Here is a 72,089-nt window from a genome sequence, read left to right as displayed (position 1 = left end):
ACGGTAAATTAAAGGGGAAAAGGTAACTGCTGCTTAGAAAAGCCAAGCGAATGCGTGTCCCGGGCAGTCTATCTTCTACTTCAAAAAATCTATAGCAACTCCAAGCGACTGTGACCAGACCCTAAAAAAGTAGTGTCTACGCTGTGACTGACAGAGGAAAGGCCCTGTACAGTCCTACACTACTATTTATAAAAGCAGAAGGTTCCAAGTTAGTTTGTCGTCGAACGAAACGTACTCCTTATTTGTATGTTCTTTTTTCCGCACCAGAACTTACTCCTCATTTGCACCTCAGTTTTTTTCCCGCATGCTGTTTTGTCGCACATGAACGAACTAGGTTTTTTCTGCACTTCATATACTCCCGATCAGCATACTGTTTTGACGCACCAGAACGAACCAGTTTGTCGCATTGCATATATCATTTTTTCGCACCATAACAATCTGACAAGCATACAGTTTTGTCGCACCAAACATGCTCATTGCATATGGTATTTTCCGCATCTATGTTTTTGCAACAGACTGTGTGCAACCAGAGTAAAGTTTGTGGCAGCTTCAAGTTGTAGTTTTTTGTGGTTTTTTTTGTTTTTTTTGTTTTTTTTTTGTTTGTTTTGTTTTGTTTTTTTCGCAACGTCTGTACGTTGTAAGTTTTGTCGCATCGCAACGCGAGTACATAAAGTTTCCTTACCAGCTTTACATCAATTGCCAGCGTTCACATTTGGCTAATGAGCGAGTAGAGATTTTGCGGTCCAAGAGATGATAAGATTTCGCGATGGCAGTTCCGTGTTGAAAAGTTATCATAGGGTTTCTGCGTCAGTATGTTGATTATGAGCAGCTAGAGATTTCGCGCTCTGAGGTCTGAGCCAATTCTGATTAACTATTAGGTGGCCTCGTCCCGAGACCGTCCAACTCACAGCCTCGAACCCGACCCATTTAAACTACAATAGAACAAGTATTATTGTTCACTTAAATGATGCCTCTACTGACAACATACAGACATACACAAGTTTTGGGGTCAAGGTCAACAACTTTATTCCGATGTTGACTGGTTATGAGCCGATTTCCGCCAAAAGCCCCAACACTAGTAGTAGGCGCTAGCCCTCCGGCGCCCTGGAAGTAGCTTTTTTTCCGCACTCGCAGTCAAGCATTCGGCGCCAATGTTATCATTCGACATCTCACTAATTGCCTCATAGATTGTTACCGTTGTAGCCAGTTTTATTCCAAGGTCAAGTTTCATAGTGTCAGCAATGTTGACGCTGACTGATATTTTGTGGATATTTTGTGGTTGCAACATAATGTGGTTTGAGTTGTTGTTGTCGCGTTTGAAGTTGACGGCGCAGCTAATAGACATACTGTAGCCGGATGGCATCTTTTCGTATGTTTCGAATAAACGCTTTTTTCTATCTATGCATTTTCCATGGGGTAAGGGTTTTTGCCGAGAGGTCCCCACCTGCTTTCCATACAAACTCTCTAGTTATGAATATTCTTCACGGAGATAGTTCAAGCGAAGGAGAACGTAATCTATATTGAAGAAAGAAATGTAAAAATAGTGATTATGAAAAGTGATAGTAAAATTGTCCAAATCGTGCAAATGATTTAAGAGACTGATAAAGCCTAGGAAGAGAAAGCAACAGCAACAAAACCTATTGCCATTTAGAAGTACATAAAGCATTACTCGATGATGCAAACTTAATTATTTGTGTCGATAAACCTCTGACGTTCATCAATATTCTATAGCAATAATTTGATATCATTTTCTTGATATGAAATTCACTGCATTGTAAACTCGACAACTCTCTGATTTAAAGATAACTCAAAGGAAAACATGAGAAATGGTTTACAAACAAATTATTTTTTTATGATACAGAGCAAGTAAACCTTTTCAGATTCCTGTTTTGTTATAAAATTTAAGTGCAGCACCTTGGCAATCCAAATATATTTAGAGCCATGCCTACGAGTTTGGCCCCAGACCTTAATATGTAAATTAAAATTACTATCGAAGACCTATAAGAATGAGACCAATAGTGCTGAAAAGATATGTAATGAGAGCAAAAATGGCTTTAATTCCTATACGACAACAAAAAGTCCTTGCAGATTCTTCCGCCTTCGGCTGCGTGACTTTCTGTTGAAAGTGTTACCTCTTAAGAAATAGAAAGTAAAGGTCAAGTGATTGAGAAGCAAATTCAGCATATTATACATTAGGAGTTTACCAGTAGTTTGTAGCTTTTCAATAACTTCAAGGCTGCAAAATAAATTTTGGTTAAGTCTATTATAAATGTATGGCTTCTTCGACCGCAGTCATTAATTTTTGCACTGCCATCATTATACAACTAAATCAATGATTCCGTTTTTGATTGCCCTTTTTTGAAATATGCATGTAAAGAATTTACTGCTGAAACTATTTTAGTTAACAGTTACCAATAGAGTGCGGGTTAACTTCAAAGTTTCCTTCCATTACACTAACAACCTTCATTTTAAGTAATGAGGCGTATATTTATGACATGTGTATAGTGATAACGGTTCATTCACAACACTCGACTAAGACTTATTTGTGCCTCGTTAATAAAGAGGTCGAGAGATTTGTGTTTTTCGATACGAGAAAGTACTTCAATAGTGTATACTTTGACTGGAAAGTTAAAGACTTATAGATGCAATCTCATTGTTGAGATACTGGAAATGAAAATAGAATCGCAATCATACCAATCCATAATCCAATAACACTAGGTCAAAATTCGCAAGACAATAGTTGTAAACATAGACACAAAACAGCACAGAACAGACAGAAATTAGAGCATGGTAAGTTATCTACAGAAACATCGATCGATATTTTTGTCTTCTGAATTAGATATGAAAATTATCAAGAATAAACAATTCTCTGAGATTAAACATGCTGCCATAAGCGAGTGTTTGTTCGCGTACATGATACGAAATAACAACGCAGTCTTTGACAGACCGTATTCAACCTTACAATGATTAAGAGAAATAGCTGTAATTGTCCCGAGGTTGCCCACTTTCATCATCCTACTGAAAGGAGGCCGTAGGTCCTAAGTCAACGTTGCACTTCAACGTACTCGTTTGACTAATTTTATCTTCGACTTATTTTGAAAGGTGAAATTTGCGGTCAGGTTGTGTAATTTTTACCAAACTATTATATATCACCTGAAAGCTATTTCCATGATTTTTTGTTTGATCAAGAGAAATAATGGGCTATGAATGTTTTTGAAGATTTTAGCGACGGTGTGGAGAAATCAAGTAAAGGGCGCTACTGTCTAGGTGTGAACGAGTAACTCAGAACACTTCAGAATACTGGCTACAGAAACGTATATCAACCGAAATATACATATCGAGTAGCCGTATATACAAGTAACACAGGAATGCGAAGCATGTTAAAATGGTACATAGGAAAAACAAGTTACCTGTTTCTACCTTCGGCGAGCGAGTTGGTCTTCTTGCCTGCAAAGCTGTTATTTGTTCAATAATAAGAGGGTATTATAAAGCAGCTTCTTGTAGCATGAACACCAAACCATGCAGCGTCGTAGTTCACTTGTCAGAGGCTGTAGAGCAAATCACAAAAAGCAGGGTGTGAATTCGGTTTTAGGCATGGTATTTGGTTAGTTGTTATACATTGATGAATAGTTATTTATTTTAGATACTGCGAAGCGTCAGCACCACCCAAGAGTCGGTGAGAAATGTTTTGACAGCCATCCCACCATTTATAAGTGGTGCGTTTTTCTATTGTGTACAGATAACGGACGGTTTTACTGCATGATTTACTGCACGTGAAACCTGTGAATTATGTTCGAGGCAAGGTAATTGCACCGGTCCTAATTTGCTTCGTTGGATACCAAACTTATAAAAGTCAGGCTTTTAGTTTGGATAATGTTCATTTCATTAGGAGTAAATAGTATGCTAGCGTGTTTTGCGATGATTGATCAGTCTCCGAAGTTTGAATTTCGATTGAGCAGAGGCAGAATTCTGCTCTAGCCAAGGATATTTCTTCAAGCAGAATATTGCTGCCTGTGTAAAATAGAAACTCATTCGGTAGAATCAGAGAGCCATTTTCTGCCTTTATCGCTCGCGAGTATATTACCGTTTAATGAGGATAGTCAAAGATTTTAAATGAGAGTTCGAAATTAGCCATTTTCTGCCTTTCAAAGGAACGTTAATGTTGATAAGCCTCTGTTGAATTAAATTCAATCACTGTCAAATACTGTTAAATTAAGGGAAAAACTAAAACGGAGGGGGAAGGGGAAGGGGGAAGGGGGAAATACGAAGGGCTATGATATTCACATTGTAAGTACATAAAACTTTGACAACACCATGCAAAAATGAAATATTGTCCTGGCTTTGATTAAAATATGCAAAAGTGAAATATTACCCACACGCTTAAGGGACTTATGTTAGTAGACCAAGGAGGAGGGGGCTTTATGCGCAATGAAATATATACACGCACTGGCACTAATCTGATGGGGTCTATAACTACCACTGTTACCTTAAAGGGGACATGATATTCACCGTCTTAGTAGAGACTAATTTCACAACAATATGCAAAAAAGAAAAATTATCCTTACACTTAAAGTACGTTTCTATTGGCCGAAGGGAAGGGCTTTGGTACAGTGCAATATACAAGTACCAGCATCATACTGATCGGGGCCCATAACTATCACTGATGGCCTGAAGGTGACAAGATATTCATAGTAATAGAAGAAACACTTTGAGAAAAGCATGTAAAAATGAAATATTGTTCTCACGCTTCAGGGACTTAAATGCATGAACAAAAGGGGAGGGCTTTGTGCGTTATGTTTAATATAGAGGCATTAGTGCCATACTGAAGACGGGGTCTATAACTTTAAATTTTGCAGCGAAGGGAGACATGATATTGTCAGTGTCAGTAGAAAACACATTCATAACAATATACAAAAATGAAAAAGTGTCCTCAGGCATAAGGGACCTATGTTATTGGACGAAGGGGGGGGCATAGTTTATAACGTATAATATGAAGGCATTAGCGCAAAACTGAAGACAGGGCCTATAACTTTAAATTTTGCCACCAAGGGGACATGATATTCACAGTGTCAGTAGCGAAGAGTTTGATAGAAACATGCAAAAGTTAAATTATTGTCCTCAGGCATAAGGGACTTATGTTATTGGACAAAGGGGAGCATAGTGTATAACGTTTACTATTATAGGATTAGCGCCATACTGAAGACGGGGCCTATAACTATACATTTTGGCACTAAGGGGACATGATATTCACATTGTCCGTAGCAAAGAGTTTGATAGAAACATGCAAAGTTAAATTATTGTCCTCAGGCATAAGGGACTTATGTTATTGGACGAAGGGGGGGCATAGTGTATATCGTTAACTATAGAAGGATTAGCGCCATACTGAAGACGGGGCCTATAACTTTAAATTTTGGCTCGAAGGGGACATGATATTCACAGTGTCAGTAGCAAAGAGTTTGATAGAAACATGCAAAGTTAAATTATTATCCTCAGGTATAAGGGACTTATGTTATTGGACGATGGCGAGGCATAGTGTATAAAGTTTAATATAAAGGGATTAGCGCCATACTGAAGACGGGGCCTATAACTTTAAATTTTGGCTCGAAGGGGACATGATATTCACAGTGTCAGTAGCAAAGAGTGTGATAGAAATATGCAAAGTAAAATTATTGTCCTCAGGCATAAGGGACTTATTTTATTGGACGAAGGGGGGGGGCATAGTGTATAACATTTACTATAAAAGGATTAGCGCCATACTGAAGACAGGGCCTATAACTTTAAATTTTGGCACGAAGGGGACATGATATTTTCAGTGTCAGTAGCAAAGAGTTGATAGAAACATGGACAGTTAAATTATTGTCGTCGGGCATAAGGGACTTATGTTATTGGACGAAGGGGGGCATAGTGTATAACGTTTACTATAAAAGGATTAGCGCCATACTGAAGACGGGGCCTATAACTTTAAATTTTGGCTCGAAGGGGACATGATATTCACAGTGTCAGTAGCAAAGAGTTTGATAGAAACATGCAAAGTTAAATTATTATCCTCAGGTATAAGGGACTTATGTTATTGGACGATGGCGAGGCATAGTGTATAAAGTTTAATATAAAGGGATTAGCGCCATACTGAAGACTGGGCCTATAACTTTAAATTTTGGCTCGAAGGGAACATGTTATTCACAGTGTCAGTAGCAAAGAGTGTGATAGAAATATGCAAAGTAAAATTATTGTCTTCAGGCATAAGGGACTTATGTTATTGGACGAAGGGGGGGGGCATAGTGTATAACATTTACTATAAAAGGATTAGCGCCATACTGAAGACGGGGCCTATAACTTTAAATTTTGGCACGAAGGGGACATGATTTTCACGGTGTCAGTAAACAATTTACCAGTGTATTACAAGTGTATGCAATGTACCTGTAAATATATTTAATGCAGCAAATGTAAATATCAAAAGGTATGAAGCCACAAAGCATTATGGGGGACTATAGCATATATAGCGTAATCTTATTACATTAATTACAGAACTGTAATCAGTCGGATGTCCGAATAATCCAATGCATAACTGTGCATAACATGAGTGCACTATGTGTTCATCTGTATTTTCCACAGAACGAGAGGCGACAACATTGTTAACAGTGTGATTATTGGAAGTAATACTTTGAAATAAAAGGCATACATGAAAGTAGGCAATTTGTTGTGACTGTTATATAAGTAAACATTCTGATAAATGTAAATTTTTGTGTGCACAAACACATAATTCTTAAGTCCCTCCCGCTAGGTCACTGTACGCGATCGTATACACGAACACATAAAATTGATGACAACTTTTTGCCAAAAACAAATATCCCAGAACCCGCAAAAACCCATTATATAAATCCCTTAACCCTAAGCGAATATTCCGTTTTGCATCTTGTTATCAATGTGTTCTCTATTGACACTGAGGATATCATGTCCCCCTTAGTGGCACAATTTAAAGTTATAGGCCCGTCTTCAGTATGGCTCTGCTGACTGTATATTATACATTATACACTAAGCCCGCCCTTTGTCCAATAAAAAGAGTCCCTTGAACGTGAGGACAATATTTTATTTTTGCATCTTGCAATCAATGTGTTCTCTACTGACACTGAGAATACCATGTCTCCCTTCATGGCATAATTTAAAGTAATTGGCCCCGTCTTCTGTATGACCTAGAGTGACTGTATATTATACATTATACATTAAGCCCCCCCTGTTCAATAACAAGAGTACCTTGAGTGCGAGGGCAATATTTTATTTTTGCATCTTGCAATCAATGTGTTCTCTACTGACACTGAGAATATCATGTCCCCCTTCATAGCATAATTTAAACTTATTGGCCCCGTCTTCAGTATGGCACTTGTGACTGTATATTATACATTATTCACAAAGCCCCACCCCCTTCGTCCCATTATATAAATCCCTTAAGCCCTAAGACAATATTTAATTTTTGCATCTTGTTATCAATGTGTTCTCTACTGAAACTGAGAATATCATGTCCCCCTTCGTGGCAAAAGTAAAAGTTATAGGCCCTGTCTTCAGTATGGTGCTAATCCCTTTATATTAAACGTTATACACTATGCCCTCCCCCTTCGTTCAATAACATAAGTCCCTTATGCCTGAGGACTATTTTTCATTTCTGTATATTGTTAACAATGTGTTCTCTACTGACACTGAGAATACCATGTCTACCTTCGCGGCAAACTTTTAAGCTATAGGCCTTATCTTTAGTATTGCGATAGTGCCTATGTATTATACATTATACACAAAGCCTCCCCCCTCGTCCAATAGCATAAGTCCCTTATGCCCGATGACATTAACGTAACTTTCAATGTTTCTATCACACTCTTCACTACTAACACTGTGAATATTATGTCCGCCTTCATGGCATCAGTGATAGTTATAGGCCATGACTTCAGTATGGTGCTAGTGCCTATTTATATTACATTATACAAAAAGCTCTCCCCCCTTCGTCCAATAACATAAGTCCCTTGAGCGTGAGGACAATATTTCATTTTTGCATCTTGCAATCAATGTATTCTCTACTGACACTGAGAATATAATGTCCCCTTCGTAGCATAATTTAAAGTTATCGGCCCTATCTATAGTATGGTGCTAGTGCTAATATATATTATACATTAGACATTTACACAAAGCTCCCCCCCGTCCTATATCATAAGTCCCTTATGCCCGATGACGATAATTTAACTTGGCATGTTTCTATCAAACTTTTCGCTTCTCACGCTGAAAATATAATGTCCCCCTTCGTGGCATAATTTAAAGTTATAGGCCATGTCTTCAGTATGGTGCCCATGCCTGTGTATTGTATATTATCTACTATGCCCCCCCCCCCTTCGTCCAATAACATGAGTCTGTTATGGAGGAGGACAACAATTTAACTTTGCATGTTTCTATCAAAGTGTTCACTACTGGCACTGTGAATATCATGTCCCCTCCGTGGCATAATTTAAAGTTATGGGCCCCGTCTTCAGTATGACCTAGTGACTGTATATTATACATTGTACACTAAGCTCCCCCCCCCTTGTCTAATAACATGAGTCCCTTGAGCGCAAGGACAATATAAATAAATCCCTTTGCATCTTGTTATCAATGTGTTCTCTACTGAAACTGAGAATATCATCTCCCCCTTCGTGGCAAAAGTTAAAGTTATAGGCCCCGTCTTCAGTATGGCATCAGTGTTTGTATATTGTACATTATATACTAAGTCCCCCCTCGTCCTATAGCATAAATGCCTTATGCCTTAGGACAATATTTCATTTTTTAATCTTGTTGTAAATGTGTTCAATATTAATTCTGAAAATATCATGCTCCCAGGCTTCGTGGCATCAGTTATAGTTATAGGGCCCCGATGTGTATGATGGTAGTACTTTAAGATTGAATTGTACTTAGCCCCCCCCCCCGTGCAAAAAGATACGTCCCTTAAGCGTGAGAATAATATTTCATTTTGCTTTTATTTATCAAACTTTTTTCTACTTACACTGTGAATATCATGTCCCTGCTCATGGCTGCAGTGATAGTTATAGGCGTGAGTGCCTGTATATAGTGTATTGTACATAAGCCCGCTCCCCCTGGGGTCACCCAATAACATAACTCCCTTAATTGTACGGACAATATTTCATTTTTGCATATCGCTATCAAAGTGTTTTCTTCTGTTACTGTGAATATCATATCCCACTTCACTGCTTCAGTGATAGTTATTGATCACGTATATGGTTCTTGTAATTGTACATAAAGCCACCCCGTCTTGTCCACTAACATAAATCCCTTAAGTGTGACTATACTATTTCTCTTTTTCATATTTTTATCATAGTCAGGACAATATTTTATTTTTGCATAGTGTTATCCAAGGGTTATCTACTTAGAATGTGAATATCATAGTCCCATCCTAACCCTCCCCCTTCGTTTTAGGGTCATAAGCCCTTCGTATCCCCTTCCCCCTTCGTTTTAGGGTCATAAGCCCTTCGTATCCCCCTTCCCCCTTCGTTTTAGGGTCATAAGCCCTTCGTATCCCCCTTCCCCCTTCCCCTTCGTTTTAGGGTCATAAGCCCTTCGTATCCCCCTTCCCCCTTCCCCCTTCGTTTTAGGGTCATAAGCCCTTCGTATCCCCCTTCCCCCTTCCCCCTTCGTTTTAGGGTCATAAGCCCTTCGTATCCCCCTTCCCCCTTCCCCCTTCCCCCTTCGTTTTAGGGTCATAAGCCCTTCGTATCCCCTTCCCCCTTCGTTTTAGGGTCATAAGCCCTTCGTATCCCCCTTCCCCCTTCGTTTTAGGGCCACCCTAAATTAAGAATCTGTGCTAAACGCTTTGTTGATGCAATTAATGACGATAAACTTGAGTGTCAAAAATGCCGTCCTATAATGTTTGTATCCATGCGTTAAGGATCACATCGGTAATTTTAAAAATGCTAAAGATTTATCATTAATTTCGCAGTATCACTATAATTTATTGGTTCTGGATGTTTTTAACAACAAGCACTCAAGAGGTTAAGCCGGTGAGCATTTGTAAACAAACGCTTCCGTCTGTCTATCTTATCATAATCGTACTTGTCACAGGATGGCCCAGGGTATATTTTTAGCTGATCCGGTGCTCGAGGCAGGCCTGCATCAATAAAAGGAAGGGTACAGCCATGTCTGAACAGACCGATCTTCAAGTCTAGCCAAGGAAGAGGCCTGGCCGAAGTATCAAAATTGATATCAACCACACCACAACTTATAAAAGCTATTGGTTGTAGTGACAAACACACAGTACATAGTCAATTGGTAAATTCAACAGCGATGAGACTTTTATCATAACAGAACATTACAATGAAATTACCTGAAAATGGGTAAACCTTTATAGTTGCCTTTTAAGTGCCTGCGATTACCCTCGCTTTCCAACAAACGTCGAATAGGCCACCCTTTGGATGAAATATTTCGATCACTTTCAAAAAGTAGTCAGTGATCCCTACCAGAAAGATTCAAAGCCATGTAAGGGAACTCATATGTATGCGTTAAGGATTATAACGGAATTTCAAGAAGGCCAAAGATTGTAGTAATTAATTTTGCAGTATCAGTCTAATTGATTTTATGAGTTTATGTACTATAAATCAGCTTCCTGTAGCGTGAAAACCAAACCATGCAGCGTCGTAGTTCACTTGTCAGAGGCTGTAGAGCAAATTACAAAAAGCAGGGTGTGAATTCGGTTTTAGGCATGGTATTTGGTTGGTTGATATACATTGATGAATAGTTATTTATTTTAGATACTGCGAAGCGTCAGCACCACCAAAGAGTCGGTGAGAAATGTTTTGACAGCCATCCCACCATTTATAGGCTAAGTGGTGCGTTTTTCTATTGTGTACAGATAACGGACGGTTTTACTGCATGATTTACTGCACGTGAAACCTGTGAATTATGTTCGAGGCAAGGTAATTGCACCGGTCCTAATTTGCTTCGTTGGATACCAAACTTATAAAAGTCAGGCTTTTAGTTTGGATAATGTTCATTTCATTAGGAGTAAATAGTATGCTAGCGTGTTTTACGATGATTGATCAGTCTCCGAAGTTTGTATTTCGATTGAGCAGAGGCAGAATTAAAGCTGATCTTGTGTAATCTACTCTGCTCTAGCCAAGGTTATTTCTTCAAGCAGAATATTGCTGCCTGTGTAAAATAGAAACTCATTCGGTAGAATCAGAGAGCCATTTTCTGCCTTTATCGCTCGCGAGTATTTTACCGTTTAATGAGGATAGTCAAAGATTTTAAATGAGAGTTCGAAATTAGCCATTTTCTGCCTTTCAAAGGAACGTTAACGTTGATAAGCCTCTGTTGAATTAAATTCTTCAATTACTGTCAAATACTGTTAAATTAAGGGTCTGTGCTTAACGCTTTGTTGAAGCAATTGATGACGACAAACTCGAGTGTCAAAAATGCCATCCTATAATGTTTGTATCCATGCGTTAAGGATCACATCGGTAATTTTAAAAATGCTAAAGATTTATCATTAATTTCGCAGTATCACTATAATTTATTGGTTCTGGATGTTTTTACAACAAGGACTCAAGAGGTTAAGCCGGTGAGCATTTGTAAACAAACGCTTCCGTCTGTCTATCTTATCATAATCGTACTTGTCACAGGATGGCCAAGGGTATATTTTTAGCTGATCCGGTGCTCGAGGCAGGCCTGCATCAATAAAAGGAAGGATACAGCCATGTCTGAACAGACCGATCTTCAAGTCTAGCCAAGGAAGAGGCCTGGCCGAAGTATCAAAATTGATATCAACCACACCACAACTTATAAAAGTTATTGGTTTTAGTGACAAACACACAGTACATAGTCAATTGGTAAATTCAACAGTGATGAGACTTTTATCGTAACAGAACATTGCAATGAAATTACCTGAAAATGGGTAAACTTTAAAATTTGCCTTTTGAGTGCCTGCGATTACCTTCGCTTTCCAACAAACGTCGAATAGGCCATCATTTTGATGAAATATTTCGATCACTTTCAAAAAGTAGTCAGTGATCCCTACCAGAAAGATTCAAAGCCATGTAAGGGAACTTATTTGTATGCGTTTAGGATTATATCGGAATTTCAAGAAGGCCCAAGATTGTAGTCATTAATTTTGAAGTATCAGTCTTATTGATTTTATAACCGGACATTTTTGCACAGCAAAGATTCAAAGATAAGGCGTGTGAGCATCTGTAAACATATGTTTCTGTCAGCTCATCTTATTAAAATTGTTTTGTTACAAGTTGACACAGGGGTGACCTTGAGCTGATCCGTCTCTCAAGCGGCGGGAGGGGTGTACCGATAAAATGAACAGTATAGCCCTGCTTCAAGATATGGGTCATCCAGTGTGGCCTAGTTTAGACCTGGTCGCAGTGTCGAAATAGGTATAAAGTCAAACGAAAGACTGATGAAGGTTAGTGTACGTATTTGCTTGTGGTGAGAATCACAGAGAGGTAATTAGTATATTGAAACATGGTTGGAACCTTAATTCCCTAGAACCACAAAACTTTAAATTTTACTCTACGGCTTTTTTCCCATTTTTAATCACCGCATTTTCAGATCCCTGATGACCACCGACAGTCTGTGAGCAAAACAACAAGTGAGAAACACGACGACCTATAGTCACTCGGTCATTTGAAATGTTCATGCCTCTTTTTTCCCGATATATTTCAAAGTGCTTTTTCAGATGCAGATTGTCTCACGGGTAATTTCAAAGTGATTTACATATGTGTACAGATTGGTGTGTTTTCACGCTGCCTTACTACGGTCTTTATTTTTCTTTAGTCCTCCCTAAATACATCGTAACCTGAGCCATAGGAAATCTTGGCTTTTTTCAAAATAAAGTACTTGACCAATCAGTGAGCTAACGAGTCTAAAGTGACAAATATGCGAGGCAATTTCTGACAAATTGTATGTCGGACACTATAATTTCCAATGTTTAGAGGGAAAATACATACTGTGCGTCAAGTTCATAACGAATCTAACGTGTCTTTATTTATTTATTTATTTATTTATTTATTTATTTATTTATTTATTTATTTATTTATTTATTTATTTATTTATTTATTTTGCATAAGAGAATGCACAAAAATAACGACAAAACAACAATATCATGCATTGATTACAAAGAAGTTCAAAGACGTATTTCAACTGTGGTTCAAATTTACAAAAGACCGACAGACCAAGAAAAAACGATTACAATATAGACAATGTAAAAACAACCATTAAATAGATAAAACCAGATGTGGACTGAATGTGCTCACGTGTTTTACAACAAGTTCATTACAGCCGTCGCATCAGCGGTTCGCGCAGTAATGTTGTTAATTACTCAGCCAAATCGCTGGGTGTTCTGCAACATGCCTAGACAATCTGCTAAATGAACCCTAGTGTCAACAAAGCCTCAGCTTCACCTCACTGATAAAGATAAGAGGAATGACGTAACAACAAAACCGGTATACGCAACGACCTTTAGTCCTTTCATCCAAACCAGCCTAATCACACAATGTTGAAATTAACTGAAATAATGGAGGCCGATCAAACACTGCATATAAAATGAATATAAACATATAAGACATCCTCGTTCAAGCAAACTGCATATTAAATGAACTTTAAAATTAGGTATATAACTCTGAAATTACGTCACCCAAACCGCTGAATATATTGATCTCATAAATATCTAATTGTACTGAAAACGTTGGGCAGTGTCAAGTATAAATGCGCCAAATTAGATGAAATCTGCTACAGATATTGATCTGATCAACATCTAATTGTGTTATGAAACATTGAGCAATGGCAAGTTAATTAAGGGTTCATTTGCATATTTAATGAACTTTATAATTAGTGATATTACTCCAGAATGAAAGGCATTAAATTTGATGAAACATGCTACAGATGTTTATCGGATAGATATCTAGTTGTCCCATGAAGCATAGGGCAGTGTCAAGTTGATAAATAGCTCATTTTCATATTTCATATTTTATGAAATTTCGTAATTTTGTAATTAGTCATATAACTCTCAAAAAATGCACCAAATTGATGAAATCTGCTGGAGGTAACAATCTGATAGATATCTAAGTGTGGTGTACAGCATTTAGTAGTCTGAGGCGGTTTCGTTAAAAGCCTGCCACCGGCCATAAAGCCGGCTGTAAGGCGATCACGGCCGCACCTATTACCTGAAAATCATGTAATTGTTGTGCCGCTTACAGGAATGAATAGCTGATAACAAATACAGGATATCGGCAAAAGTTTAAGAAAATTAAGAAAAAAAATACATTAAGGCATATACTAGGGAACTCGGGTAGTATTGATTGCGCCTAAGGGGTACCAATGAGGGTCTCTAAACTAACCAAAATATTCAGGACAAAAGCCTTTGAAACCTTAATCAAATTATTATTTCAAATCAACCCATACACGTTTTTCATTTTTTTAAATCCTCGAAAGGTTTTCGCATTTGTCTTGAAACCCCTTCATTCAGTATATATTTTATGAAGCTGTGTGATTCCTCAATAATTGAAATCAATTTAACAAGCCAAGGGTCGAGTATGATGTCATAAATTATTGTTTTGTGGGAAGAAATAAATATTAATCGTATAGCAAATAACTGATGTATAGTTGGCTTACCGTGCCGAAGAAACCACAAAACTATGGCAAACAAGACTACGAAGAAAACGCGGTAATAGCAAGATGACATCACTTTTGTGAGGACCAACGAAACACACGGTAGTCACAGACAAATCGTTCGATATGTTCCGTTGATGGTGTCAGCTGTGCTCCACTCTCTATATTCGTGAATGTGTGTAAGCTTAAGCTTATTACAGATAGCCCCTCCCCTTCATATAAGCTTTCAATTTAATGCCGCGCAGGAAGAACCCCGGACACGCGTCTTTCTCCCTGCGCATCTATTTTTTTTAGTTACCCACTTACCAAACCTTTCCTGTGCGTTACTGCATTCACCATTCCGCAGAGAAATTGTCCATAACTATGCCCAAGACTTTTGTTTACGATGGGTTGAAAAATGAATAAATTGCACCATTAAATCAAAATATCAATTGATTCGTTAACTGTTCACTTGAAATGCAAACAATTATGCTGTCAACCATATTTACATTAATAGGCCAGTAATGCTAACTTTTGATCATTTTTTTCACAGTTTTTGTTTTCAACGTCAACCATAATTTCTTGTTCTACTCCCCAAAACATGTTGATGTGCACGGTGGTCAGCTTGTCAATTCAGTCCGTACATATGTAAACTACGTTTTCATTGTTGACAAGTCACAGAATTTAGGTCAATACTAGGATTCAAATCTTAACAATAACATTGCGTTTTTAGACATATAGACGCTATGATGACAAGCTAGATAAGCCAAGTAGGTAATAAAAGCAATGAAATAATCATCAAAATAATCCCCAGGTATCTTCACATTTCTAACTGTGGGAAAGTAACGCAAAACTGAAAACCATGGAAGTTTTCCATTCAGTCTTTCATCACTAAGTAGACAGTCCTCGTTCTGGGATTTTGTAAACATGTTATAAAATAACACCAACTAATGTAAAAAAAACTTTCTGTCTTTCGTTACGGCGTACAAACCAATGCATATTTTTATATGCAAATAAAAATGGCATGTATGTGATAGAGAGTAGTGTTATTGTTACGGAGATTGTTTATCTGAGGCAAAGGTTAATGAACCTGGCGGTAATCGATACCAGTAAAATAATTAAAACAAAAACATCTCAAGTATAGGAAGAGTAAACGAAACAAATATTTCCCTGCACTAAGGAATACTAACACGGATGAAGAATCCTACGGGTGCAGAGCAAACTGCACGAAGGCGGAGAACTAGTTGCCAACACCGATGACGCCACTCTGCCCAATATAATGACGAAAAATATGCAATTAAGTTGTAGGAAAATGTTGTTGAACATAAAAATCAAAGATACCGTATTAATGGGAAGACAATTGTGATGATGCCGAAACACGCGAAATGAAACGAAGCAATAGCTCACTTATTTTCTTTTAAGATTGCGAGGATTGCCACGTACATGCCATTTAAAACTGGTTCTAAACAAGGAATTACCTTTTCGTATATAATTTTTTGTTTTACAAGACTTTACAAATTGTTAACAATGTATGATATTTTACTTTCCTTACACTTTAAAAATGTCAATGGGTTATGAATAACATAAGGGACGCATCACTTGAGAGACTGAGAGAGTTCGCTTTGATAAGGTCAAGCTGTAACAATCTCTTTATCGATTCTCTTGGAGTAATTTGGCATTGCGCTACCATAAAAAAGAATAGCAGTTTACGGTGCTGAACAATCAATTAAATCATCGTTGTCTTTTTGCTGCGCGTCAGAATTATCAATGCATTTAAACATTCTTTTTCTGTTGTTTTCTGTCAGTAGTTTAATTATGTGGGCTCAGACAAAAAATTTGTGATGAGCTAAATTGCCGCATAGGATGTCGTTTTAGACATTTGAACATTTATGTTGATGTGTGAATAATAAGCTTACTCATGGTAAGTTAACATCCCATTTTAATATGTGTTTCTAAATACAGATTCTAGTATGGATGTAGTAGATAATTTGATTCCAATATAAGTGCTTGATGTTTGCCAGTGACTTTGAATATAACAGCTTCCGCCCGTAGGGTTTCCGAAGTTTGTCCAGCTACTCGCATCGTAACCTCTAATCTATATCGCAGTCGAATAGGAAGACGTTATTACCAGCTTTACTCGTATATTAAAACTTGGAGCGTGGTGACCTATAACATCACGCGGGCATCTTCCTGAAAAATAGGGTTGAAAAATGAAACGACAGAAGTTTGGTTGACACAAATAATTCGATTTTAACGGAAAAGGTTTTTCTCTCAAGTACCTGGCTAATGACTCTAACCCTCGACATAAATTACATCCCAGGTTACTGAATTGAATGCGAAGTGAGGCCCATTTCCATGAGTCGTCACTTCTGCCAAACAAATACTGTAACATTGTAAGCAACTGTAAGCATTTTATTCCAGGCAATGTCAATTAATTTTGCCAAGCGTCTCAAGATCATTTACTTTTGACATGAGCAGATATGAAATATATTACTGAATTTCAGTGAAACGTGAGACCTTATATTGTAAATCCCCGTGACTGAACACGCTGCGAAATCAACCGCCATGCTTTTTACCAAGGAAACTATGTAATCAGGGGCAACCAACAATAGTTGAAAGATAGTGATTAGCAATGTTTTACATATAAATATATGCATTATATATTATTGCCTGAATACATGGGTTTATGTGCCCGAGAGCAGCTGACAATTTGCCCGACGCCAGGAGGGCAAATTGCCTCCTGCTGCGAGGGCATATAAACCTATGTATTCAGGCAATAATATTTTTATTACATGCCTCTTCATAGTTAACGCTATATGACATTTAGTTTTATGCAGGGCATTTCCAAACAATTTTACCATTATCGACAAACATTAAACAGATTTAACGAAAGTCAAAATAGCAGTGCACGCATGAATATTTTACATGTAGCGTTAAGCGTCTACTGTGACGTCGAAAACGTCGAAGGGCTGCACTGGACCGGGTAACCATGGAAACCGGTCAGTACATCGTTCACCGGCCCGCTAACTTCCCCCTGATGTTACTATTCAAATCAATGCTCTCATTTGCACTCACATCAAGGCATGTGATAACCTACTTTGTGGCGTTAAAGCGAAAGAAATTGACACTGCAAAGAAATCTTAAAGCTGTTGGCAACTACTCTCCCTCTATGATTTGAGAAACTTCAACTCCCCTCACTAGTTCCTCCTCTTCTCATTGAAGAGGGCGCTGTCAAGGAAGTTCGTGCCATGCCTCGAAAATGAAAGATTAAACTTTTGCTCATACTTCCCCAAAGCAAACTTTCACACTTCCAAATCTGGTGAAAAGTTTATTTACTCTTAAAGTATCAACATGAGCCCCCACAAGTGGTACGCCGCATAATACTGTAAAGGTTTGAGCGTCCAAATATCCATCCCCGGGTTGCGTTATTATAAAGTTCACCCACTTATCTCTTACTCGGCCATTTCTGATAAAATGAAACCTCCACATGACGCTCAATAAATCGTTCACATATTGAGTTTACAGTGCTTGTAATTTTATTCCATTACCTCACTCTATACACGAGTAAATCTCCCTCAACAAAACAATGACAAGAAATGTTACCTTCATTATCTTGGAAAGATTACATAAAATGTACTATTTTATGTAATAAAACCATAAGATAATTTACACAAGGGAATTATTGCAGCGCAGAATTATCTGAAAATCTTTTGCTCTTACAGAGTGTTCAAACAAGTAAATGAAAGAAATGAAGAAGTCAAAGAAATATGTTATTTATATTGAAGTTCACGTTTACAGAAAATAGGTTCGTTTTCGACAAGAAAAGTTGGTCAGATGGATGTGTCATTCGTTAAAAACTTTGTATTGATATAAGCGAGTTCTAAACAATCACTGTGATTGCCAGCATACGGTCCATAGTCAACAAGCTTACGGTATTCATTTTCATGTTCAAACCAAAGCAGGAACCCGTGCTCGTGTTCGAGGGTTCGGACAAGTTTTAGGACGTCTAGGGCGTTAAATCCATACCGTTCAATTGTAAAGACATGAAGCTCAAAATCGAGCAGTTTTACACGATTCAGAATTCCGCTTGACAGTATCTCCGGAAGACATCGTAATTCGTCACCTTCTATGTCAAATTTAACAACGTCGATGTCTTTCTGGAAAAAAAAACCGAAGAGAGAATCATGGTATGTCAAACAACGCCACACCGCACTTCAATCTCCGGGTGGAGATTGGCTAGCATCATAAAGGTCACGTACCGCGTGACATATTCTGGCAATCGTCCAAATGGTCCCGTGAAACCGTTCAAAAGTAAACGCACAGACGCAGCCGCAGAATGCACTGCATATGTCTGATTGCAATGATGCATGTAGGTGGTATAAGTTTTGCGGAACGGGCGGTCTGTACGTTTCCTTAGTGCACGCAAAGTTATATTGTTCTCGATGGTAGATTTATATATATAGATATATATAATACTGAATGTCATTGAATATGATATTTCATGCTGAATATTATTTAACATTGTATATGTAATACTTTAATCCTGAATAAGTATTTAAAAACTTACACTGCATTGATAACTAAGCGTAGCAAAGAATTTTTTGTATTAAACAGAGTATAATTATTGCCAGGCTTTGAGATTCTCTGGCATACGAATGCAAGGTGAGTTGAGCGCTGGAAAGGCGATATACAGGTTTACAATTCATTTAAATTTACTCTTTCCACTTCTGGTAGATGCTAATATCACATCTTACCTGTTCATGATTCAACATTTTCCTGATGGACTCTAGAGTTCGACATTTTATGGTCTCCTTTCGATGTTTAAAAGTGTCGTTGTTGTTGTCACACAGTCCGATGTTGTAAAAATAGATGCGTTCAGAACGTCGATGTTCGGACATTCCATTGCTGCGGTGAATGGAAAACAACATAAACATTTTAATTTGTGAGTCGTCATTGGATTGGTATTATATAGCACAGTCAAGTTAACATTCAAAAACTTGAAGAGGAATATGTTGATAATCCAACAAATCCATTCATACAGACACCAGAGGTGTATTTCTTAGCGGAGCTATAAGTCGATGACATTTTGAATTCATCAAAAGTCCTGACTGTCCACATGTGATTCAATATGAATAACAATCGAAAACCAATTATCTAGAACTTCGTCGTGCAATATGCAAAAAATACAAAAATGTGTTCAGTCTAACTTTGGAAATTTGAAATTTACACAAACTTCGTTAACCGGTCTCGTTGAGCGTCCGTTGCAGACGCAATGCTCACGCCATATAAATAAAGGTCATTTTATTCCTCTTTAATGTATCTCCAAACATGATAAGCTTATGACGTAACGCTAAATAGATGTCTGGTGGAAATTTTGTTTGCAGCAGAGACAATAAAAACCGATATGTTGTACTTACTAAGGGTCAAAGCTATAAACTTGACATCCATAGTCTGCAAAGTCATCATCAAACGACCAATTATTGGCAATGCTTGCATTTTATATCAGGAAAAGAGCAAAAGCAAAGCAGAATCAATTGTTAAAAATGTCTTCCCTTGTTCCATTATTCATTCATTCATTCATTCATTCATTTATTCCATTATTCATTTGTTACACACAGACACACACACACACACACCCGCGCGCGTAAGTGGAATACACAATGCATTCATTTTGAAAAATTGCAACTATTGTTACACTTTTGCATTAGGATTTTTGTATATTAGAATAATGAAATATTTTTTTTAAAAAAGATGGGGTCACCAGGCTTGATTTTCTACAACCTTACGATAAAAAAGTTACAGTTTTTCCCGGAAATCACTAAAAATCAATATATATAAAGCCATTCATTTCAAGTTCATGAAGACAATAAAATGTTCATATTCTCATCGTATAATATTAAACACAAAAATAAATTTCGAACAGTGAAGATTCCAAATAAAAATTTCAAAATGTATCAATATATGGATTTTTTATTTTCCGACATATTTGCCATTATTACGCCCACAATTTTAGAGATTTAAAGTTGTATTTGTTGGAATATTTTGTCCTTCCGGTATCGTCAATTTTGTAAATCTTTTATAAGGAGCATCTACGTCATGTTAGTCCTATACTTTGTATATATTTTTCGGTAGGTCACCGTTTTATGGTTTTTTACTATTAGGTCAAGCATAGGAAGTAATCCACAAATTGCATACTCGATCATGATCGTCATTTTGGGTGCTCTTCAGCGGGTTCTATTTACCGGGGAAGATGAAGAATAACTCGAGTAGGCTTACACTCATAAATCTCAAAAAGTCAACTACTGCATTTACAAATGTATCAATTTAAAAATTTACTTTAGAAATATTCTATAACCACTGCAGAATATTTATGTGTGAGTAAAAAAAGGAGTGCCGAACATCTGCGAGCAAGACTGCGCAATACATCCTAAAAAATATGTGGTTATATGATAGTTTTGGGAGGGACTTGAATTTCTACCATATGAGAGGGATCTCAAAAATAAGATAACAATCGCCATTCCTTCAGCCCCTCCCCTCCCAACCGTAATTTGTGAACGCATCACAAGGAAAAACTGTGTTCCGGTAAGACATACGACTTCGTTTCGTGTCTGACGCAGCATAAATGACACTCAAGTTAACACGATGCAGGAAAAAGCTATGTTGGAAGTTTGGTGTGTAGTACATACCCAATGGAATACACAATGCATTCCTTTGGATTTATTCCCACATCCATACAGACATTCCATCCGCCATCTCTTGGTATTGGATGACCCATGCGACGGTTGTCACTACAATTGTACTTCGCAGTCGTCACAGCTTTCATTAAAAGTCCGATACTTTGCTCATCCGTCAGAACGGCTTCAACTTCACGGTCAATGCCATGATACTCTCCTTGCTCAACTTTATAGAGATTTGCCTTTGAAGGAAATGAGACCGATCGAATACCATTTCTATCGTTCCTTGGTCTGTGTTTGAGTTTAGTTGAATAAGGGTTGGTACATATACTTTCGTGAGTAATTTTTTGGCTATTTTTGGCAGCAGTAGCCAGTTGCGCATCGAATTTTCCGATCCACTGATTAACAGTGGTTTCCTTCTCAAAGTCCAAAATCGAACACAAGATGCGTGCGTACTGTTCCCTCCTGCTGATTCAAGAATGTGCCGTCTACACTGTGAAATGCATTTTTAAAGATTGCAGGTCGTTTGCACGTGCTGATCTGAGATGTCCACCGCAGCCATGTACAAAATGTAGCGTTTTATGACTGCGTTGGTATTTTTACCGAAAGTTGAGCTATATGTAGTCGCTGACCCAACTCCCTGTGAGGTATCGAAGGTACTTTTCGAAATATTTTACTAATATCAACATTTCCTAATCGAGATGTTGATATATCAACTCCCTGTATGCGAATATCTGTATACAACTAAAACCCCGCACACGCAGGAGTAACGACCTACTCCCTTTACATAATTATATATATTTACATGAAAATGACCGTTTGAGTTAAATGAACGGACGCGTCATGTTCCTCAGTAGGCCGAATACACTCCAACCATGACTAGTGGCACTAAGTGTACATAATCAGCACTTCCTTCGTAATAGTATTCGATGAAGAACATTTTCCTATTGGCCCCTACGACATTACTAAAACATTCAAACGTATCTCGATGTTACCGTTTGCGCATCATGCATCTGAGTAGTAGTAAGTGTAGCTATCTGTCTGGCAGTCTGTTTAAATAAATTGTACGCTTTCGACTATAAGGCTACATTCACCAAAATCACTAGAAGAGGAGGAGAATCCCAAAAAGTTCTCTAATTGTTTCAAATGTCCCCTAACAACAAACTCAACAGGCATTCAATTACCCCTCTTTCTGACGTGCTAAAATTTGAACCCACCCCCTCATTAAAATAAAACTGACCTGATCTTGAAAGTTACTGAATTTTTCGGTGTGTGCAGGTGAGTTTTTCTTTCAGGGAAGAAGGTTGCTGTTTTGACATATTTTCTCTTACAGGGGAACTTCATTTTGTAAAACAGAGAAACTGCGATTACATAAAAAGCTTCGGAAGCAGGCTGTACCTTTTGACCAATTTTCATTACCTTTTGTTCTTTGTATCAACTGCAGCTGTTTGTTCTACTCCCCACAGAAGGCCAAAATAATAACGGACATTCTGTTTGGCAAAATATTCTGTATATGTATATATATTAAGACCGTAATCATTGTTCTTCATTACAAATGAATTCTAGTCCAGACTTGACCTCAATTTTAAACAATAATAATTCAGACTGTGCACATATGGCTGTGTTGGTTAGCTAAAAACTGGATTTTCATCACACTTCAGGATGTTGAGCAAGAAAGTGTAGTAGATACACAAAACATAAATTTGAGTTGTTTACTAAAAGGCCAGTAAGAGTATACTGTTTATTTGTGTCCTATTAAAAGTGACGCAGTGTGATTTCTACTATTCCAATGCCAAAGTCCTGAAAGGGGGTCTTACAAGCTGTTTTCAGTACGGTTACCAATAGCTGCCAAACAGCTTTACAACTTCAGGATCAAACGTTAGGTTTCCAGTCTCTGCTTGAGAATGTTGCAAAAGTTGTTGATGGGCTGTTTCATAAATCCTAAATATTGTCAATTGGAACAAGCGGTTGACTGTTATATTTGTCCTGCTCTATAATAACAAATTTAATGTTTCTGTTGACACACATAACAAAGAGGATGGAGCAGTTCAATGTGATCTGGGCTGACATCTATAGGTGTGAGAAAGTATCTGTATGTTAGTGCGTGTGTTCTTTAACAATAAATGCACAAAGAGAAATTTTTTCATACAACTAATTTTTGCGACTTTTTATTTAAAGGTATACAGTCACCTGTGATCTAAATATGCCCATATATGGTCAAAAGGGCCTTCCTCGGTCTTCAAAATGCTCACGTGGGGGCGCTGTTCTTAAAAAGCGGCCACCCGCTTAAAATCTGTGATTGCTTATATTTTCTCTTTCCATGGTAACTCTGGCAAAATAGGAACATGTGACTGTATACCTTTAAGAGACAACTCAACCCATATTTCATATCAATCAGAGACAGTTTCGTTTGGAGCCCCCCTATACGCGATCAAGTCTTTTCAAATCCCCCGACATACCCTTGATATTTTTAAATTCCCCTCCCTCCTCCAGAGGTGTTTGTGAATGCAGCCTAATAGAGTTGGAATATTTCAATCCCTGTCTTTCTATGCATTTTCCTAATCGGTTGAGCAGATTATACAGTATGAGGGTAGCAGTAAATATCGTCCATAGTAAACAAACAAGTGTTATGTCAGGAAAATCATGTCATTATTGTCAAGCTGACAACATTCACTACAAGATATTCATACCTGTATCACTTTATGCTCTGCCTGATATCGGAAACCAATCTCTTTGGTTTTATCTGCAAAAATGAAATTTACATTTTAGTATTTTAGCATTCATCATGCAACGTTGGATTCTTTGGGCTTGGGTAATCTGGTATTATCTAATATAGTGAAATCAGCAGATCACAGGTGGTGATATAATATTTGCTACCATGTGTGGTATGATCAGTTGTCATGGCACTGAGCTACGTAGCCGTGATTAGTCTATATGTTTTACAGGGAAATTTTAAATTACCTGAACTAGACTGTTGCATTTACGTTTCATTCAATATTCCATGTTAACGTTCGAAACACATGATTTTACACAAGCGCCTGTTGTAGATGCGACATATAACAGATATCAGAGTATTATATAAGGCTGTCAGTAAAAAAGTAGACCATTGAATATGGGTGACTACACACACAATCGAAGCGTCATGCTATCTGGCCAGAGAATGGAGCTAATTCACATACCGACTAGCCTGCATAGGGCAGTAAAAAGGATGTTAGCCGTTTACACGTGTACAAATTCTCTAAGCTCAGACGTAATTAACTGTTGTTGGAGCTCCCAGTGACGCAGCCAAATCATATGCACGTCAAAGAGTTGGCAGGTACTTCGGAGTTTTTGAGGGGAGGGATTTTTCTTAGCATATGTTATGTGAGCTATCTATCGTCATGTCTTTGTTAGTTAGAGTTCCTATCCAAACAATATTTTGTATTCAGATTCAGAAAACATTATTTTCTCCTATAGAGAAATTTACCTGTGGTTCGTAATACCAAACACAGAATACAACACAAAAATTATAAAACATAATATAATTCACAAAACAAAGAAGGCTAAAATCAGTGAGAATGACTGGGCATTACCCTAATTTGACTTGTTTAAAATTGAAATGGAATTCGGAATACAACTCAGCTTCGTTCTCACAGCTCTACACTTTGAAACCCGTAAACGACGGCCTGATGGCAGGTTCTCATAACATCTACTCAAGACGTGATTTTGATCAATTGAAATGGCTTTTGCCTTCTTTTTCATACGTCGGATGTATAGATCACTAAGGTTTGACTGTCTCTTATCAACCACATTGCTACATGTATTAACAATTCTAACTAGAATGCTTTTGCCGCCCAAACTAGACCCTTAAAAACTAAAATATTAAAACGTAACGTATTCACTAAAATTCAAAATGAGTAGCTTCTCTTTGACTTTTATAACGGAATAATCTGCAAAAAAATTCATCCCACTTTTCTTTCAAAATGCTTGTGATTGGTAAAAGTAGCTTTGTTTGATCGAAGATATCAGTTCATTAATGACTATAAAATCGTCAGAGCTGGTACTTTCTATATCTATCAGAATATGAAAAAATGATACCAAAATTGTCATTGTATTTTTTTAATTGCGAAAACATATTTTGCGACTATGCAAAACATATTTGCCTCTTCGAAATCGTGAAACCATTTATAAAGATTTAATCGACGAAGGTTGTTTTTGTCTTTGACTTATAAGGTCACTTGTGCCAGTACCATCGCACTAAGAAACAATTTCAGGGAGTCAAAGATGTGAATAGAGACAATGCTGCTGTATGAGTGTCTGCTTCTTGGCTCGTCAAAAATATGAGTCGACATGTCGACATAATAAGGATATCATCGGGGAAGAGAATAAAACTATGTCTAGCTTACCGTAACGCAGAAGAAAAAACAAAACTACAGCAAGTACGACCAGGAATACAATGCGATAATAGCAATACGACGCCGACATCGTTCTTCAGAAGTACGATTGAAATGAAAGCACAATGTACGTACAATATTCAGCAAAACGAATTCTCTATTGAGTGGATGGTGGCAAATGTCACCAGTTCAATATCCACCACGTCACAGGGTATCCCTCTTTACATTTACATAATATATGTATGCATGTTTGTATTGCTATGAAAGTCATTTAATGTATTTTTATGAGTCGCAACGCCAACGACATATTCAAAAGCAGGGCGTTATAAATATAACATAAATTACTTCAAAATTATCGACGAAAGAAACTGTTTCAACAGTTGTTTCTCCTTTCTGTTTTTCAGCAAAGAAGGGGAAACAAGAGCATTCTTTTCGCCTTTATGACGTCTCTACTCCAACAATATTTCAACCGGTTGATGTAGAGTATGAAAATATACGCATGATGTGCCCTAGTATAAAACAAATACTTGTACGGTGGCTCGTCTTGTAGCCATCTGTCTGGTTGTCTGCATAGATTTGCACTGATCGTATGCACATCTGAGATAATGCTGTACTTAAATTGCATTTCAATTAGTTTTGTGTCTAACTGCTGTATCGACTACGCACATATGGGATTATACTGCTTAGGATCAACATTCATCACAAACCAGTACTGAGAATATATAATCGGTATTGTCAAGCTGGCGACAAATTGAATATATGTCATACCGAAGTATTTCTTTGTTCAGGTTGACATCGGCCACCAAGTCCCATGGTTCCAGCTGGAAAAAATAAATTAAAGGCTTAGAATCGAGTATTTATTATGCAGCATTTGATTTATTTTGGTGTGGTTGAGGGAGCGAGCACAATTAACAGCGGGGGACCCAGGAAAAATATTTTGTAAGTTCTTTTGGTATCCCTGAACATAAATAGATGAACAAAAAATTATAATATATCATATTTATAAATTTTGTGTTCATTATTGGCACTACCGAAGACAAGAGGTATTAGCAATAATTATATTTACCTGTCTGTCCGTAACGTTTTAATTGGTCGAGCTTAACCACGTGACTGAGCACAAATACACAGTCATGGTTTAATATCTCAGAGTATCCTAAACATCGTAACTTTAAAGCTAAAACGTAAGTTGTAATTTAAGCAAAGATCATAATCACAAAATAAAACGGCGCACTTGTAGGCCAAGTCTAAACGCTTTTTTCAAACAAAATTAAGGATTTGCAAAGTTTTTACAGCGCGCAAGAGAGTGAGTCGCTTATTGCACAAGGTCTGGGGCCCCATTGTCTTTCGCATCGGCGATTTTCGTAAATTTGGACCGTTTTCTTGGGTTGATTGATTATATAATGGAAATAACAGATTCCTCCCTGACCATTAACATTTATTTATGAGCGCCGGCGAAAGGAAAGTCAAAATTAACGGACTCGGCAAGCCTCGCCCGTTAATGCTCGGCTCTCCTCTCGCCCTTGCCTATAAATAAACTTTAATGGTCAGGGCGTCGTCCATTATTTCTATATTACATTATAGCTTTGTCAATACCAGTGAATTTTGTGACGTCACACCCTCAGATTATTAATGATAATGTACGCGATTAACCAACATTGTGGCCCAAGATGTTCTTGACATCTACAAAGTCACTGGCATCGCCAATGATAGCAATAATGTACTCTCCTCACGGTCCATAATGCACTCATGCAATCTTTGCACGACATAGTGTACTCGGCTACGCTCGTACACTATGTTGTGCAAAGATTGCTTTCGTCCATTATTGGCCATTAGGGGCACATTATTTCTTAAATTATTATAGTCGGTCATTGAAACACAGTATTTTTATGGATAGCCTTCGAAAAGAGTTTTCTGTCCCACTAGAGTGTGATATCTAAACTATTTCTTGGACAGAAAAATACTGCAGAAGCTCTCACTAGTCTGTGGAATTTGCAAGGTCCCCTGAGCACCCCTTCATGTAATTAATCTGCCCCTCAGGCTTGTACATATATGCTCGTTCCCTAACAAGGTTTTACCGAATACTATGGGGGGTCACATCAAAGAGTCGCACAAATTTGGTACTAAATTTTTAACTTACATTTTTCTTACAGTAATCGGAGCGATGAACGATGTGGACTTTTCTGGTCTCTCTTTGTGTTAAAGTTTCCATTTGTTGGAAACTGATGTTTTGCGATAAATCCATCAAGAAATCTCTTTCCTGTAGCCGATTACAGCCTTATTCCAAGTTGTCAGAGATAACACGAAGACGTACAGTTTTGCTGATTTATTTCTGATGCAATCAGTCAAAATTAAGATAAAAAAGGAAACGACAGACTTACCAAATTTCATGGAGGCGTATAGTAGGGAACTCGCCTATGGAGTACCATGAAGGGTCTCTTAACTAACCAAAATATTCAGAACAAAAGCCTTTGAACTTTTACATCCAAATTATTTCAAATGAACCCAAACTTTTTCATTTTTTTGAAAATTCTCGAAAAGTTTTGGCATTTATCTTCAAGAAATCAACCCGTTCATTCAGTATATATTTTATGATGTCGTGTGATTCCTCAATAATTGAAATAAATTTAACAAGCGAAGGGTAGAGTATGATGTCATAAATTATTGTTTTGTGGGAAGAAATAAATATTAATAGTATAGCAAATAACTGATGTATAGTTGGCTTACAGTGCCAAAGAAACCACAAAACTATGGCAAACAAGACTACGAAGAAAACGTGGTAATAGCAAGATGACATCAACTTTTGTGAGGACCAACGAAACCCACGGTAGTCGCAGACAAATCGTTCGATATGTTCCGTTGATGGTGTCAGCTGTGCTCCACTCTCTATATTCGTGAATGTGTGTAAGCTTAAGCTTATTACAGATAGCCCCTCCCCTTCATATAAGCTTTCAGTTTAATGCCGCACAGGCAGAACCCCGGGCACGCGTGTTTCTCCCTGCTCATCTATTTCTTTTTGAGTTACCCACTTACCAAACCTTTCCTGTGTGCTAGTGCATTCACCTGTCCGCAGAGAAATTGCCTATGACTTTTGGGTTGTCGTTGGAGCTTCGAGGTAAGACAAAATCTTAAGGTCCTAGGACACGCCTAGAAAAGGACAACGCCCTACTCCTATAACATAAATATTTATCAGTTTTATATGAACTATTATTTTCAAAGATATTGTTTGCGATGAGTTGAAAAATGAATAAATTGCACCATTAAATCAAAATATCAATTGATTCGTTAATTGTCCACTTGAAATGCAAACAATGATGTTGTCAACCACATATACATTAAAGGGCCAGTAATGCTAATTTTTCATGATTTTTTTCACAATTTTTGTTTTCAACGTCAACCATAATTTCTTGTTCTACTCCCCAAAACATGTTGATGTGCACGGTGGTCAGCTTGTCAATTCAGTCCGTACATGTGTAAACTACGTTGTCATTGTTGACAAGTCACAGAATTTAGGTCAATACTAGAATTCAAATCTTAACAATAACAGTGCGTTTTTAGACATATAGACGCTATGATGACAAGCTAGATAAGCTTAGTAGGTAATAAAAGCGATGAAATAATCATCAATCATCTAACTGTGCGAAAGTAACGCAAAAATAAAAACCATGGAAGTGTTTCATTCAGTCTGCCAACACTGAGTAGACAGTCCTCGTTCTTGGATTTTGTAAACATGTTATAAAATAACACTAACTAATGTAAAAACAAACTTTCTGCCATTTAAAACTCGTTTTAAAGAAGGAATTACCTTTTTGTATATAATTTTTTGTTTTACAAGACTTTACAAATTGTTAACAATGTATGATTTTTTACTTTCCCTACACTTTAAAAATGTCAATGGGTTATGAATAACAATGCGGGACACATCACTTGAAAGACTGAGAGTGTTCGCTTTGATAAGGTCAAGCTGTAACAATCTCTTTCTCGTTCTTTTGGAGTAATTTGACATTGCGCTACAAACAAAAAAGAATAGCAGTTTACGGTGCTGAACAATCAATTAAATCATCGTTGTCTTTTTGCTGCGCGTCAGAATTATCAATGTATTTAAATTCTTTTTCTGTTGTTTTATGTCAGTAGTTTAATTTTGTGGGCTCAGACGAAAATCTTGTGATGAGCTAAATTGCCGCACAGGATGCCGTTTTAGACATTTGAACATTGATGTTGATGTGTGATGTCATAAGCTTAGTCATGGTAAGTTAACATCCCATTTTAATATGTGTTTCTAAATACAGATTCTAGTATGGATGTCTTAGATAACTTGATTCCAATGTAAGTGCTTGATTTTTGCCAGTGACTTTGAATAGCAGCCTTCGCCCGTAGGGTTTCCGAGGTTTGTCAAGCTACTCGCATAGTAACCTCTAATCTATATCGCAGTCGAATAGGAAGACGTTCATACCAGCTTTACTCGTATATTAAACCTTGGAGCCTGGTGACCTATAACATCACGCGGGCATCTTCCTGAAAAATAGGGTTGATAAATGAAACGACAGAAGAGTGGTTGACACAAATAATTCGATTTTAACGGAAAGGGATTTTCTTTCAAGTATCTGGCCAATGACTCTAACCCTCGACATAAATAACACCCCAGGTTACTGAATTTAATGCGAAGTGAGTCCCATTTCCATGAGTCGTCACTTCTGCCAAACAAATACTGTTACATTGTAAGCAACTGTAAGCATTTTATTCCAGGCAATGTCAATTGATTTTGCAAAGCGTCTCAAGATCATTTACTTTTGACATGAGCAGATATGAAATCTATTACTAAGTTTCAGTGAAACGTGAGACCTTATATTGTGAACCCCAGTGACTGAACACGCTGCGAAATCAACCGCAATGTTTTTTTACCAAAGAAACTATGTAATCAGGGTCAACCAACAATAGTTGAGAGATAGTGATTAGGAGTGTTTTACATATAAATATATGCATTATATATTATTGCCTGATTAGATGGGTTTATGTGCCCCAGAGCAGGTGACAATTTGCCCGACGCCAGGAGGGCAAATTGCCTCCTGCTGCGAGGGCATATAAACCCATGTATCCAGGCAATAATATTTTTATTACATGCCTCTTCACAGTTAATGCTATATGACATTTAGTTTTATGCAGGGCATTTCCAAACAATTTTACCATTATCGACCAACATTAAACAGATTTAACGAAAGTCCAAATAGCAGTGCGCGCATGAATATTTTATATCTAGCGTTAAGCGTCTACTGTGACGTCGAAAACGTCGAAGGGCTGCACTGGACCGGGTAACCATGGAAACCGGTCAGTACATCGTTCACCGGCCCGCTAATCCCCCCTGGTGTTACTATTCAAATCAATGCACTCATTTGCACTCACATCAAGGCATGTGATAACCTACTTTGTGGCGTTTAAGGAAAGAAATTGACACTGCAAAGACGTGTTAAAGCTGTTGGCAGCTACTCTCCCTCTATGATTTGAGAAATTTCAACTCCCCTCACTTTTTCATCATCTTCTCATTTAAGAAAGCGCTCTCGTGCCATGCCTCGAAAATGAAAGATTAAACTTTTGCTCATACTTCCCTAAAGCAAACTTTCACACTTCCAAATCAAGAATAAAAATAGGGGCCATCGTTTCCCAGTTTCACAAAACTAAGCTGGTGAAAAGTTTATTTACTCTTAAAGTATCAACATGAGCCCCCACGAGTGGTAGGCCGGCATAAATATCCATCCCCGAGTTGCGTTATTATAAAGTTCACCCACTTATCTCTTACTCAGCCATTTTTGATACACTAAAACCTCCATATGACGCCCAATAAATCGTTCACATATTGAGTTTACAGTGCTTGTAATTTTATTCCATTACCTCACCCTATACACGAGTATATCTCCCTTAACAAAACAATGACAAGAAATGTTACCTTCATTATCTTGGAAAGATTACATAAAATGTACTATTTTATGTAATAAAACCATAAGATAATTTACACAATTATTATAGCGCAGAATCATCTCGAAATCTTGTGCTCTTACAGAGTGTTCAAACAAGTAAATGAAAGAAATGAAGAGGTCAAGGAAATATGTTATTGATATTGAAGTTCACGTATACAGAAAATAGGTTGGTTTTCGAAAAGAAAAGTAGGTCAGATGGATGTGTCATTCGTTAAAAACTTTGTATTGATATAAGCAAGTTCTAAACAATCGCTGTGATTGCCAGCATACGGTCCATAGTCAACAAGCTTACGGTATTTATTCTCATGTTCAAACCAAAGCCGGAACCCGTGCTCGTGTTCGAGGGTTCGGACAAATTTTAGGACGTCTAGGGCGCTAAATCCATACCGTTCAATTGTAAAGACATGAAGCTCAAAATCAAGCAGTTTTACACGATTCAGAATTCCGCTTGACAGTATCTCCGGAAGACATCGTAATTCGTCACATTCTATGTCAAATTTAACAACGTCGATGTCATTCTGGAAAAAACCGAATAGAGAATCATGGTATATCAAACAACGCCACACCGCACTTCAATCTCTGGGTGGAGATTGGCTAGCATCATAAAGGTGACGTACCGCGTGACATATTATGGCAATTGTCCAAATGGTCCCGTGAAACCGTTCAAAAGTAAACGCAAAGACGCAGCCGCAGAATGCACTGCACATGTCTGATTGCAATGATGCATGTAGGTGGTATAAGTTTTGCAGAACGGGCGGTCTGTACGTTTCCTTAGTGCACGCAAAGTTATATTGTTCTCGATGGTAGATGTATAATAATATATAATACTGAATGTCACTGTACATGATATTTCATGCTGAATATTATTTGACATTGTATATTTAATACTTTAATCCTGAATAAGTATTTAAAAACTTACACTGCATTGATAACTAAGCATAGCAAAGAATTTTTTGTGTTAAACAGAGTATAATTATTGCCAGGCTATGAGATTCTCTGGCGTACGAATGCAAGTTGAGTTGAACGCTGGAAAGGCGATATACAGGATTACAGATCATTTAAATTTACTCTTTCCAGTTCTGGTAGATGCTAATATCACATATTACCTGTTCATGATTCAACATTTTTCTGATGGACTCTAGAGTTCGACATTTTATGGTCCCCTTTCGATGTTTAACAGTGTCGTTGTTGTTGTCACACAGTCCGATGTTGTAAAAATAGATGCGTTCAGAACGTCGATATTCGGACATTCCATTGCTGCGGTGAATGGAAAACAACATAAACATTTTAATTTGTGAGTCGTCATTGGATTGGTATTATATAGCACAGTCAAGTTAACCTTCAAAAACTTGAAGAGGAATATGTTGATAATCCGACAAATCCATTCATACAGACACCAGAGGTTTATTTCTTTGCGGAGCTATAATTCGATAACATTTTGAATTCATCAAAAGTCCTGACTGTCCACATCTGATTCAATATGAATGGCAATCGAAAACCAATTTTCTAAGAACTTCGTCGTGCAATATGCAAAAAAATACAAAAATGTGTTCACTCTAACTTTGAAATTTGAAATTTATACAAACTTCGTTAACCGGTCTCGTTGAGCGTCCTATGCAGACGCAATGCTCACGCCATATATTTGTAAAGGTTATTTTATTCCTGTTTAATGTATCTCCAAACCTGATAAGCTTATGACATAACGCAAAATAGATGTCTAAGGGAAATTTTGTTTGCAGCAGAGACAATAAAAACCGATATGCTGTACTTACAAAGGGTCAAAGATATTTTATATCAGGAAAAGAGCAAAAGCATAGCAGAATCAATTGTTAAAAATGTCTTCCCTTGTTCCATTATTCATTCATTCATTCATTCATTTATTCCATTATTCATTTGTTACACACAGACACACACACACACACACACCCGCGCGCGTCAGTGGAATACACAATGCATTCATTTTAAAAAATTGCAACTATTGTTACACTTTTGCATTTGAATTCTGGTATATTAGAATAATGAAATATTTTTTTAAAAAAGTGGGGTCACCAGGCTTGATTTTCTGCAACCTTACGATAAAAAAGTTACAGTTTTTCCCAGAAATCACTAAAAATCAATATATATAAAGCCATTCATTTCAAGTTCATGAAGACAATAAAATGTTCATATTCTCATCGTATAATATTACACACAAAAATAAATTTCGAACAGTGAAGATTCCAAATAAAAATTTCAAAATGTATCAATATATGGATTTTTTATTTTCCGACATATTTGCCATTATTACGCCCACAATTTTAGAGATTTAAAGTTGTATTTGTTGGAATATTTTGTCCTTCCGGTATTGTCAATTTTGTAAATCTTTTGTAAGGAGCATCTACGTCATGTTAGTCCTATACTTTGTATATATTTTTTCGGGAGGTCACCGTTTTATGGTTTTTTACTATTAGGTCAAGTGTAGCAAGTAATTCAAAAATTGCATACTCGATCATGATCGTCATTTTGGGTGCTCTTCAGCGGGTTCTATTTACCGGGGAAGATGAAGAATAACTCGAGTAGGCTTACACTCATAAATCTCAAAAAGTCAACTACTGCATTTACAAATGAATCAATTTAAACATTTACTTTAGAAATATTCTATAACCACTGCAGAATATTTATGTGTGAGTAAAAAAGGAGTGCCGAACATCTGCGAGCAGAACTGCGCAATACATCCTAAAAAATATGTGGTTATATGATAGTTTTGGGAGGGACTTGAATTTCTACCATATGAGAGGGATCTGAAAAATAAGATAACAATCGCCATTCCTTCAGCCCCTCCCCTCCCAACCGTAATTGGTGAACGCATCATAAGGAAAAACTGTGTACCGGTAAGACACGCGACTTCGTTTCGTGTCTGACGCAGCATAAATGACACTCAAGTTAACACGATGCAGGAAAAGGCTATGTTGGAAGTTTGGTGTGTAGTACATACCCAATGGAATACACAATGCATTCCTTTGGATTTATTCCCACATCCATACAGACATTCCATCCGCCATCTCTTGGTATTGGATGACCCATGCGACGGTTGTCACTACAATTGTACTTCGCAGTCGTCACAGCTTTCATTAAAAGTCCGATACTTTGCTCATCCGTGAGAATGGCTTCAACTTCACGGTCAATGCCATGATACTCTCCTTGCTCAACTTTATAGAGATTTGCCTTTGAAGGAAAAGAGACCGATCGAATACCATTTCTATCGTTCCTTGGTCTGTGTTTGAGTTTAGTTGAATAAGGGTTGGTACATATACTTTCGTGAGTAATTTTTTGGCTATTTTTTGGCAGCAGTAGCAAGTTGCGCATCGAATTTTCCGATCCACTGATTAACAGTGGTTTCCTTCTCAAAGTCCAAAATCGAACACAAGATGCGTGCGTACTGTTCCCTCCCGCTGATTCAAGAATGTGCCGTCTATACTGTGACATGCATTTTTAAAGATTGCAGGTCGTTTGCACGTGCTGATCTTAGATGTCCACCGCAGCCATGTACAAAATGGAGCGTTTTATGACTGCGTTGGTATTTTTACCGAACGTTGAGCTATATGTAGTCGCTGACCCAACCCCCTGTGAGGTATCGAAGGTACTTTTCGAAATATCTTACAAATATCAACATTTCCTAATCGAGATGTTGATATATAAACTCCCTGTATGCGAATATCTGTATACAACTAAAACCCCGCACACGCAGGAGTAACGACCTACTCCCTTTACATAATTATATATATTTACATGAAAATGACCGTTTGAGTTAAATGAACGGACGCGTCATGTTCCTCAGTAGGCCGAATTCACTCCAACCATGACTAGTGGCACTAAGTGTACATAATCTGCACTGTCGTCGTGATAGTCTTCGAGGAAGAACATTTTCCTATTGGCCCCTACGACATTTCTAAAACATTCAAACGTATCTCGATGTTACCGTTTGCGCATCATGCATCTGAGTAGTAAGACTATAAGACTGCATTCACCAAAAAACACTAGAGCAGGGGGAGAATCCAAAAAGTTCTCTGATTTATTCAAATGTCCCCTAATAACAAACTCAAAAGGCATTCAATTACCCCTCTTTCTGACGTGCTAAAATTTGAACCCACCCCCTCATTAAAATAAAACTGACCTGATCTTGAAAGTTACAGAATTTTTCGGTGTGTGCTGGTGAGTTTTTCTTTCAGGGAAGAAGGTTGCTGTTTTGACATGTTTTCTCTTACAGGGGAACTTCATTTTGTAAAACAGAGAAACTGCGATTACATTAAAAGCTTCGGAAGCAGGCTGTACCTTTTGACCAATTTTCATTACATTTTGTTCTTTGTATCAACTGCAGCTTTTTGTTCTACTCCCCACAGAAGGCTAAAATAATAACGGACATTCTGTTTGGCAAAATATTCTGTATATGTATATGTAAAGACCGTAATCATTGTTATTCATTACAAATGAATTCTAGTCCAGATTTGACCTCAATTTTAAACAATAATAATTCAGACTGTGCACATATGGCTGTGTTGGTTAGCTAAAAACTGGATTTTCATCACACTTCAGGATGTTGAGCAAGAAAGTGTAGTAGATACACAAAACATAAATTTGAGTTGTTTACTAAAAGGCCAGTAAGAGTATACTGTTTATTTGTGTCCTATTAAAAGTGACGCAGTGTGATTTCTACTATTCCAATGCCAAAGTCCTGAAAGGGGGTCTTACAAGCTGTTTTCAGTACGGTTACCAATAGCTGCCAAACAGCTTTACAACTTCAGGATCAAACGTTAGGTTTCCAGTCTCTGCTAGAGAATGCTGCAAAGTTGTGGATGGGCTGTTTCATAAATCCTAAATATTGTGCATTGGAACATGCGGTTGACTGTTATCTTTGTCCTGCTCTATAAAAACAAATTTAATGTTTCTGTTGACACACATAACAAAGAGGATGGAGCAGTTCAATGTGATCTGGGCTGATATCTATAGGTGTGAGAAAGTATGTGTATGTTAGTGCGTGTGTTCTTGAACAATAAATGCACAAAGAGAAATTTTTTCATACAACTAATTTTTGCGACTTTTTATTTAAAGGTATACAGTCACCTGTGATCTAAGTATGCCCATATATGATCAAAAGGGCCTTCCTCGGTCTTCAAAATGCTCATGTGGGGGCGCTCTTCTTAAAAAGCGGCCACCCGCTTAAAATCTGTGATTGCTTATATTTTCTTTTTCCGTGGTAACTCTGGCAAAATAGGAACATTTGACTGTATACCTTTAAGAGACAACTCAGCCCATATTTCATATCAATCAGAGACAGTTTCGTTTTGAGCCCCCCTATACGCGATCAAGTCTTTTCAAATCCCCCGACATACCCTTGATATTTTTAAATTCCCCTCCCTCCTCCAGAGGTGTTTGTGAATGCAGCCTAATAGAGTTGGAATATTTCAATCCCTGTCTTTCTATGCATTTTTCGGTTGAGCAGATTATACAGTACGAGGGTAGCAGTAAATATCGTCCATAGTAAACAAACAAGTGTTATGTCAGGAAAATCATGTCATTATTGTCAAGCTGACAACATTCAATACAAGATATTCATACCTGTATCACTTTATGCTCTGCCTGATATCGGAAACCAATCTCTTTGGTTTTATCTGAAAAAATGAAATTTACATTTTAGTATTTTAGCATTCATCATTCAACGTTGGATTCTTTGGGCTTGGGTAACCTGGTATTATCTAATATAGTGAAATTCCGAATCACAGCAGATCACAGGTGGTGATATAATATTTGCTACCATGTGTGGTATGATCAGTTGTCATGGCACTGAGCTACGTAGCCGTGATTAGTCTATATGTTTTACAGGGAAATTTTAAATTACCTGAACTAGACCGTTGCATTTACGTTTCATTCAATATTCCATGTTAACGTTCGAAACACATGGTTTACACAAGCGCCTGTTGTAGATGCGACATATAACAGATATCAGAGTATTATATAAGGCTGTCAGTAAAAAAGTAGACCATTGAATATGGGTGACTACACACACAATCGAAGCGTCATGCTATCTGGCCAGAGAATGGAGCTAATTCACATACCGACTAGTCTGCATAGGGCAGTAAAAAGGATGTTAGCCGTTTACACGTGTACAAATTCTCTAAGCTCAGACGTAATTTGCTGTTGTTGGAGCTCCCAGTGACGCAGTCAAATCATATGAACGTCAAAGAGTTGGCAGGTACTTCGGAGTTTTTGAGGGGAGGGATTTTTCTTAGCATATGTTATGTGAGCTATCTATCGTCATGTCTTTGTTAGTTAGAGCTCCTATCCAAACAATATTTTGTATTCAGATTCAGAAAACATTATTTTCTCCTATAGAGAAATTTACCTGTGGTTCGTAATACCAAACACAGAATACAACACAAAAATTATAAAACATAATATAATTCACAAAACAAAGAAGGCTAAAATCAGTGAGAATGACTTGAATTTGAATGAATTTGACTTGTTTAAAATTGAAATGGAATTCGGAATACAACTCAGCTTCGTTCTCACAGCTCTACACTTTGAAACCCGTAAACGACGGCCTGATGGCAGGTTCTCATAACATCTACTCAAGACGTGATTTTGATCAATTGAAATGGCTTTTGCCTTCTTTTTCATACGTCGGATGTATAGATCACTAAGGTTTGACTGTCTCTTATCAACCACATTGCTACATGTATTAACAATTCTAACTAGAATGCTTTTGCCGCCCAAACTAGACCCTAAAAACTGAAATATTAAAACGTAACGTATTCATTAAAATTCAAAATGAGTAGCTTCTCTTTGACTTTTATAACGGAATAATCTGCAAAAAAATTCATCCCACTTTTCTTTCAAAATGCTTGTGATTGGTAAAAGTAGCTTTGTTTGATCGAAGATATCAGTTCATTAATGACTATAAAATCGTCAGAGCTGGTACTTTCTATATCTATCAGAATATGAAAAAATGATACCAAAATTGTCATTGTATTTTTTTAATTGCGAAAACATATTTTGCGACTATGCAAAACATATTTGCCTCTTCGAAATCGTGAAACCATTTATAAAGATTTAATCGACGAAGGTTGTTTTTGTCTTTGACTTATAAGGTCACTTGTGCCAGTACCATCGCACTAAGAAACAATTTCAGGGAGTCAAAGATGTGAATAGAGACAATGCTGCTGTATGAGTGTCTGCTTCTTGGCTCGTCAAAAATATGAGTCGACATGTCGACATAATAAGGATATCATCGGGGAAGAGAATAAAACTATGTCTAGCTTACCGTAACGCAGAAGAAAAAACAAAACTACAGCAAGTACGACCAGGAATACAATGCGATAATAGCAATACTTAGAGGTTATTACCCAATATCGCCTGTTCCTGTGTCGTATCAGCATGAGTGTCATTTGTGCTGTGTCAGACACGAGACGAAGTCGAGTGTCTGACACAGCACAAATGACACGAATGCTGATACGACACAAGGAACAGGCGATATTGGGTAATAACCGATTTATCATATACCCATGCCCATAATTTTACTAATAGAACAAAAAACCTTAAATTTTGAGGCTTTACTTTATTACGCCTTGCGCATAAATATCAGAATGTTTATGTGAACAGGCTTCATTCATAAAGTATACGACGCAGCTGTCAACATCACGCTCGACATCGCTGCAAGTCGTTCATATCTCAATGAAACCCAAGAAGAAAGACACCAGGATACAAAAATCGTCATACAGAAGGAACTTTTTAAGGTGCAATATGCTATCACAATTGTAACCGATCAAAAACTGTGCTCAGCTTTAAATCTATCCTGATTTCGATCGTCGTACGGCATGGAGCTCACGCGGAGAGGGGACGCCATTTTGTTAGTTTACCCTGAGAGTTGCCATGTCAACAGTCGTACGAACGGCAGAATGTTTGCCGGAACTTGACCAAAAAAAATACCATGGGAAAACATTTCAAGACTCAATATGTTATTTCTGTATTTTGCAACCAGAAATACCCGTGTTCCTCGAAGCCCTTCAAGTTTTTACGTCGGCGACATCGCTACGCAGGCGGAGAGCGGCAGCCATTTTGTTGTTTACGTTGTTTACCAACAAACTGCTAATGTAGTTCGGGAAAACTCTAAAACTGATGACGTTCATCGTGCATATCTCGACGTTTACCGTGAAATATCACGGCTGATATTTTACGGTGAACGTCACTAGTATGTAGCAATATGGGCATGGGTATATGATAAGACGCCGACATCGTTCTTCAGAAGTACGATTGAAATGAAAGCACAATGTACGTACAATATTCAGCAAAACGAATTCTCTATTGAGTGGATGGTGGCAAATGTCACCAGTTCAATATCCACCACGTCACAGGGTATCCCTCTTTACATTTACATAATATATGTATGCATGTTTGTATTGCTATGAAAGTCATTTAATGTATTTTTATGAGTCGCAACGCCAACGACATATTTGAAAGCAGGGCGTTATAAATATAACATAAATTACTTCAAAATTATCGACGAAAGAAACTGTTTCAACAGTTGTTTCTCCTTTCTGTTTTTCAGCAAAGAAGGGGAAACAAGAGCATTCTTTTCGCCTTTATGACGTCTCTACTCCAACAATATTTCAACCGGTTGATGTAGAGTATGAAAATATACGCATGATGTGCCCTAGTATAAAACAAATACTTGTACGGTGTCTCACCTTGTAGCCATCTGTCTGGTTGTCTGCATAGATTTGCACTGATCGTATGCACATCTGAGATAATGCTGTACTTAAATGCATTTCAATTAGTTTTGTGTCTATCTGCTTTATCGACTACGCACATATGGGATTATACTGCATAGGATCAATATTATTTTTTTTCATCGCAAACCAATACCGAGAATATATAATCGGTATTGTCAAGCTGGCGACAAATTGAATATATGTCATACCGAAGTATGTCTTTGTTCAGGTTGCTATCGGCCACCAAATCCCATGGTTCCAGCCCGAAAAAATAAATTAAAAGGGCTTAAAATTCAAGTATTTATTATGGAACATTTGATTTATTTTTGTGTGGTTGAGGGAGCGAGCACAATTAACAGCGGGGGACCCAGGAAAATATTTTGTAAGTTCTTTTGGTAAGGTGTTTCGTTGTATCGCTAATAAAGATATATTCTACCAACCTTTGGTGTTTCGGTCTTAACTTAGCACTGCCCTTGACAATCTTGCGTATACGTTTTATCAACATGCTGCATCTATTATCTGACCAGTTTGATTGCCTAATTCGCCAAAGCAAGCAAGATGGTAATTTAGTCTATTATCTGATGAGTTTGAGTACCTAATTAGCCAAAGTAATCAAGGGTAAATTACTAATCTGTGGACGCTCTCACCAGATTATCACCGGATTAAATTTGACAAAGTCGATAACGAACGCACCAGCAAGGTATGTGCGTTCGTTATTGACTTTGCCAAATTTAATCCGCTGATAATCTGGTGAGAGCGTCCACAGATTAGTAATTTACCCTTGATTACTTTGGCCAATTAGGCACTCAAATTCATCAGATAATAGACGCAGCATGTTGATAAAACGTTTACGCAAGATTGTTAGGGCAGTGCTAAGTTAAGACCGAAACACCAGAGGTTGGTAGAATATATCTTTATTAGCGATACAACGAAACACCTACCCACCCCTGGTGAAGGACATGTAGACAACACCCTGTGGCACTACCGAAGACAAGAGATGTTAGTAATAATTATATTTACCTGTCTGTCCGTCACATTTTAATTGGTCGAGCTGAACCACGTGACTGAGCACAAATACACAGTCATGGTTTAATAACTCACAGTATCCTAAACATCGTAACTTAACAGCTAAAACGTAAGTTGTAATTTAAGCAAACATAATAATCACAAAATAAAAACGGCGCACTTGTTGGCCAAGTCTAAACGCTTTTTCAAAACAAATTAAGGATTTGCAAAGTTTTTACAGCGCGCAAAAGAGTGACTCGCTTATTGCACAAGGTCTGGGGCCCCGTTGTCTTTCGCGTCGGCGATTTTCGTAAATTTGGACCGTTTTCTTGGGTTGATTGATGATATAATGGAAATAACAGACTCCACCCTGACCATTAATGTTTATTTATGAGCGCGGGCAAAAGGAAAATCAAAATTAACGGGCTCTGCAAGCCTCGCCCGTTAATTTTCGGCTCTCCTCTCGCCCATGCCTATAAATAAACTTTAATGGTCAGGGCGTCGTCCATTATTTCTATAATATTACAGTAGTGTTTGAAATTAGAATACTTTCAGTCAATCGGTTACTGCCTTTGTAACCAGCAGACTAGACTGAGGCATGCATTAAATTTCATAACATTGATCGACAAATACAAGCTGAAGTAACACATGTTAAGTAGATGCTTTAGTATTAAAAGGTATGTCAGGAGTGGAAAGAACAAACAAAGAACCACGAGAGTCTGTTACCTTTTGCCGCTTACTTTGACACGCAGTATATACTAATAATTGTTATATCTGGAAAGTGATAGACGCAGAAAAGTTTTACAGCTGATAAATACTGCCCTATCTGAAAAAAAAATTAGGGAGAATTGATCTGTAATACTAGGGTTCGTTGCACATTTGAACCAGATTAACACTGATTTGATAATCCTAGTGAGAGATTAAATAAAAAGAGGGCAAACTAAAACCTCCAACAATGGTTACATTTGTCTAACTTTTGTAGTGTGTCTGTCCAACACATTTCTGTTCGTTTGCCTTTCCGGTATACTCGGTGATAGCAAACTGTTGATGCCATTTCTCATGCTCACACATTGACAGTCAGGTTAGTGCTATCAAGAACAAACTGTGGTCAATGCTGATAGTGACCCTTGTATAGATCAAGTGATGCTCCATTATCGCATATTATGTTATAGCTTTGTCAATACCAGTGAATTTTGTGACGTATGCGATTATCGAACATTGCGGCCCAAGATGTTCTTGACATCTACAAATTCACTGGCATCGCCAATGATAGCAATAATGTACTCTCCTGAAGGCCAATAATGCATTCATTCAATCTATGCACGACATAGTGTACTAGGCTACGCCTCGTACACTATGTTTTGCAAAGATTGCTTTCGTCCATTATTGGCCATTGGGGGTACATTATTCCTTAAATTATCATAGTCGGTCATTGAAACACAGTATTTTCATGGGTATTCATCGAAATCAGTTTTCTGTCCCACTAGAGTGTGATATCTAAACTATTTCTTGGACAGAAAAATACTGCAGAAGCTCTCACCGGTCTGTGGAATTTGCAAGGTCCCCTGAGCACCCCTTCATGTAATTCATCTGCCCCTCAGGCTTGTACATATATGTTCGTTCCCTAACAAGGTTTTACCGAATGCTATGGGGGTCACATCACAGAGTCGTACCGTGCAAATTTGGTAATAAATTTTTTAACTTACATTTTACTTACAGTAATCGGAGCGATGAACGATGTGGACTTTTCTGGTCTCTCTTTGTGTTAAAGTTTCCATTTGTTGGAAACTGATGTTTTGCGATAAAGCCATCAAGAAATCTGTTTCCTGTAGCCGATTACAGCCTTATTCCAAGTTGTCAGAGATAACACGAAGACTGACAATTTTGTTGTTTTATTTCTGATGCAACCAGTCAAAATTAAGATACAAAAGAAACGACAGACTTACCAAATTTCATAGAGGCGTATACTAGGGAACTCGGGTATACTAGGGAACTCGGCTATACTAGGGAACTCGGCTATACTAGGGAACTCGCCTATGGAGTACCAGGAAGGGTCTCTAAACTAATCAAAATATTCAGAACAAAAGCCTTTTAAATTTTATATCCAAAATTATTTCAAATCAACCCATACTTTTTCATTTGTTTGGAAATTCTCGAAAAGTTTTCGCATTTATCTTCAAGAAATCAACCCGTTCATTCAGTATATATTTTATGATGCTGTGTGATTCCTCAATAATTGAAATCAATTTAACAAGCCAAGGATAGTGTATGATGTCATATATTATTGTTTTGTCGGAAGAAATAAATATTAATAGTATAGCAAATAACTGATGTATAGTTGGCTTACCGTGCCCAAGAAACCACAAAACTATGACAAACAAGACTACGAAGAAAACGCGGTAATAGCAAGATGACATCACTTTTGTGAGGACCACAGATAAATAGAAGAAACAGACTAGCAACGCGGCATGGCTTTTGTTCCATGGTCGTCTCGGTAGACTATGGCCTTTTCATATTAAAATGTGCTTCACAGGTGTTACATTTTTTGAGACCTTTGTTCGTGTGTGATAATTGCACGAGATTATGCAAAAAGTACGACGAGATGGCATCGTGCTGCCAGTCGCGTAGCAATCATACTTACTTTGTGAGCTCTCAGGGCAGAAACACTGCTTCACGCCAATCAAAACGTAACACGCCCGCAGTTTCATAAACACGTCCTTCAATGACCAACTTTTAATAGACCATATGACTGACCGTAAACCATTGAGTAAAACCAGACAGTATCTTTTTAGTAGATTTTCAAATTTGGTTGAAACACACTAATTATATATTCATAAAAATGTGAGAGGAATTTTTAAAATGGTAAAACTCACTTTCCTGAAGCTCAAAACTTTCCCGTTTTCGCCAGCACGCCGATTCTACTCAGCACCACATGAAAACAATAACACAAACTTTGCCGAACATACTTTCGCTTCAAAATTGGCGAAAATCCGGAAACTACCGAAGGGTGCATGGTCGGCACTCTTCGGAAAAGCGAGGCGAGAGATACCTGAGGCGAGGCGAACATGGATGACTTACGTAACCGCTTCATGCCTTGAACAATACCCGTTGCCAGTCTGTTTCTATTTTTCTGTGTGAGGACCAACGAAACACACTGTAGCCGCAGACAAATCGTTCGATATGTTCCGTTGATGGTGTCAGCTGTGCTCCACTCTCTATATTCGTGAATGTGTGTAAGCTTAAGCTTATTACAGCTTATTTAGCTTATTACAGATAGCCCCTCCCCTTCATATAAGCTTTCAATTTAATACCCACTTACCCAACCTTTCCTGTGCGTTACTGCATTCACCATTCCGCAGAGAAATTGTCCATAACTTTGCTCAAGACTTTTGGATTGTCTTTGGAGCTTCGAGGTAAGATAAAATCTTAAGGTCCCAGGATGCGCCTAGAAAAGGCCAACGCCCTACTCCTATAAACATAAATTTTTATCAGTTTTATATGAACTATTATTTTCCAAAGATATTGTTTGCGATGAGTTGAAAAATGAATAAATTGCACCATTAAATCAAAATATCAATTGATTCGTTAATTGTCCACTTGAAATGCAAACAATTATGCTGTCAACCTTATTTACATTAAAGGGCCAGTAATGCTAACTTTTGATGATTTTTTCACAATTCTTGTTTTTAACGTCAACCACAATTTCTTGTTCTACTCCCCTAAGCATGTGGTATGCACGGTGTTCAGCTTGTCAAACCAGCCCGTACATGTGTAAACTACGTTGTCACTGTTGACAAGTCACAGAATTCAGGTCAGCACTAGAATTCAAATCTAAACAATAACAGTGCATTTTTAGACATATATGATGACAAGCTTAATAGTGGGTAATAAAAACAATAAAATAATCATCAAAAGTTAGCATTGCTGGCCCTTTAAACAATAATCCCCAGGTCTCTTTACAATTCTAACTGTGGGAAAGAAATGCAAAAATGAAAACAGAGGAAGTGTTCCATTCAGTCTATCATCAGTACGTAGATAGTCTTCGTTCTTGGATTTTTGTAAACACGTTACAAAATAACACCATCTATAAATGTAAAATAAAAATAATTTCTGTCTTTCTTTAAGGCGTCAAAACCAATGCATATTGTTTAATGCAAATAAAAACGACATGAGTGTGATAGAGAATAGTGTTATTGTTATGGAGATTGCAAAGAATAATGGACCTAGCCGTCGTAGATGCCAGTAACATAATTAAAACAAAAATATTTCAAGAATAAGATGAGTAAACGAGACAAACATTTCCCCGCACTAACGAATACTAAAGAATCCTACGGGTACAGAGCAAACTGCACGAAAGCGGAGCACTAGTTGCCGACATCGATGACGACAAGAACTGAATATGACAAAATGATGTATAAAATATGTGGCTATTTGTTGTATGAGTATGGGAATAAATAAGAATACATTTGGTTTTATAGAGAAGTTTCATCTTTTGGTACATGGCACTCTGATGCTGCTTGGATTTTCATTGTTTTACTGCAAAGTACTGTCTATGTATTTTTTCTAATTTATTCATTGTCTTCTGTCCGTTGTCGTTGATACAGTCTCATTGTTATTGTATGAGTAAATTGCAAATGAAATGTATCGAAGAGCCGATTTCTGATATTTGAGTTGTATTTAGTAAATGTGCTTCATTTTCACGTGTTGGTCTTGAGAAAGATGCCATTTTATTAAATGCGCAATTTACTTTGATGATTTCATCCTATGGTGCAATAATACAAGCATGATATTATTTTCAAAAGCTACTCTCATTTTTGTAATCACAAACTTTAATAAAGCTATCTGTGTTTTCCGACAAATGTATACTTTATTAAAAATGCTGTACCTGAAAATATTGATACCATTTGCTGTCGGAAGTCTAACTGTTTCACAGTTTACCGACGTATAAGTTAATTGCTGTGATAATATTTGCGTGGGATGTGAAGTGTGCTTGTTAGTGATTATGATGTGTGAGTGCCTCGTAAACTTTACAGTGTTTAGACTCTGAAAAGTCGCCGTCAGAAGAACTTAGGTTGATTTTAGAAACTTATATTTCAGAGTTGATTGTAGATTAAGCGGGTTTTACCACTATTCTCTTCGCTGATAGGTTACATCGGTACCGTACGAAGGTTGCCGAATTTACCTCAGATCGAGGCTTTGGGTCAAACAAGTAAACAGGCCGTTTAAATTAATATTCTTCCGTTATTTTAATATTGCATTCCTCTACGGAACAGTAACCCCAAAGAAATTCTAAAGAGCCTACAGGGCACTACAAGCGACGTCTATACTCTCAGCGCCCACCCCCTCCAATTTTCACCCCAAAAAATAATAAATTCGAGGATTAGTTAAACTTCGCTAAACCGTACAAAGCTTTATGATATATACTCTGGCGAGTAAAAAGTGATTGTGGCAATTTAACTTATTTAAATTTAACTTCGATATATGTAATTAAAAAGAAAGGGGCGATGGAAGTGCGCGAGTGAAGCATTATCAAGGACTTCAAAATAATCCTCCACTATTGGTAAAACAGAAAAGAATTGGAAAGGTTTGAGATCAAATACCTGTCCCCGAGGCTCATTCTTTTTAAGGACGCCCTCTAGTGTCGTACGTTGTTGATTTAATGTCATTGAGTATGATAAGGCTGGATGCAAGGTAGAGAAATCCTTAAACAAATTTGGCAATCCTGCTTTGTGCTGCACCTTTTCTAAATTTATCAGATAGTGACGTGATTTCATCCAAAATATTGAAAAGGCATCAAATAGTAAAAATTAAATACACAAAAATCGAAACTTTTCTGTAATGGCGCCTTTTTGCTGCATTTCAATAAACCAATATCAATGGTATTTAAATATGACAGTTTAAATTTTACGTTGTGCACCTTTACTTCTTATAGTGTGTCAGTTTTAGCGCACCTGAACAACATTACCCCAGATCTTTCTCACAAAAACCATAGTTTTCATACGGAGCCTTCAATAGTTGATAAAACTGGACCTTGTGGCAAGTTTTAGAGACTCAACGAGTTACTATGTGTAATAATTTTTTTTAAATGTCCAGTCAATAAATTTTGACTTAAAAATACTTCATTGTCATTTCTTACATTCATTTAAGGCAAATAATTGTTATCTGGCACAACTTTGTGTTCTGAAAGAAAGAATACACAAACATGTCATAAAAGCTTTGTCTGTAAAGTCTCAATGTTATTATTCCCTTGTTTTGAACGTCTATGCGAAAGAATGAAATAAAACATGAAAGTCTGAATTATATTCTTGAAGAAAAGAGGTGTGAAGCGAATCAGATTGAAAAAGTCATCAGCAAGAAATATGTGATATGATGTACACAGAAGGAGAACATTTAAAGCCTGAAGTCTTATGGATATTTCAAATTCTATGCTGTGGCCTCATTACATTTAAAGAATGTTATTTTCAAGTTCATCCTGGCCTGTCACCCAGAGGTCAAGCCTCGCCATGGAAAACAACGGCGTTGAACAGAACCGTTGACAGTGCACTGATTCAAAGTGCGTTGATTTTGTATCAGTAATTTTGTTCATATCGACTGCGTACTGCTCCCTAGAATTAAAGGGACAGATATTTTATCAGGCCTATCACTAAACAACCTTATTGAATGGACACAATGTTCAAAGGAGAACGAAGGACAAAGATAAACTGAATAGATAGTGTCACCCAGGGATTTATAACTGCAGTATTTGTCGAATTAAGGTGTGATGCGCCTCGGGGACAGATATTCAGCCTCTCAAACTTTTACAATATGTTTTAGTCTAACACTTGTGGGGGTTCATTTTGAAGTTCATGAAGTGAGGAAAGTTTTCATTATTTTTCCAAAAATTTAACACAGGGATGGCGGTCACTTTTAATTTCAAGTATCGGTAAATATTAAGCTGTTGTTTTCGTACCGCATTTTGCGTGGTGAACCCTGATATTTATTCTTGGGTTTTAAAGTTGCTTTACGGAAAGCTGCAATTTTTGACATGTTTTCCAACATTATTGTTTTGTGTGTAAATAACAGTTTCTTGTTTGCTCCCCAAGCCATCTCAAAATCGTCAACACAGACAGTCACTGTATATTTTTAATGTACTGCACTAGAATACACTTTCTGTTTAAAACTGAATTCAGGCCAGACAGGTATCTATTGGTCAAAAATGATATTTGATATAATACACTGGGTTGTATAGTCAAGATTTATACTTCTGATTTCATAATACCTTCGCGAAAAGAACAAGAAAATGAATTTGTTATAATAAATATATTGAAAATACCATCAAAAGATATGTAGCTATACATAATACATGTCTTATTTCATATTTACCCAAATATAAGATTCGCCATATCGTTTAATCGCTCGCACAATTCGACAGTACGTTAATAACGTAAGTAAGATTTATCCAGCCAGTTTTCAAACTGTTTGCACAAAGGAAATACTAGATTGACAAAGTTTCCATCCAAACTGTACCCCTGTGCTCCCTTTCCCTAGGCACTTGGTTTGGTCCACCAATAAAAAGATAACGTTTGCATCCGATGGCCAACGGAGACAAGGATCATGGGTAACTTTCCGCCAATCAGCCGCGCCGTCACTAGAACGAATAATACACTGGATACAGTTTACATAGCAACAACATAAGAACGCCTAACGAATTCCACGCCACTCAGCACTTCGTGTTCTGCTTCTCTTATAGTGTGTTTACCAAGCGTATTCAGTGTTCTAGTTAAACTGATTTCGTCATATTCAGAAAGTCATCTCACCAATATCATAGCAAACAAATTTATCCATGTACAAGAATGGCGAGTACTGAAGAAAAAGACTTCATCAAGTATGTGGGAGTAACTGACCCCGTGATGAACATCCATGCCCTCGCGTTCTTACATCTGGTAAGACTTTGTCATCCGCTATCTCGTTTGTTCTCAGTAACTTCATGGAATATTCAGAGGCGTCAGAAATACGCAAAATTTTGGATTGTTGTTGGAATCTACAATTCAAACTTAAAATATTGTATTGGTTTGTAGAAAAGTGCTCGCGTTTGCCTGCGGCCTTTTCCACGGATAACACTACTTGCACCAATCAGCCTAAACGGCGTTAATATTAATGCAAATAATAATTGCTCACCTCTCGTTAGCCTTGAGCGTCGGACACAAGATGCTGTTCATACGTCGGTCAACGGGAGAGTAGCCCGATTTGCCCCAGGGCATGATGGTTGTTGAAGCGCCTCCTAGCGACCAGTTGGCAAGGTCCTGTCGATCCGCATTCACCACACTCCTCCCCTTTCTGTTTTCAGGTCTGGACACTGGTACCTGCTATCTGCATCATTGGTATTTGTCACCTCCGCAGATCCTGTATGTTTTATCATACGGCTCTTTAATGTCAGTAACACTGAATAGGCATTTGCTCGTATTTCAAATTGCAAAGTCATTATCTGCCCATTCACCTTTATCCCATTGTTTTCGTGCCAGTATTCAAAGTTAATTCATAGAACGAGTACAAATCAATTTGGTTTTTACCTCTTCCATTCTATATGTTGTTTGTTTGTTTGTTTACATATTATTTTATTAGTTCTTAAGGCCCTTCCGTTTGTTTTGATGTAAATCTTTGACCAAAATTGAGCATTTTGACATCCCCCTTCCATGAAGAGACATACTGTCGTGGACCCTGGGCTTTGTACGTGAGCTGTGTCACGGAATACTTGCACCAATATCACCGTTACTCCTGTTACCTAAAGTGCTCCCTGAAACACTGTCAAAGATATCTCAAAAAGGCAAACACACAACCAAAAACTTCAAACAGGTTGTCTCAAACTCAAACGCATTTTGTACTCCGGGACTGTACCATTATTTTATGTGGAGGGCCGAACGATGTGAGGGATAAAGAGATAGGTAACTTCCACACTTCAATTTGGAAGATCACGTTTTGGGAACCCTTACCCTAACAAACTCAATACAAACAAACAGACAAACAACACGAACAGAACAACTATTCAAATGTTTTTTTTACAGTCCCGCCTCTTCATCGTAGCTTTCCACAGTCGCTTTTGTTGCAGTCCCTCACACCCCTCGTCCCCTCCACCCACAAAATAATGGTACACCCGGGGGTTGCTCTCTTACAATATTTGAACGCTATTTGAATGTAAAGGACCTTGACCCAATGTTCTTCTACTAAACCTTGGCTGTGTTCTCAGTAACTCACACTATCAAAAAATAAGTGTATAAAGGAAGGATTTCAACTAGAAGTCTTTGTAAAAGTAAAAATGGGGCTGATAAATGACTTACAAAATATAAAAGGTAAAAGGTAAACTGAGGATTGAATCTTAATCAAATGAAATTACAACACGTATGAAAACTTGAACTACAATGAACGAATAAAACAAAACTGAAGTTGAAAAAAATAAAAACAAAAATAAGGTGTGATTTAAAAGCATTAAAAAGGGGTTATTACTTATAAAGCAAAGATCAGTAAACTGTTCGAAACAAGAAATGCAGCTGAAAGGAAACAATAGCAAAAATGGAAAGAAACTGACCTGGGCGTGGTGAGTAGAACTATACCAGCTGTAGTGGAGGGTCGGAATGAACAAGTTCAAGGTGGAGGGATTCCTTAGATGGATTGAAATAGTCAAAAACTGAGGGATCCCCTAGGTAGTGAGAAAAATGAATTGAAACCGCGGGGAAGTGGGTTTACTCTTCTCTCTGGTTAATGCCCTTGGGTGTAAGGGTGTCAATTTCTGTGATGTATTTTTGTTCGTAGTGTTTACTTTGTGTATACCACTGGCCTGGAAATGAGATAGATTGTGGTCAAGTTGATTGAATTGTTCTGAGACTGGGGTAGGTTTGCGACTGCGGATCGTTTATGTGTTCGAAAATACGTCTTTTAAAATCTCTTCGTTCCCCTATGTATTTATACATTTTCGGCAAGTTATTATGTAAATGAGGTTGCGGGGTTTGCATTAAATTTGACCGATGATGTTATGGATCTTGCCCGTAGTTGAGCTGGTAATGTTTGTTTCTGTGATGAATTTGCGCTGGTTACAGTTGCCGCAGCATTTGGTTTTGCCTGTCGTAGGTTGGTGTGGTTGTTATTTGAGGTGCTCTCACGATAATTTTTTCTTAGATATGGAGGTTTTCTGAAGGCTGTGATCGGTATTTCTGGAATGGCTTTGTTTATTTTTGTGTTATTGGAAATAATACCTCATTGCCTGCGAATAATGTTAGAAATTTTAGGAAGCAACCTTCGACCCTACTCTTCCTAATATTTCTAACATTATTCGCAGAATGTGGAGATTCTGAATTAATTTTGGCGTTGATTTCGTACCATACGGTTGCAGATTTGTGATGCAATAATAAGGATTTGAATAGTATTGTCAACGTATGATCATTTGATCATGATAGTATGATGACACTTGTTCAATCGCTCTGATTCTTTCTAAAATACGGACATCGTTTCATCTCGTGAGCTACAATGGACTTGATATGAAATTGCAATCAATGATACGGGTATTTACTTCCACATTATTAGCTTTTACAATTACCAGGACTACATTGGTTCAACGAAATGATGGTACTTTAATCACGAAAAATGCACGGTACATTGCAATTATTTATAAACATTTAAATTTATCATATAAAGACATGTTCTTATAATAGATGTACGCCATACGACACATTTGTCAACGATAACTCACCACCACACTGTATATATTATTAATTTTGCAGCGGAATGGGTCACCCCAGGGCCCCAGAAGTTACCACGCATTACGTATAATGAGTGTTCACGTCACAAGATATACATATCCACACAAGTGATTTGTACACTGCTAATTACATAATGTGGAATTTACTTAAAGACTGACTAGGTTTAGCTCAAATACTTTGCATGTCCCTCGAGCAAAACGCAGTGTACCCCAACGACATATCGAAATAAAAATACATGTATGGCTACATACTATTTTGGGAGTATTTGAGCAAAGTATAAACACTCTTTACCTTTCGACCTCATACTTACTTTTGTCGGGGACGTTCAGCGCGGAAACGATGTACATGGTTACAGTACATGCCATGAGGCCTCGATATCTTTTGGCCGTCCTACTTGATAAAATTTGCTTAGTGGAGGACTGATTAGCGTGCAATTAAACAGACCTATCAATGAATGAATTAATTCGTATCTTTTCCAACCTTGCGTCCTGAGATAATCAATACAAAACAAATACCAGTCTTTGTGATGCCAATTTCTGTCACCTCCTGCATAGCGTCAAATTCTACAGCCAGTATTTCTGATGAGGTGTATGGTTGACACATCTTACCCATCGTTTCTCACCACGAGAAGGAGTCGCTCTCTGGAAACGTTATTTTGTTAAGTTTTGCCATATTTGAGAAATCACATACACGGTGCAACAACCCTTGAAACTTGCAAAGAACTTTGTTGAAATTTTAGGTGTACTTGCAGCAGAAAACAATTACATTTCCTATCTTTTACCGGAGTACTTTGAAAAATAACGTTTTAGACTTTCAAACACAATATAATGTATATATATATATATATATATATATATATATATATATATATATATATATATATATATATATATATATATATATATATATATATATATATATATATATATATATATACGATGTTGTTGTTGATAAATGAATTTTGGTCAGGACCAAATTCTGGTCATGGTAGCCAACTAAATTACAAGACATTTACACACATACAGGCAGTATTGACAAGACGAACAATCGATATTTCGACTTAGGTGTCAGGGTAAAACGACAAAATTCTATGACAAACTGCCTAAAAATAATGAAAAATGCATCAAAATCACAACTGGTACAGCTTAAATAACAAAATTTGCTTCAAAATATTTACAGACAGATACTATTTATTACACTATGTACCAAACTATGATGACTTGCGTTAACACTTACTTTAGTAAAATTCAAAGAACGTTTCATGCATGCAGTAACCCTATAAGATTCAGTGCTGGACTTATTGTCTAAGCGCCATAACCTTTCCTTTGTATTACCAACATTGTTACTCTAATACTATGACATACGAAGAATGTCTTAAGGCAGTATGCGCCTCGAAAGTGAAAAACTTAAACTTTTGCTCAGACTTTCCTTAAGGAATCTTTCAACCATTCTCTTTCAAAATCAAGAATGAAAATTGGGCTCACCGTGCAAATTTTGGTACTAGAGAAACAAATAACCCAAGATTTACCGATATTTAAAATTCAAAATTGCTGCCATCACTGTGTTACCTCTATGGAGAAAAATAGAATTTTCGAATTTCGAAAAATTAAGCCGGTGAAAAGTTTCCTTACACCAAGAGCATTAAAATGACCCCCACAAGTGGTATATCCGAAAAGAATTGTAAAAGTTTTGCGAGTCCGAATATCTGTCCCCGAGGCGTGTTCTACCTTAAAGGTAAACAAAATTTTATTTTCCTTAATTTGGAGTCCAGTCGTATATTACTGACAATATCACAATGAATAAAAACATAGATACAGTTTGTGTTCATAAAATAAGTTCTTTCATCCATTGAATCTTTCATTTATGTTTCTGAATTGTGATCCTCGTCACTCGAGTCTCCAAAAAATCGAATAGATTCGTCTTCGGTGCGACCGGCAGCCGCAATAAACGTCTCTGTTCTAATTGGAAGCAACTTTTCAGCATTTGCAATGGCCGTTTTCAAGGATCTCGTTATGTCGTCAGTTTCGGCGTCTTCAACCTCGTCGCATACTGCACCCTGGATGTTGCTAAGTTTGCTGCTCAAGCTGTCCAGTGTTGAGGAAATGCCGTACTGCAAGTCGAGCATGCTCTGTTTCAGTTTCAGCATGGTGGGATACAGGGAATCGCGTTCTTCTTGTAACAGTTTGTCGAAGACATACCGATCAACGATTTTCTGTGTCAGTATCTGACAGTGAACAACACATGCAAACTGATATGAGTGGACAATTTGACATTAAGGAGCTTGGAAGATTTTGGGATAAAATTGATCAGGCGCCTAAAAAATTGTTGTGAAATACATCAAGAAATCACAGACTAAATTAAAGAGGATATAAATCCCCCCGGCCTTTCGAGAAATAAATACATAATGAGATTAAGCTAGTTGGATATCCACAACTTCTCGAAAAATAAGTTTCTTCTTGTTTCCAAGGATATCAAAGTTTCCTCCCCTATCTTGAAAAGACGGCGACTTCGTTGTCGTTTCTATAGTTACAGATACACAGTATTGTCCCTTAGAGAGAGAGAGAGAGAGAGAGAGAGAGAGAGAGAGAGAGAGAGAGAGAGATGGGGGAGATTGATTAAACTCACCTTATACGTTGTAGGCACGTTAGTCCTTTGCAGTAACTGCAATGAAGAACAAAGACTCTGTAGCGAGGACTAGAAAGAGTGGTATTTCTCTGGATGACAGCGCTAACAAATTGCCATGTGAGTATAATAATGTTGAATTGAAATGTAAAGGGAACAGTTTGAAAGTTTTGTTTCGGGGTCACAAGAAACGTCCAACGTCTTGTTACTGAAATGAACAGTGAAACGTGCCGTCATAAGACTGAAGTATACATATTACATGAAGCAAGTTAACAATTTTATTTATTTCTGTGTTTATAAAATCTCGATAATTCCATGTATAGCAAACATCCATTTTCATTAATTGATTGATTGAAAAAACTTTCGCAACATGATGCCATTATTTTATTATTGCTAACTGCTGGGATCGTCGAGCGCTCACCTTTGCTTCTTTCCGTGTTGACTTCTTCACTAATTTCCCAAGGCAAACCATAACTTGTAGCAGGTTAAATGGGGGCGCCAGGGCCGCCGAATCCTCGAAAAATGACAACCAGAGCAACGACCTCGAATACTTCCATTCCATATCGGCATCGCTCTGCAAGTTGAACAATATAATGTTTTCTGTTTATCAGCCTGTATAATGAATACCTTACTTCAGAATAAAATTTACATAACCGAAGTCACCATCAGCAGAAAAACCTTCATTGTGGAAATGTCTTGAGATCAGATTTGGTTTCGAGTTTCATTCCATGTCATGGATCTATTCTTTTTAATTTTTGCAATGAACACGATTGGAACTAATTTGGGATAATTGGATTGGCGCAATTTCTCAAGAATTTTAGAAATTTGTCTAATATTACCCCATATTTGCTTATCATCTTTAAAATTTTATTCAAAATTTATGATGCTGTTGAAATGTTATTGGTAAGAATCAGCGCATGATAGTATCTAATGCAATATTGTTCAAAACATAGGAACAATATTTATATTTGAATGAAAATGTGTGAGCTTGTCTATGGTTTCTTCATTACTGAAATACTAGTACTAATCTCAGTTTGTCACTTTTCCTCGACCAAAATGAAGTTTTTGATTGATTTACAGTTAAGTCAGTCAGGGTCATTTAAAATGTGCCCTGACTCAATTTAATGTTTATGAAGCCTTAAATTTACGAAAAAGTCAGGGGCATTTCAAAAGTGCCCTGACTCAAAAGTCGTCAATTAGAGGAATTTTAAGCATTTTGTCTCGTTTCTTCGGTACATTTACACAAAAATCAACATGTTTTCATAAAAATGAATCCGATGAAAGAGGTATGCAATAATCATTGTGTTTTCATTGTTTTTTAGATGAGAACAATATTTCAAATTTTACACTATTCTATCATTTTGTAAAATTTCGGCTGTAAAAATTTCGATTTCGTTACATTTTCCTAATAATTACTCTCATCCAATTTTCCCAAAATAGTTCCAATCGTGTTAAATATTGCAATGTTATATTTAAAAATGAGTTCATATCTGGACAGACATTAAATCGTAATGAGAGGAAAAGGTTTCTCAGCATGCAATGACAGAACGTGCCGTCAAGAAAGACGCCTTTCGATGAGGGATAGAAATAGAAAGATGATTGAGCCAGTAATTAATTTAAGAAAATATTTTGTGAAACAAAACAACAAAAGGCATCCTTTTAACATTATTTACATTATCACAGCACTGCATACTTGTCAGTCATGTTTCCATATGGACAGGCTAACAATCTCTCTCTCTCTCTCTCTCTCTCTCTCTCTCTCTCTCTCTCTCTCTCTCTCTCTCTCTCTCTCTCTCTCTCTCTCTCTCCTCTCTCCTCTCCCTCCCTCCCTCCCTCCTCCTCTCCCTCCCTCTCTCTCTCTCTCTCTCTCTCTATCTCTCTCTCACTCTCTTCTCTCTCTCTCTCTCTCTCTCTCTCTCTCTCTCTCTCTCTCTCTCTCTCTCTCTCTGATTTGACCCATTCCGTAAAGGATATTCAATGAACCTACCTCGATCAGCTGGTAAGTGTGGCTCATCATGGCTATCAGTACGTTCAGTAACACAATAACAGCGAGCACGTGATAAATAGCAAAAAGAACATTAGCTACAGCCTCGGTGAACCAGCGATCAGTCCAGCTGTCTCCAACTTGCAGTGTGCTGATATGAGTCATACCAAATAGCGTCCAGAAGAGTGTGACAACAGACCTAGGCATACTGAAAAGTATCGAATGAATATAAGAAAAGCTCATTGAGAAAGTGGGCATTGTCATTTTAAATCGTTGTTTCAACATTAAATTACCACATAAATGATTGGGTCGTGTTTGCCAGGTAAAAGGCCTTCAAGTGAGTGGATTCGGAAGATACAAGACAATAAAACGTTCTTTGATTATGAACTTGTATGAGAAAGTATAAACCCATGACATGAAAATCTTGGTAAGGCGATGCTAGTATGTATGGCCTAGGTGCACATCAAATGACAACATTTGAAACAATGCTTTAATAAAAATTACCTCGATTGTTTGACATTAGGAATTGGTCACTCTGTTGTCCCGGCTCTTGTAATGTATTACTCTCTTTATTGCTAATATTTGCTATGTGCATAGAATTCGTATATCTTTTATAACGCGAATTTACGAGGTGCAATTTTTAGTGTTCGTAAATATGCGTGTAATAATGCACAGCTGTTCATCGTTTTGCAGCATATGCATTGTTGTTATGCGTCATAGTGAACAATAATACTTGTTTTATTGTACTGTAAATGGGCCGGGTTCGAGGCTATGAGTGGGACGGTCCCGAGACGAGGCCACCTAACAGTTAATCACAATAGGCTTCGACCTTAGAGCGTTCACAAAGCTATGGTTCCCGCCAACGAATAGCAACAGTGGCAGACAAAGCACAAAGTTTGGGTGTGTTTTTGTCAGGTCTCTGGCAAGTCATACAGTTTGCGATCCATGTCATTATAAGATTGATCTGAGAGGCTACTGAAAGTTTGTGTCCTACCTTGTGTATAGGTGATCCGAGCAATTTTCATTGTCTTCGCATTGCACTCGAGCATATAGGTAAAACAGTTGATGCATCCCCACAGAAAAGGCGAATAGAAGCACCGTAAAAATGACGAGAAATTTGCAGATAGCGCCTCCCATGCGACCAAATGATATCTGCATCGGGCCGATCTGGAAGTGGACCACTGTCATCCTCGCCAACTTCAAGAAGCTGAAAACTTTTGCAATCGCCAAGATGCCTTCTGCAAGAAGAAATGGGTGGGTTGCTTCCATGTTGTAGAGCGGAACATCCAGATTGCTTCGAGAATGCTTCCTTTCCCCGCGGTCATGGTAGTGAATCACACCCCGACGATAGCGGGCGTTCATCACTTCTTCATCTTCAGGAGATTGACTTGTGGTCACGTCCTCAACTCTGAACGAACACTCAACGTTTCCGCAGGCTTCTGCCTTGGAGCCAATGTTCGGTATAAGTTCTTTGGCGTCAGCGACCTCTGAAAACTTGTATTCACGCTGAAGTGGAATGTTACATTGGTTGCCATGGTTACAGTTAATTACCAGTGTTTTAATGAATACGTCATCACCAGCTGGCAGCGACATGTTACCTTTCACGTTCGAAGGACCGCGCATGTCCGAATTGACGTAAACCTATAGGAAAACATTCGCTGAATTAGAAAATTTAATTCAAAAAGTTATGCAGCGTGGAAATCGACAAGGACATAAGACATCCTTTACTTGGTTAAATTATTCATAGCAATTATTTATATGACCACGTGACGTCAGGCGACAAAATAACGTGTCTCGGAATTTTCAGGATGGGACGACACTTTTTTGTCACGAGCGAGTAACCTTCCCGCTCTGTCAACGCTATACACACTGCATGACTCACCAATACGTGATTGTAGTTTCTATCTTTGTTGCAATAGAGCTACAAACAAGCTCTCTCTCTCTCTCTCTCTCTCTCTCTCTCTCTCTCTCTCTCTCTCTCTCTCTCTCTCTCTGCGCGCATGCGTGCATAGAGAGTAGACTCTAACTTTGATGTGGAAAAATTATCTTGCATATAACTGAATATTCAATTCGTAAGAGAGTTCTTCAAAATGTACACCCACGCACCTCAATTCCGGCGAATATCCTCAAAATGATCCAAGACCAAAACAGAGCGAGTGTAAACAGGTCCAGAGCTTTAGACTGTTTGTTGAGACTTAAATAGTTTCTTCCTTTGGAACAGATTTCGTAAAACTCAAGACAGGTATATGCTGCAAAGTAAAGTATAATATGCTGATTTTTTTTACACTAAATTGAAGTGTCAGTAATTTCTATTTCCTATTTATGTCGAATGGGAAGTTTAAATATTTAGGGTCGAAACTCGCTGATGCGAAAGCGTTCACAAAAATGCTGCTGGCCGATGCATGAATGCTCTAGCAGATACCCGGAGGGTGATGCCTGTATAATGGAAAATAGGCCGGTAGCGCGGAACAATATGATATGCGATATCGGTATACATGTTTCATCCAAACTCTATATCGTCAAATTACGGTCACGTGGTAAGCATCACTTTGGGTCTGATATATGCAACGAGCCAGTTACCGGTTAACAGTTTGGACCTATGCTTACCGGGTAATATTGAAAGTGCTGTCTAAGCATTCGCATATTCTAGAACATTTTAAAGGAGACGACGGTGTTTACTTTGACCAAGACGAGTGATAGCAGAGGAATTTTGCGATATTGTAGTCGGAAAATTTGACGAGGTGTGTTACAACACTCATGGTAACAGCATACGTTAGTTTTGACTCGCCTGTCGATTAGACCGTTAATGGGGCAACTCTGAGGCCCTCCGGCAAACAAACATGTACCCGTGGTACAAGTCACTATGTGTGTAATGCCACCACTTTTTGACGCCCCTTTTCTGCTCTTCTCCTGTATTTACTTGTCAACAATTGTCGATTTTTCTGCCTATCATTTCAGTCTTTCTTCTTTAGAGAGCTTACCTATAACCCACAGGAAGATCAGAATCTCGACCACACTTGGGAACAGTGATACTATAGTGTCGCCTTGGTCTCCTGACAGCCTCGTTTTGGTATCCACGAAGACTTGCAGGGTCAAAAGCATCAGGAAGATCATTGTGGATGAGAGATGGCTGATGAATCGGACATACGGGACCTTCAGTAGCTTGCCTGGACGTGAGTTGCCGGCGATTGCGAAGCATATCGAGATGATCGGGTAACAGATTCCGAAGATACACGATAGAAGAAAAGCTTTACTTCTGCTAAACTTCTTCCATTGTGATAGGCCGTTGTACCATTTCTCCACCAGAAACTGCTGGCAGTGAGCATGTGCTACGAACTACACATAATGCAAAGAGAAATCAAAAGTTCACGTAAAAAATATATATAGCGTCACCAAAAACTCAATACGTCATTATTTAAATACTAGTATCGTGGTAATAACGCTCCTAAATGTGCACCATCAAAGGGATTAGTTCATTAATAAACACGATTGGAACTAATTTGGGATAATTGGATTGGCGCAATTTCTCAAGAATTTTAGAAATTTGTCTAATATTACCCATATTTGCTTATCATCTTTAAAATTTTATTCAAAATTTATGATGCTGTTGAAATGTTATTGGTAAGAATCAGCGCATGATAGTATCTAATGCAATATTGTTCAAAAACATAGGAACAATATTTATATTTGAATGAAATGTGTGAGCTTGTCTATAGTTTCTTCATTACTGAAATACTAGTACTAATCTCAGTTTGTCACTTTTCCTCGACCAAAATGAAGTTTTTGATTGATTTACAGTTAAGTCAGTCAGGGTCATTTAAAATGTGCCCTGACTCAATTTAATGTTTATGAAGCCTTAAATTACGAAAAAGTCAGGGGCATTTCAAAAGTGCCCTGACTCAAAAGTCGTCAATTAGAGGAATTTTAAGCATTTTGTCTCGTTCTTCGGTACATTTACACAAAAATCAACATGTTTTCATAAAAATGAATCCGATGAAAGAGGTATGCAATAATCATTGTGTTTTCATTGATTTTAGATGAGAACAATATTTCAAATTTTACACTATTCTATCATTTTGTAAAATTTCGGCTGTAAAAATTTCGATTTCGTTACATTTTCCTAATAATTACTCTCATCCAATTTTCCCAAAATAGTTCCAATCGTGTTTTAAGTGAACTGAAAATACAGTGTCCATGTAATAAGTTACAACTTCGCACGTGAGACCAGTCACTTACATTTTGAGAAACCTGATTCCGCATTAGAAACTTTAAAAAGACGGCGAATGCGAAATGTTGACGGTGACAGCGTTGGGATAATGTTTGCAGAATTAAGAGAATTTCTATGAACAATTACCTTTTTCTGTTCGTACTTAATTGCTGTGCTGATTTTTGCGGTGTCCTTCCTACGGCCAGAACAGTTAGTCATCACGATCTGCTGTTCATCACTATCTTTGACATAGTGCAATAGGTTTGCGGCGAAATTCTCGCATCTTTCCGCCATTTCCAGGTAATCGGAGCGGAATTCGAAGTCTACGACGCTGAGTTCCCGCATCTTGTTGCTCAACGTGAAGGCGTCTTTGAACGGATCTTCGCTGGTCAGGGACAAGAAGGCTTCGCTGGTGACCGCTTTATAGATGTTAATGGTACCAATGGAGTGCTCCAGAGAAAATTCGCGAGTCTTGAAGCTGAAACATTCTGGAAGTGGTACTTCGGCTCCCTGATCCAACAGCACTTTCAATATAGCATAGTTGTTTTGATGAGCGGCCAATATAACAGGTGTCATGTCTGCGTGGAAATCATCGTTTGTGCAATGGCAAGTTAAGCCGTCCTTGAGAAATGGAAAAGGTTATGTAGTCAACATTTAGTTGTTAGTTTCTTATATCTATACTTAATACGAGTACAAGTGTGTATGCATACATACATGCATGCATACATACATTCATACATACATACAGACATACATACATACATACATACATACATACATACATACATACATACATACATACATACATACATACATACATACATACATACATACATACATACATACATACATACGTACATACGTACACACAGACAGACAGACAGACAGGCAGACAGACATGCGCGATAGGAACGTACATAAATAGGCATGTAAGTCGGCATGTGCACTCATGCACGCAGATATAAGCATGTAAGGAGACTTTGTTTCAAAAGTGCATGAATTATTCGTAAAACATCGCCAGCAAATGCCATAGGAGAACATAAGACCTCCTTATTAAAAGCGATTGGTTGTTGTTATGTACATACCGGGAGTAAGTCTCTGAGCTTCAAACCGTTACAAATAATTTCCACGGCTGGCAGCATTTGGACATGGACAGCCCTCAGTAATATGTCATCAAGTTGCACTGCAGGGTGGTTCACCAAAATCTCTAGCATCACTGCAAGAAATTTAGTCAAATACAAAGACAACAGCATTGAGAAATTACAAGCATTCGCAAGAATTAGTCTAAAGAAAGGTATCGGGAAACTTTAATGAATATTGAGTATTATATCATACCAGTGTATTGATGGCGCAAATACAGCGATCTGATTGGTGAAGACGCAAAAAGAACCATGGTATATTCGCGATATACCACGGCTGGCAAATGCAAGAGCTCTCGGCAAAAGCAAAATTCCTTTTAGGACGTTCCATGCCAAAGTTTGCAATAAATCGCACCCACTTGATTTTGACCAGTTCACTTCATATATGTCGTTAACTAGACAAAATCTCGAAGTATACCGTTGGTTGGTGTGCTTTATTGCTTAAATATCTATGCTTTATCAGGTTTGCAAGACATACGACAGATGTCAACTTTTAAATGTTTGTTTCTCACCGTTTTAACCAGGAATATTTCTAACTGTCATTATTATCTATGTGCCACTCAAGTTAGTATGCGCCTCGAAATTTAAAGACTCAATCTTTTCCTTAAACTTAAAATGCTTTCATTCATGCTGTTTTAAAATCATAAATGAAATCAGGAGTCATCGTGCAGATTTTGGTTAAGGGTAATCGAAATTTTTTAAAATTCAAAATGGCCGCCGTCTCTGTGTTAACTCTATAGAAATTAAATTTTCGATTTTCACAAAAATAAGACGGTAAACACAAGTATGGGTAAGGACCTGTCATCACTTACTACTGGGGGGGAGTCGGAGGACTGACGGAGGATAACGAGAAGATGATGAACAGTACAGGGGCTATTCATAAACGATTAAGAATCAGAGTTACACAAAACTTTTTGGAGTTTTGAAAATTGTAAACATGCGAACAACCGAGAATTGAGTCATGACATGTTAGTCTCTATTCAACAGAAAGAAATCTCTGTAGGTCTGAAGACAACTTGCGTGTCCAATAGCCTGACTTACAAATTGTGTTATCTATACCGACCGATAACAGATTATTGGCATATAAATAACATAACTTGGCATATGTATTATATCAGAATATACACCTACTATCTGTTGAAGTATGTGGAAAATGTGAATTTTTACTAGGTAAATAATTACCTGTCACTTACAAGTTTTTTATAGTTTCGCAAGTACACACTAAGATCTTCGATACATCGTTGGCGCAAGATTGTCTCATCAGAAAATTTACCCACAAGATTACAATTTCAATGGAAAACAATGGGTTATCACACCTCCATAATCCTTTTACAGACTGACAAAGGCGATCCCTGGGATCGCCAAAACGGCCTTTAAGAGTCGTACGAATTTATTCGCGATTTTTTGAACCCAAGGTAAGCCTAAAGACTTTCTTTTTAGGGAAATAATGGGGTCCTCGCAAATCCATGAAAATGTACTAGTGAAGTTGTCGATGTTTCCTAGGCTCCGACGACGACCTTAAGGTGTTCTCTTACCTGGAACCTACAAGGGCAATTGAAAGCCAGGGTCAAGCGGCTGTAACGATTATATGGATATAATTCTTTCGTATAGGACATTGATTGAGTGCGTTGAGACTCTGAGAATAGTTTAAAGAGTAGTTTAGTTTAGGAACGATTTCAGCCCTCCCACGCCGGTTCTATTCGAGCATGGGGATGCTCTGTTAAACATGAGAATTCGAGATAATTTTGAAACAAATAGGATGCCATGATCGTTTATTTAAAGTTTCGCCCGTTGAAAACTGGGAGATTTTTGTTTGAAAGCATTCTTCCTGCTACTTTGTAGACGTTAAAGGTACACGGTCACCGTAAATTTGCATATTCCATATATGGTAAAGGGGCGGGGCTTAGCGTACGACCCTGTACCACCTGTAGCTGTCAATCCTCCTTATTCGATACGTGAAAGCTCATGCAGACGACTCTGCTAAGTACGCCATGGCTTGTCGTGTGGGGCGGCCTCCCGCGTAAAATCTGTGATTGGCTGTTGAAAAGTAGGTGACCGAATACCTTTAAGGAAGAGTCGGGAACATGCAACAAAGTAGAGTTCCCACGTAGCTGTTCACAAGCGATTTCTCGGCAAGTGGAAGCTTAATGAGACGGATATGGACAGATGGAGACGGACAGCTTTTTATCATAACTGTTCGGGAGAAAATTTACTCTTTCACTCTGTTGTCGCTCTTTTGCTGAGAAAAAAGGCAAGGTCGATGGGAAATCAGTGTCGATTGTTTGGGCGGTTTACCGACGGGGATGACAAAATGATTCCGCGAGGAGAAGACAGTAAGCAGATTGCATTGGCAAGGGCGAGTTTATCATGTGGACGCGCGAAAAGGGGCAATCTTTTGAATAGTCTAGTGGACGGCCGACTTGAATCATCCATGTCACTCCAGGGCGAGTGAACATACGATATGGAAGACATATAGGACCTAAAAGAACACAAGATTCCCCCCCCCCCCCAGAATGCCGAGTCAAAACGATTCAATAGCTACACGTTCCGAGGAATATTACTACACTGTAGCAACAGTTCCACGTTTACTTTATTCGACAGGCTGCTACTAATGGATTCATTTGTTAATAAGCTTTAATTCCAGAAATTAGCATTCCAATTTTTTCTTTAAGATTAAAAGGATTAAGGGTCTAAACTGTAGAAATGGATTTCATTTACAAATGCTCAACTAGGAGCTTATGAATCAAAATGAAAAAAGTCAATAAATATTATCTCGTATGGTTTTATCTGTACTTTTCGCTTATCGGTATTGATGTGTGACATCAAACGTGGACTTTATAATCGGCCAGCGAAGGCAGATAAATCGTCCAGGGAGATAAACCTGCACATCTTCTTATGATCAGATATATTCAGTGACAAGAGTTCACAGTACGCAATATCCCGTTCTGCTCTAGTTATTAAGTGATGATGATCATGATGATGATGATGATGATGTGATGATGATGATGATGACGATGATGATGAAGATGACGATGATATTGATGATTTATTTTACTACCCATTAAGCAATGGTCGAGAACATATCATCCTTCGATAGTTAGTCCTTCACTCTACTCTTATGCGGGTTACAAAGTCACGAGCATCCGATAATGAGTCCGGTAGCTCAAGTACTGTTCCTCGGTCCCTTCTCCAATCTTAAAAACAAACATGATTTTACCTCGCATGGAGGCCTCTTTAGTAGGTGTCTTAAGAAGCAGTAGCCTAAATATTCAAACATTATTTATCTCACTTATTGCGAGCAGGGCGATATACGATTTATATATATATATATATAGAGAGAGAGAGAGAGAGAGAGAGAGAGAGAGAGAGAGAGAGAGAGAGAGAGAGAGAGAGCTACCGGTGGTGGAACAAATTTGTTATTAATTAATTAATCAATTTATTTATTTATTTATTTGTTTATTTGTTTATTTATTTATTTATTTATTTATTTTAATGCATTGACGTTAAATGGTATTATCTGGTAAGGGTTAACACTTCTTAATTAATTGATTACTTTATTCTCCCTCATGATAATTTATTGTGTTGCTTACTTTAGATGAGTGTCACGGAAAAAAGCTGGGTAACTAAGAGGTTGAATTTTAGGGTTGTTTAAACAAAGAATTGGCAAATTACTGAATAGTCGAGAAAATTTCAAATTACTTGCCTTATAGTTATAAAATTGGTTGCGGGTAATACAAACACAGAATGGAGAGAGAGGCAGACAGACAGATAGACAGACAGACAGACGGACGGACAGACGGAGACAGACAGACAGAGACGGACAGACAGACAGACAAGCGACATAAACACAGAAAATCAGAGAGACATACAGATACCGACGGACCGACAGAAAGACAGAAAAACGAAACGGACACAAGGCTACGGACCGCAAGAGAAAGACAATCAATCAGACAGACAGACAGACAGACAGACAGACAGACAGACAGACAGACAGACAGACAGACAGACAGACAGACAGACAGAAAAGTGAGCTACCTTTTTTGTTTGAAATGATTTATCACCAGTCCCTGCTGAAAGTCGTGATGTTTGACGTATGTCAGATCTGACATTAAATAACCTTAGAAAATAAAGAGAAATGTGCCGTTACATCAAGACAAATTTGCATCAAAAGATCTGCTTCGTTTAAAAACGTTTCCCATGGGTTTCAAGGTCTGTCTAATATTGGTAAGCTGCTTTCTCTCCGACTCTCTAATTTCCTAGGAGAGAGCATCTTCAAAAGTCTGCCCGGCTGCTGTATGTGTTTGTGTCTATCAACTACCGTGTCTGATCCTAATCCGTTTGTCATGCTGAAATTTCGAGTATTCTTTTTGTCAACACAGCTTGTATGTGTGTAGTGATCAAATTTTTATTGTTTATAAATGAATTCTAGTCCGGACTTGAATACAATTTTCAACAATAACGATGGAGATTATACTCATTATAGGCTGTGTTGATATGCTAAATACTTGGCATTAAATTACAGTTTAGGGATTCAATGCAGAAAGTGTAGGGAAACCACGAAACGAAAATTCTGAAAAAATAGCCAAAAGATACAGCCTATGGAGCTTTAAGTAATAGAGGCTGATTTTATACAACTTCTACTCCCTCCTTTGTAGTAACTTCATCGACGGATAAGTTCAACATATCACCAATGGTGATTATGTAAATATTCGTTTTAGGCCTACGATCATGATACAAGTTATGAAAATACGAAATGGTCCATGAGCACAGGGTAGACGAAGTACGTATTATATGGTCGGCATTTGTCGCATCGAGACGTCGCCGAAAGGCATATGCTGTAATACGTGATAATATGTCAACCTTCCTAATTTTCACTAATGTTTAGTACATTCAATTTAAATGATTATGCTGTTTGCGGTCGCATTGAACTAATAAATCTGAGATGATATTTCCCGAAGGGGGCTGGATTTCATTTTGAGCGAATATTTTACAACAGAAAGGTGCACTTAATATCTGTCAGGCATTAATCATACCGGGTTCCGTTGCAGTAAGAGCCCAAGCAGCAAAAATATCACCTTGTCGTTTCATTTCCTTTAATCCTGTTGACCTTTTGTGAACTATAAACATAGATAAAATCAAATAGAATAACATTTTAACGGCCAAATTTTGGCTATAGTGTCCCTAAAGTGTAATTTAACCAACCATCGTCTCGTAATGAGGTTTTCATATTTGAGCTTTATGTTTGTTTATTAAATCTATCACTAATTCAGGATGTTGTCGGTATCATTGCAAACTACATAAACTAATGATCTAATATTTGACATTTGCTCAGCCATAAACACACAGATACATAATTTCCAACTTATCGGTTTTCTTACTGTGTAATTTATTTTCCGACAATTGTCAAATCATATCAGACCATCGATACATTATTGGCTCAGACGAGAATCTAAAAATAATTGGAGCGCTCACGCAGAACGGAATGCTGATCTAGGGACTGGCAGGTATGAAAGCTATAATCGTTCAGTACAATATAAAAATAAAACATTTAAAACATGCAACCAATACTTAGTTTTGAAAGCTTTTTTATTGGGTTTCCCGAGTGAATTTAGCCCTCTATTTGTTAATATTATCGGGATTTTTTAGCAGTTTGTTTAGCACGTTGTTTACAAAACAATCACAGTTTATATTAGTTAATAGGCATTCTAAATTCACTGTATCTTTGTTAGGGGACATTTTCAAAACTATGGTCCTTTGAGATAGGTTAGTGCGTTGAAACTTTGAGGATGTATCACTAAACCTCCTCACTGCAAACGTCAATTTTTCCCTTCCTCCACGTAACTTGACGGGGTTTCGTATGGGCTATGGTATCTACAAGACATCGTCTCGAAAGAATGGCTAAAGTCTCACGAGACAGGGCAGCACATCATCTACGTCTTTGAGGATGTCGCAGTCTTCAGGTTGTTCGTTTTGGTTAAAAGACGCAGATATCGAAATGCTATTTTGAGAGTTTGCCAATAGACCGAGACATTGAACGCTTGAGTCTCGCGAGATATAACATTGACAGAAAATAATATGATCTCCATACTAATATGTTTATATCCACGTATAGAGAGAAACAAGATACGTGATGTCCCTCGTAATAATCCCATAAATTCTCGTTTGGATTCGAACTCAACGTACGGCACCCAGTAACGTACACGTAGCAAGGACATCGCAGTCAAACCGCCCGGCTAAATCCAAACTCTTAAAAAAAGCGATTCAATAACCGAGCTATTGCGTTGCAATGTTTCTGACTGCAACCCCTCCACACGCTCCACATGCTCACTATCGTACATCGCATACAGAATTTCATTCGAAGCGATGAATACACCACTAAACTGGCCATAGCTTCCGGGACAATTCTGTCAAACAGCAGTACTATCTACCCAGGGTAGAAAATCCAGTCGAATTCCCAATCGGATTGGAACTCACAACGCACGGCACGCAGTCGTCTAACGAGGACATAACTGTCAGTTCTGAGTGAGTTCTTGAGGTCAGTTAACGCATTAATAACCGTGCCATTGTCTGCAAGGACATATCATTAGAAACTGCAAAAATAATTTTCTATACAAAAAAGCGATAGAAAATTAAACATCAAAAGGACAAAAGATTCATCTGAACATCAAAAACGCTTTGAGTCAGGATTAGGATACGTCATGAAACCATGCTAATTGTTTGTTTGAAATTCACACTGAGTATATAGTTCTACGTGACTGACAACAAGTGTCCACGATGATAATTTATGTGCAATAGTTTTACATATAGAATTGTTAGTGGTTGTAGTTCACATCTTATCCCTGACACGTATCACTTTACACACTGACACGTACCAATGTCTCTGTGTGTATGTATTCAAATCGCATCGCTGGTTTTGTTATAAAGTGTCATTTAATCTTATTGACGATGTTCCCACTCTTCGTCGTTAGTTTGTGACTATTGTTTGTCCAATTACAAATACAATACTGTTATTTTTAATTTTATCTCAAAGCACCAATCAATGAATATTGAATCAATCCAATAAACGCTTTTACAGGTCAAACATGACTTTCATAAGGACACAAGTGTATTGTCTAAATGTGACGATGATTCACCCTGCACTTTTTGTAATATTCCATATTTACATCTGTGCTGGGATATGTTCGACCTTGTATTCCTGTGTAGATGTCTTTTGTCACATTTTAACTGTACAGATAGTGTATCTTTCTTTGGTCTCGACGTTCCTCGTTCTGGTGCCAGAAGAAGGGGCCTTATGTACATACCACATATTAATGTCGATCTTACAAACAGAGGGGCCATTGGTCGCATGTCCCGCTTATTTTATTCACTTAACAGTAATATTGATGTCTTTTGCGATTTTACCGTAATTGAACAAAACAAAAATCTTCGCGGTCTTGTCTCTGTGATTTTAATCTGTTGTAAGTTTCTTGTGTGTAGTTTCGTCATATTAAATCTTGTCTTTTATGAGGTTGATATTTTTATATTTAAAATATAAATTTTCCGTGAATGGCTACCAACTGGCGCTGTTGACGAGAACTAAATAAAATATGAAAAACATGATATTTTATCAAACATAAAAATTGAACAAGGTATTTCCCTAAAAGTTTTACTTTAGAACATTTTCCTTCCTTTAAAAGGTAAATGCGTTCTTAAACTGTTCCGTCTGATGCTTTTCCTTATGACGAGAACTTGGAATATTTCGGTGAACTTTGAGAAGATGTACGGTCGCGGTTTAGAAAATCGTCTCAGTCATTGGCTCGGGGTTTCTGTTTTGAGCTTACGAAGTCGGAGTTTATTAGCGCTTAGAGTCCACTACAATGCACAATGCTGATCTCCAAGCTAGTTTACTCTCTAGCAGTTGATTGAATATCTCTCTTCGCACATCTAAATATCCTCGCCAAATATTTTCACAGTGTCGCATAATCCACATTCGTATCTCTAACTACATTTGCCCGAGATTGCAAAACGGCTTCATCGCCTGTGCGCTATAACAGAAAACCAAACGAGCTTCAGTAAGCTTTCATTTTATCAATTTTTACACCATGATGGCACAATAGAATAATTCTGTTCAACGCCCATGTCATCTATTTATGCAGCAAATGAAATTTGCCGGCAAACTGCTAAAAATGAATCGAGCTATAATGATATGGTAACATGTTGTTGGTGAATATATTACACCTAAATTAGCCAAACAGTGGAAACACGAACTCATTGAAGAATGGTCCTTACAAATGTTATGTCCTTGTCCAAAACCTTCTATTTGAAATCATTAAATGGACAGTTTATGCCTGCTGTTTTTGAGGATTTTAGTACGTTGTTGAGTTGTGCCGACATCCTACACGGGATACACAGAGACGGAACATCGTGGCATAGCCATGAAATTACTATAACAGTTGAGACACACTGATAGAATGTGTTTCCATTTCGTTGATATATACATCAATGGATATTTATGTCGTTATGATAACGAGAGAGCTCAATTCACATTTCCAGGAATATTTGATAAGTATCTTATCTTTCAATATGCATACGTTAGTAGGTTTGTTTAAATCCTCCCTTTTTATTGCAAAAAGGAAACGTATAGATTTATATTACCTACCCTTTTAAGGTCAACCCTTAAACATGATAAAACAGTAGATAGCGCTCCTCTTTAAATTTTAGATCTAACAAGATGATAGTAAGATGAAGATAAGCCAGACTTGAACTAGGGCTGATTATATTGCTCGACACACTGAAATACCCTGGAGGGTATTCGCTATCTCTTTGTGATATTTACAATGAGGTCACACTTTTTCACGCTATCAGTGGAGCGTGGTCGTTTTACCAGTACTGGACAAGCCTTTAGAGGGTTTTAAGTATTGCGGGAGTGCGATGTAGCCGCTTATTGTCACCTTATATCTAGTTCAATGCCAATGGTGTTTTACGTGAATAGGTAAAGCGGAACGATAAGAAGATACCTATGAACGATATTGATAATTCAAGACGTACTGTCAATTTTAATTCATTCGCATTGAATTGTTGTTGCAAATAATATTGATTCTGCATGTACCTACTTTTAAGTGGGCAACTGTTATCAAATTACATATGGCCGGGCCTGGACTTTTTACGACTCAAAGCGGCTAAAAACGAAATTCAGAATTAAGTGGGTATACGTGGACAAGAAAGGAACATCTCATTAGAAATGAAACGGTCGCTTTGGAAAAATGAGACACACCTGCATAGTACAGTGTACAATAAGCGTCATGATATCGTACCTCTGCCTGCAACAGTTATATTGAATAAACAGTTCTTACTAAACTGAATTGCTGTATTTGTTCCTCTGTAGATTAAATTAATCATCTCAAATGTTACCTGTATAGCAAAAACAAGTCTCGTTTAGCTTACCCAAATTTGCGTTTTGTAAGGCTATCGTTAGGGCACCTCTCCCGGTTTTATCAACACAGTTAACGTTGAAGCATTCCGATCTATCCAACGCCATGAGAACACCCGTTTTTTCTCCTCTATCCACAAGATCCAGGAATATGTTTTCCAACACGGATCGGACAGAGGCAGGATCCACCGCCGTTGCATCTTCTCCACTCATTGCTTGCTATCGACAAATCCAGAAATAAGCTGAGAAAATGGAAATGACGTCGACGCGAATCTTCAAGTTGCTTGTATTAACTCAGTACCAGGACTAATACTCCGACAGGTTGCATGTACTTACGGGGATATGACGGGGAGCTTGGGAAGGTAGGGTTTTCAATTCGATTATGTATGCAAATTAATTTTGAATATTTTATACCATGGACAGTTTATAAACTGACAGGGGGTAATCACCGTGAACAAATTTTACGATTGACATTTCACATCCGTATTTTTCTTTAATTTGTTCGTTGTGGATAGAAAGATATATTCTTCAAATTGTTGCGATGATTACATGAAAAACTTTACTTGTAATCGTAGTTAGTCGTAATACATACAAATTGGTCGTTCGTGACCACAGTA

General features: G+C 37.6%; 2 protein-coding genes and 2 long non-coding RNA genes across 4 annotated transcripts; all 4 read right to left on the bottom strand.

The window, feature by feature from the left end:
• Nucleotides 1–18,137: 18,137 nt before the first annotated feature.
• LOC139132586 (probable methyltransferase-like protein 24) lies at nucleotides 18,138–25,812 on the bottom strand. Its single transcript, XM_070698876.1, has 6 exons — nucleotides 25,676–25,812; nucleotides 23,981–24,033; nucleotides 21,303–21,532; nucleotides 20,034–20,105; nucleotides 19,371–19,521; nucleotides 18,138–18,773 (listed from the first exon to the last, which is right to left on the bottom strand). The coding sequence occupies exons 1-6, from the start codon at nucleotides 25,752–25,754 to the stop codon at nucleotides 18,447–18,449; spliced, it is 912 nt and encodes a 303-aa protein (XP_070554977.1). The 5' UTR covers nucleotides 25,755–25,812; the 3' UTR covers nucleotides 18,138–18,446.
• An 8,727-nt stretch (nucleotides 25,813–34,539) lies between these two features.
• LOC139133697 (uncharacterized) lies at nucleotides 34,540–38,997 on the bottom strand. Its single transcript, XR_011552631.1, has 3 exons — nucleotides 38,930–38,997; nucleotides 37,228–37,280; nucleotides 34,540–34,836 (listed from the first exon to the last, which is right to left on the bottom strand). It is a non-coding gene; the product is annotated as an uncharacterized lncRNA (long non-coding RNA).
• A 9,493-nt stretch (nucleotides 38,998–48,490) lies between these two features.
• On the bottom strand, nucleotides 48,491–51,070 carry LOC139132585 (uncharacterized). The gene is made up of 3 exons (XR_011552362.1): nucleotides 50,944–51,070; nucleotides 49,539–49,763; nucleotides 48,491–49,008 (listed from the first exon to the last, which is right to left on the bottom strand). It is a non-coding gene; the product is annotated as an uncharacterized lncRNA (long non-coding RNA).
• Nucleotides 51,071–53,286: 2,216 nt separating this feature from the next.
• On the bottom strand, nucleotides 53,287–71,850 carry LOC139133695 (short transient receptor potential channel 1-like). The gene is made up of 10 exons (XM_070700456.1): nucleotides 71,487–71,850; nucleotides 62,010–62,140; nucleotides 61,072–61,545; nucleotides 59,699–60,053; nucleotides 58,824–58,966; nucleotides 57,712–58,358; nucleotides 56,721–56,925; nucleotides 55,155–55,307; nucleotides 54,737–54,772; nucleotides 53,287–54,335 (listed from the first exon to the last, which is right to left on the bottom strand). The coding sequence occupies exons 1-10, from the start codon at nucleotides 71,683–71,685 to the stop codon at nucleotides 53,973–53,975; spliced, it is 2,706 nt and encodes a 901-aa protein (XP_070556557.1). The 5' UTR covers nucleotides 71,686–71,850; the 3' UTR covers nucleotides 53,287–53,972.
• Nucleotides 71,851–72,089: the final 239 nt, after the last annotated feature.

This window comes from Ptychodera flava, chromosome 5 (genome assembly GCF_041260155.1).
Source record: "Ptychodera flava strain L36383 chromosome 5, AS_Pfla_20210202, whole genome shotgun sequence".
NCBI classification, from domain to species: Eukaryota; Metazoa; Hemichordata; class Enteropneusta; family Ptychoderidae; genus Ptychodera; species Ptychodera flava.
The sequence above is the reverse complement of the archived record's forward strand: the minus strand, read 5'-3'. Positions and strand labels throughout refer to the sequence as shown.

What these genes read in the sequence shown, in the direction of transcription:
- LOC139132586 (XM_070698876.1), bottom strand. Translation starts at nt 25,754, where the DNA reads ATGTCGGCGTCGTATTGCTATTATCGCATTGTATTCCTGGTCGTACTT. An exon ending in TGCATTGTGTATTCCATTGG is followed by an intron (nt 20,106 to 21,302) that starts GTATGTACTACA and finishes ATAAAATGCAAG; the next exon opens with CATTGCCAATAATTGGTCGT. An exon ending in GTTTATAGCTTTGACCCTTA is followed by an intron (nt 19,522 to 20,033) that starts GTAAGTACAACA and finishes CATTCACCGCAG; the next exon opens with CAATGGAATGTCCGAACATC.
- LOC139133695 (XM_070700456.1), bottom strand. Translation starts at nt 71,685, where the DNA reads ATGAGTGGAGAAGATGCAACGGCGGTGGATCCTGCCTCTGTCCGATCC. An exon ending in GATCTTCCTGTGGGTTATAG is followed by an intron (nt 58,967 to 59,698) that starts GTAAGCTCTCTA and finishes TTTACTTTGCAG; the next exon opens with CATATACCTGTCTTGAGTTT. An exon ending in CAACACGGAAAGAAGCAAAG is followed by an intron (nt 54,773 to 55,154) that starts GTGAGCGCTCGA and finishes TCTTCATTGCAG; the next exon opens with TTACTGCAAAGGACTAACGT.